Raw genomic sequence first — 72,089 nt, 5'->3', positions numbered from 1 at the left:
GTTCATCTTGGTGGATTTTTCCTTTGATGAATATGAAGTGTCCTTCCTTATCTTTTTTGATGAATTTTAGTTGGAAATTGATTTTATTTGATATTAGAATGGCTACTCCAGCTTGCTTCTTCTGACCATTTGCTTGGAAAGTTGTTTTCCAGCCTTTCACTCTGAGGTAGTGTCTGTCTTTGTCTCTGAGGTATGTTTCCTGTAGGCAGCAGAATGCAGGGTCCTCATTGCGTATCCAGTTTGTTAATCTATGTCTTTTTATTGGGGAGTTGAGGCCATTGATATTGAGAGATATTAAGGAATAGTGATTATTGCTTCCCTTTATATTCATATTTGGATGTGAGGTTATGTTTGTGTGCTTTCATTCTCTTTGTTTTGTTGCCAAGACGATTAGTTTCTTGCTTCTTCTAGGGTATAGCTTGCCTCCTTATGTTGGGCTTTACCATTTATTATCCTTTGTAGTGCTGGATTTGTAGAAAGATATTGTGTAAATTTGGTTTTGTCATGGAATATCTTGGTTTCTCCATCAATGTTAATTGAGAGTTTTGCTGGATACAGTAACCTGGGCTGGCATTTGTGTTCTCTTAGGGTCTGTATAACATCAGTCCAGGATCTTCTGGCCTTCATAGTTTCTGGCGAGAAGTCTGGTGTGATTCTGATAGGTCTCCCTTTATATGTTACTTGACCTTTTTCCCTTACTGCTTTTAATATTCTTTCTTTATTTTGTGCGTTTGGTGTTTTGACAATTATGTGACGGGAGGTGTTTCTTTTCTGGTCCAATCTATTTGGAGTTCTGTAGGCTTCTTGTATGTCTATGGGTATCTCTTTTTTTTAGGTTAGGGAAGTTTTCTTCTATGATTTTGTTGAAGATATTTACTGGTCCTTTGAGCTGGGAGTCTTCACTCTCTTCTATACCTATTATCCTTAGGTTTGATCTTCTCATTGAGTCCTGGATTTCCTGTATGTTTTGGACCAGTAGCTTTTTCCGCTTTACATTATCTTTGACAGTTGAGTCAATGATTTCTATGGAATCTTCTGCAACTGAGATTCTCTCTTCCATCTCTTGAATTCTGTTGGTGAGGCTTGTATCTACAGCTCCTTGTCTCTTCTTTTGGTTTTCTATATCCAGGGTTGTTTCCATGTGTTCTTTCTTGATTGCTTCTATTTCCATTTTTAATTCCTTCAACTGTTTGATTGTGTTTTCCTGGAATTCTTTCAGGGATTTTTGCGATTCCTCTCTGTAGGCTTTTACTTGTTTATTAATGTTTTCCTGTGCTTCCCTAAGTGTGTTCATGTCTTTCTTGAAGTCCTCCAGCATCATGATCAAATATGATTTTGAAACTAGATCTTGCTTTTCTGGTGTGTTTGGATATTCCATGTTTGTTTTGGTGGGAGAATTGGGCTCCGATGATGGCATGTAGTCTTGGTTTCTGTTGCTTGGGTTCCTGCGCTTGCCTCTCGCCATCAGATTATCTCTAGTGTTACTTTGTTCTGCTATTTCTGACAGTGGCTAGACTGTCCTATAAGCCTGTGTGACAGGAGTGCTGTAGACCTGTTTTCCTCTCTTTCAGTCAGTTATGGGGACAGAGTGTTCTGCTTTCTGGCGTGTAGTTTTTCCTCTCTACAGGTCTTCAGCTGTTCCTGTGGGCCTGTGTCTTGAGTTCACCAGGCAGCTTTCTTGCAGCAGAAAATTTGGTCTTACCTGTGGTCCCGAGGCTCAAGTTCGCTCGTGGGGTGCTGCCCACGGGCTCTCTGCAGCGGCAGCAACCAGGAAGACCTGTGCCGCCCCTTCCGGGAACTTCAGTGCACCAGGGTTCCAGATGGTCTTTGGCTTTTTCCTCTGGCGTCCGAGATGTGTGTGCAGGGAGCAGTCACTTCTGGTTTCCCAGGCTTGTCTGCCTCTCTGAAAGTTTAGCTCTCCCTCCCACGGGATTTGGGTGCAGAGAACTGTTTATCCGGTCTGTTTCTTTCAGGTTCCGGCGGTGTCTCAGGCACAGGGGTCCTGCCGCTCCTGCGCCCTTCCCCACGGGAGCCCAGAGGCCTTATACAGTTTCCTCTTGGGCCAGGGATGTGGGCAGGGGTGAGCAGAGTTGGTGGTCTCTTCTGCTCTGCAGCCTCAGGAGTGCCCACCTGACCAGGCGGTTGGGTCTCTCTCTCACCGGGTCTGGGAGCAGAGAGCTGCTGCGGGCCGGGATCCGCGGGTGTGGGACTTCCGGTAAACACAGAACGTGCCCGGTCCTAGAGAAATTCTGCTTTCCTGTGTCCCAAGCTCACCAGGCAGCTTTCTTGCAGCAGAAAATTTGGTCTTACCTGTGGTCCCGAGGCTCAGGTTCGCTCGTGGGGTGCTCCCCACGGGCTCTCTGCAGCGGCAGCAACCAGGAAGACCTGTGCCGCCCCTTCCGGGAGCTTCAGTGCACCAGGGTTCCAGATGGTCTTTGGCTCTTTCCTCTGGCGTCCGATATGTGTGTGCGGGGAGCAGTCACTTCTGGTTTCCCAGGCTTGTCTGCCTCTCTGAAGGTTTAGCTCTCCCTCCCACGGGATTTGGGTGCAGAGAACTGTTTATCCGGTCTGTTTCCTTCAGGGTCCGGCGGTGTCTCAGGCGCAGAAGTCCTGCCGCTCCTGGGCCCTCCCCCACGGGAGCCCAGAGGCCTTATACAGTGTCCTCTTGGGCCAGGGATGTGGGCAGGGGTGAGCAGAGTTGGTGGTCTCTTCCGCTCTGCAGCCTCAGGAGTGCCCACCTGACCAGGCGGTTGGGTCTCTCTCTCACCGGGTCTGGGAGCAGAGAGCTGCTGCGGGCCGGGATCCGCGGGTGTGGGACTTCCGGTAAACAGAGAACGTGCCCGGTCCTAGAGAAATTCTGCTTTCCTGTGTCCCAAGCTCACCAGGCAGCTTTCTTGCAGCAGAAAATTTGGTCTTACCTGTGGTCCCGAGGCTCAGGTTCGCTCGTGGGGTGCTCCCCACGGGCTCTCTGCAGCGGCAGCAACCAGGAAGACCTGTGCCGCCCCTTCCGGGAACTTCAGTGCACCAGGGTTCCAGATGGTCTTTGGCTTTTTCCTCTGGCGTCCGAGATGTGTGTGCAGGGAGCAGTCACTTCTGGTTTCCCAGGCTTGTCTGCCTCTCTGAAGGTTTAGCTCTCCCTCCCACGGGATTTGGTTGCAGAGAACTGTTTATCCGGTCTGTTTCTTTCAGGTTCCGGCGGTGTCTCAGGCACAGGGGTCTTATCCTGATCTTGAGGCTGAGAGATACAAGTTTCTGACCTGGATCATGGCATGGAAATCTTGAGGCATAGTGGCTATGAATCCCAGGAGAGTAAAGCAAGATCTCTGAGTTCAAGGTCATCTGTGACAAAGCAAGTCCCAGTTCGAGGCATGGTGATACACACCTTTAATCTGGGTCACTCCTTATGCTACATAAGGACATTGGAAGAAAGAAGACTCTTCTTTGCCTACTGATCTTGTGGGACTGATCAACTGCTAGATCCTTCGACTTCCATTCACAACTGCTGCTGACCATTGTTGGTGAGTTGGACTACAGACTGTAAGTCATCAACAAATTCCCTTACTATAATGAGACTACCCATAAGTTTTGTGAGTCAAGAGAACCCTGACTAATACAAATTTTAAGTGTGAGTCTTATTTCTGGGAGAATGGGGCTGGGAGGAAGAACCAGAACTAACTTCAACATTCAAGGAAGGTTTTTCTTCCATTGTTTCCACACTCCACTCGTTGCTTGCCTCCCATTTCATTGTCTGTAAAATTAAAGAGGCTGAATTAAGATGGTAAATAATTATGGCAATCATTACAATATGAAGATTTGTACTAAAGGGGTACAGCATCAGGAACATTGAGAATTAATCCCTTAAAGGGAAGAATATTTTACACTGCAAGGGCCTTGGACCTATGAATCTGTCATCTTCATTCCTAGTGTATTCATAAGCACATCAAGAAGCAAACAATCACAACTATGCACTTAGTGTGTGAACGCCCACTGGTCTTAGTGTTCCCTTGTATGGCTAACTATTCTCCCAAGCACTTGTGTAGATGCATGCTTCCTATATATCCTTACTATAGCTGCCAGGTTCTGGGCCTTCCCATGAAGCTAATTCAATGAGGACAAATAGAGACTTTGTCCTTGTGACTTGGGTCTTCACTGTAGAAGCTGAATCAAACAATGCCTAATCTAAATATCATAGGGGGACTTACTTGTCTTTAGGTCTAATATTAGATTGTGGAGCATCTACTTTTAGCTACTTCTCCCTAACCCCTTTGTAGCCATAATGTGACCTACATATGCAGCATTCATTTATATAGGAAAGACAAAAATTGGTGTGTGATTTATAATATCTTGTCTGGAAACTAGGTTATTAATTAAAGTTCATATAAAAGTCTTGTGTTTGCCAGTGACCACCTATGCTACTTTACATATAAACTAGAATTATCTGAGAATAGTAAACCTCATTTGAGAACATGACGAGCAGAGAAGTCTGCAAATAATTTTCTTAATTAGTAATATATTGAAGAAGGCAAAGCCTGTTGTGAGTGGATACATCCCTGCGCTAGTATTCTTTTGTTCTATAAGAAATCTGGTTCAACAAGTACTTGAAACGAACCAGTATGCAGCACTTCTTCATCAGATCCTGTTCCTGCCATGTTTTTTTCATTTGTTTTTGTTTTTGTTTTGTTTGTTTTTTGGTTTTCTTTTCCTTTTCCAAGTTCCTTAGATGGTGAGAAGTGATATGTAATTGTAAACCAAATAAACCGATTCTCTGAAAAAAAATATAAAATAGCACAATACTCTCTGCTGTGTAATAAAACTCTTCAAAATGATGGTGTCCACTTCTCTTTGGGTTGCTGCTACATTCACTATCTTGTCCCTTGTTTATATTTCATATTCTATAGAAGACCTGATTCCTGATTAATCTACTTCTTATCCCCTTTGTTGTGATATTAGAGCACCATTATACATCCAGTGTGTTCCTTCTGTAGCCAGGCAGGAGCCCCAGTGTAGCAATAGAGACACCAAACTGCCCACAAAACTTTCAAACCAAAATGTATTCTGTCTACAAGAAATGCAGGTGCGGGGCATGGAGCAGAGACTGAAGGAATGGCCAATCAATAACCAGCCCAACTTGAGACCCATCCCATGGACAACATCAATTCATAACACTATTAATGACACTCTGGTATGCTTACAGACAGGAGTTTAGCATGGCTGTCCTCTGAGAGACACCACCCAGTAGCTGACTCGGACATATACAGACACCCACAACAAAATAGAGGATGAAGCTTGAGAACTCTAATGTAAGAGTAGGAGGAAGGATTGTGGGCCCCAAAAGGGATAGGAATTCCATAGGAAGTCCAACAGAGTCAAATAACCTGGAACCTTGGGTTCAGAGTCTGAACCAGAACCAAAGAACATTTACTCACTGGACCTAGGTCATACTTAACAGATGCACAGCTTGACCTTCATGTGGTTCCTGAAAAACAGAAGCTGAGGTTATCCCAAAAGCTGTTGCCTATATGTGAAATATGTTCTAGTAGCTGAGCTCCCTTGTCTCACCTCAGTGGGAGAGGAAGCACCTAGCCTCAGAGAAACTTGAGGTGTGAGGGTGGAGGAGATACCCAGGGTTGGAGGGAAGAGGCATCCACTCAGAGGAGAAGGGGTTGTCAGAAGGGGGATTGAGGGTGGGAGGGAGTGACTAGAAGGGGGGCAGTGAGTCATTTAACATAGTCACTTGTGATTGATAAACAAAACCTTACAAGATGCCTGCTATACCAATGAACACTAAATTTACTAAATGTCTAAAACATTCAGTACTCTTAAGTCTTCTATTTTAACATACAAAAGGTGAATAATAGTAAAAAAATGTACCTTGTAAGATCACAAAGCAAGTAATGTGCTCTTATACCATTTTTTGGAGTAGAAGAGACAGCTGTGCGACAGACTGATGAGAACATCTGCTGCAGAGTAAGAGATACGTCTGTTTTTTTTCCTTCCCCACACACAATTTACATCTGAGCTTCAAGATTTCCTGAAAGTCCAAAGAATCTGGACTGCTGAAGAATGGGGCCATCATCATGAATCCAAATAACAATTAATGAAAGTGAAGGCACAACATACTCAAACTTAGGGGAAACAATAAAAGCAGAAAACTCATAGCTCTGAGTGCCTCCAAAAAGAAACTGGAGAGAGTGTACACTAGCAGCTGATAGCAACATGAAAGCTCTAGAACAAAAAGAAGTAAACAAACCCAAGAGGAGTAGAAGGCAGAAAATAATCAAACTCAGGGCTGAAATCAACCAAGTAGAAACAAAAGAGTCTTGCAATCAAAAAAAGCCCAGGACCAGATGGGTTTAGTGCAGAATTCTATCAGACCTCCCAGGAAGACCTAATACCAATTATTCTTTAAACTATTCCACAAAACAGAAACTGAGGGGACAGTGCCCAGTTTGTTCTTTGAAGCTACAATTACACTTATACCTTAACCACACAAAGACCCAACAAAGAAAGAGAACTTCAGACCAATTTCCCTTATGAATGTCAATGCAAAAGTACTCAAAATTCTCTCAAACCAAACCAAGAACACATCAAAACAGTCGTTCACCATGATGAAGTAGGCTTCATTCTAGGATTGCAGTGATGGTACAGTATATGGAAATCTACCAATGTAATCTAATATATAAAAAAGTGAATGAAAAAAATTATCTCATTAGATGCTGAGAAAGCGATAGAACTGAGAATGGGGTCCCTAGTGGAGGAGGTAGAGAAAGGATTGAATTAGCTGAAGGGATTTGCAACCCTGTAAGAAGAACAGCAAGATCAACCAACCAGACCCCCCCAGTGCTCCCAGAGAGTAAACCAACATTCCAAGACTACACATTGATGGACCTATGGCTCCAGCCACTTATGTAGCAGAGGATGGCCTTGTCAGGGATCAATGTGAGGAGAGGCCCTTGTTCCTGTCAAAGTTCATTGCTCCTGTGTAGGGGAATGTCAGGGCAGGGAGGTGTAAGGGAGTAGGTGGGTGGGTGATGGATCACCATCCTAGAAGCAGGGGGAGGGGGAATGTGATAGCAGGACTCTGGTGGGAAACCCAGAAACGGGATAACATTTAAAATGTATATAAAAAATATCCAGTAAAAGACACCCCCCCCAAGGACTATTGAAAATAATGACTTCATGAAATTCTTAGGCAAATGGATGGGACTAGAAAATATCATCCTGAGGTTACTCAGTCACAAAAGAACATACATGGTATGCGCTCACTGATAAGTGGATATTAGCCCAAAAGCTCAGAATATTCAAGATACAATTCACATCCCATATGAAGCTTAAGAAGAAGGAAGACCAAAAAATGGATGCTTCAGTCTTCCTCAAAAGGGAAATTAAATACCCACAGGTGGCAATACAAGGGGCAAAAAGTGGAACATTGACTAAAGTCAAGGACATCCAGAGACTGTCCCTCCTGGGGATCCATCTCATATGCAGCCACCAAACCTAGTCACTATTGCTGATGCCAAGAAATACTTGCTGACAGGAGCCTGATATCAATGTCTCCTGAGAGGCTTTGCCAGAGCCTTACTGATACAGATGAGGATGTTTTCAGGTAACCATCATACTGAGCATGGGGATCCCCAATGGAGTATTTAGCGAAAGGACCGAAGTAGTTGAAGGGGTTTGCAACCCCACAGGAAGAACAATATCAACAAACCAGAACCCCTAGAGCTTCTAGGGACTAAACCACTAACCATGGAAGGACCCATGTCTCCAGCCTTGTATGTTGCAGAGAATGGCATTATCTGGCATCAATAGGAGAAGAAGCCCTTGGTACTCTGAAGGCTCATTTCCCAGGTGTAGGGGAATGTCAGGATGTTGAGGTGGGCATGGATCTATGGGGGAGTATCCTCACAGAAGCAGCAATACGGGTTTAGTTCCAGGATAAAACACACACACGCAACCTTTATATTTAAAATAAGCCTTAATGAACACAAGAGCTCTGCAGATATCCATTCTGTATGTGATGATGTCTATTTTTCAGCCAATAATTCCATCATATAATTTGCCTTGTTACATCTATGTTGCTCTTAACTCCAATTAGCCAACCCGAATGGCCCATTATTTTATGACTTACCTAACTGACATTGCCTTTCTCTTCTTTCCACCTTCTTCTTCCCCTATGGTCCTCCTCTGATCCCCAAGTCTGGGAACTCTAAACCCTGCCTATGTCTCCTTGCCCAGCTTTTAGCTGTTGGCATATTCATTCACCAATTAGAAATAAATTAGGGGCAAGGTCACTTAATGTCACTTGGGTCTACCTGCAAACTCTTTTGTCTTTGGGTCAACCAGGTCTCAGAGACCTGCACTTAACATTACAATACATAGCAACAAACCAAACCTCAGCATTCTAGCATTGCTATGTTTGTTGGAGTGCATCTTTAGCACCATTCTTTATTTTCTTCTCATTTACAAATAATTATCATGTTGTTTAGGGTGCTCTTTATTGACTCACATAATAGTTTTTATTAAACTGCATTACTCATAATTTTTAGTAAACAAGCTTTAAAGATTTACCTCCTAATTTCTTCTCAAGTAGCAAAACAAGTTTTGAAATATAATATTATGGATTTACCACATAATTCTTATATACTATACTTTAAAACATCACAAAATGTGACATAACCATTGCTTTCTTGACTATATAATCAAGAATATGGAAGTTTGAAATAATGAAGCATTTAGTGTTCATTGCTACAAGTCATAGCTTTATTGTCCTTTACTAAATGTACTTCAGCTGTCAATAACATTATTTACTGATTCATAACTGATGAACTAGCTTTTCCTCAGAATCTTTTATTTTAGATTTTGCTCTTGCTATCATCACTAGCTGTCTGTATAGGAGAGGTTTCTTTCTTCTAATTTTATTCCTCTCTAAGTCAAGAGAGACACATATCTTTGCCATTTATCCTTTGTAAAATACAGCATTGAGATATGTTCAAAATTTCCTGTACTTTTTGAAATTTTCACACACACACACACACACACACACACACACACACACACACAAATTGTTCTAAAAATAAAAATTTCTCCAAAGGGCATAGTTCTATATCCCATATATTTACAACATTGTTGTTAAAATCATCAAGGTGCCACTGAATTTATTAGCATCCATCTAAATATTTAGACATTGGTGTGTACAGAGTTTTGATGTAAAAGATATTTTCTTTTGGAAAGTTGCAGTAAAACTTAAAAAGTGTTACTTCAAAATTTTATTTTAAAAAAGTATGTTTACATCTTTCAGACAATTTACAAAAGTAAAACTATATGAATTCTCAGATCATGTTATCAACTTGATCTCTGCCATTGGTTTAAAGGTCTGTGTCAGCTCCACACAAAGAAAATGTTTTCACAAACTCTCCCACTTTCTTTAACCTCATGGACCTCCTAGGAAGGGTGAAGCTTCTCTACCTAAACCTCATGATGGTGCAGCATCCCAGCATGAATATTGACACTTACTTTCTCTGTTTTCCAGAGTGACATCCAGTAAAAGAAATTTATTTTGGGTTGTGTTATCATGATTTCTATTTCCCAAACATTGATTCTTGAAAATTCTTACTGTTGCCACAAATACCAGGCTTTGGGGTAAAGAACTCACATGCTTTACCAACATGAAATATCATTATATTCATGTTAATCCAAACACCAGTGTCCCATCATTCCTACCAAAAAATGTGGAGTATTAAGTGGAACCCTCTATGGTAGATAGTTTTCAAGAACAATCTCACAATCAGATTTACAGAAAATCTTTGGTGGATTTACTAAGAGACTCAATTCTGAGATGGAATCAGGACATCATGAATAAGAGAATAACTAAGAAAAGCATTGAAAAGTAAGATGTAAAGACACACATGTAATGTTAGAAAGAACTGACAGAGGACTGTGGGTGGCAGTTCACTGACAGAGTGCTTGCCTAATGCAAACAAGGTCCTGGCTTGAATTCCTAGGCTCTGGTGCTGGGGATTTATTATGTTGTCTAAACTAATGCCTAGCTTGTTAGAAATCCTGGGTTTAATTTCCATTGTGCTGTGAGTCCAGTGTGATGTGCTGTGTGTCCAATGTGCTGTGCTCTCTATCTCTGTGTGTGTGTTTGTGTGTGGCTGTGTTTGTGTGTGTATATATGTATGTTCGTGTGTTTGAGTGTATATGTGCATATATGTGTGAATGTGTGCCTGTGTGTGCATGTATATGCATATGCAAAACAAATCAAAGCTGACAATTAAACCAGAACAAAATAAGGTTGTTCTAGCAACGATTCTAGTAAAAGGGCAGCAGAATCTAGGATTCCTTTGCAACTGAAACTGATTAGCTATGCCAAAGTCAAGAGAAGCAGAAGAACAAGGTTCTGCGGGAAAGTGACAGTCTCATTACTATGCTGTACATGTAGTTTCTCTTTCAATATTATTGCCTGAAGTTCAAGATAGAAGCCAAGAAGTTGGAGCCTTTGGAGGATGTTTCAGAGGGGTTTTGAAACAGTTGGCTCTAAAAAATTGTGTTTTCCAGTTCTTGATGCTCTGATAGTGTAGCTGAGGTTCAGTGGAGTGTTTGTGCAAGACGTCAATGAAAGATACTGCTTGAACCTTTTAGCATTGTCCTTCTATTGTTTTTCTCATATTTTTTTCAAGGAGTGCTGTCGGTAATTTGGGAGCCCACACATGTCAGGTTTGTTTTGTATCAGTTGTATAACCCAAATTTGAAAAATAGTGTGTTCAGGTGACACCTGATTTGAATCATTGGTAACACAAGGTGTGAGATATGTTCCCTAAATTTTGTATTAATTATAACAATTATATTTAAAGTAAAACATATATCATATGAAAAGCATAATACATTTCTTCCTCATTTTTATATGTCTATTTATTAATAGTTTGTCGTGCTTTTTATATTATAATTTCCTTATGTTTTTCTTATATAGTTATAAACAAGGTTTAGAAAATATGTATTTTATTGCTAACTCAGTATTTTCACTTTTAAGCCAGAAAATATTTGAAGCATTTATAATGCCTACAGGTTACACATATTTCTTTGCAAAAAACAATGACTAGAAAAAGAGGGGGTATAATATTTTTCATATACATATGTGCAATAGTAATTTATATCTTCTAGTCTCAAAAGTATGTACTGTCTAAAGTTACTATATTTTCCCGTTTTCTCTGTAATAAACTTTACTTTTCAATTATAACTACATGTAAAGCTGTTAGAAATAGTCAAATCTGCCTGTTGTTAACTAATTCAGATGATAAACATCTTGAATCCTTGAATTCATCCAGCTAAAGATCTTTATTTTGAATATTCCTGTTGCTGTACAGATACTGAGCAACTCACAAGGTTTGAATCAAGGTTGCTGTGCACTTTAGAAGGAGCTACCTGTCTCTGAGGACCAGTGTCGAAGAGAAGTTTCCAGCATTTGAGAAGATAACAAAGCATGTTCAGTGTTTGAGGCTCCAGCAGTTGCCATCACTTCCATGAGAGACGTGGCATCTGACAGAAACCATATTTTAGGCTGGATTTACTGCTTTTCAGTACTTTCAGAATCCAGGAATTCTTTAGCAAAAACTGATCACATCTGCACAGATTACTTGAGGAAACACTGCACAGTAGATATTTAAAACATTAAATTGAAGAGACTTTAAATAGTTCTTAGTAAATTAAAAAAATTAATTAAATTATATTTTTAATTAAACTACAATTACATCATTTATTTCTTCCATTTTCTCCTTCATATACTTCTCATGTCGCATAACTCTTCCATAGCAAATTCAAGGCCTCATCTTCTTTTACTAATTTCACATAAACATATAGATTGTACATACATACACACACACACACACACACACACACACACACATACGTATACATACCATAAGTGTGTGAATACAACCTGCTGAGTTTCTTCAATATTGCTTGCATGTATATGTTTCTAAAGAAGTCTACTGACTACAGAATAAAAATGTTTTATCCTCAAGAATGTTCTATTTCAATCTGAAGCTCTTAAACTGCCAATGATACTTAAAGCTCTAACAAAGAGTTTCCTTATTGCAACCTTCATCTCATTATTTCTCAGCGTGTAGATGACAGGATTCATAGAAGGAGTGATAATGGCATCAAAAATCGCCAAAAATTTATCTATGGGTAAAGTAGGGAAAGGCCACACATAGACAATAATGCAAGGACCAAAGAACAAAATCACCACAGTGATGTGAGCCGAGAGAGTGGAGAGGGCCTTGGAGGAAGCACCTGAGGAGTGTTTATGAACCGTGACCAGGATGAAGAGGTAAGACACAATCAGGATGAAGAAAGTGGCCATGGAGATGAAACCACTGTTGGCAGTGACCAGGAACTCCAGTCTGTATGTATCTGTACATGCAAGCTTGATGAACCGAGGAAAATCACAATAAAAGCTGTCCATTTTATTAGCTCCACAGAAGGGTAAACTTACAACAAAAGCCAGCTGGGCCACAGAATGGATCAGGCCAATGGTCCAAGCAAGAGCCACAAGAACAATGCACATTCTGAGACTCATGATGGTGAGGTAGTGGAGGGGCTTACAGATAGCAGTGTACCTGTCATAGGCCATGACTATGAGCAACACCATCTCTGTTCCCCCAACAGTGTGAATGAAGAACATCTGAGTGATGCACCCGTTCAAGGAGATGGCTTTGTGCTTTCTGAAGAGGTCAGAAATCATCTTTGGAGTAGCAATGCTGGACACACCTGTATCAATGAAGGAGAGGTTTGCCAGCAGGAAGTACATGGGGGAGTGCAGGTGATGGTCTGAGATGATTGTGAGCACAATGAGCAGATTTCCCAGCATGCTTGCTACATAAAATACTGTGAAGAACAGAAAAAGGAGAATCTGAATTCTCCATGAATTGGTGAGGCCTAGCAACAAAAATTCTGATACCACTGAGTGATTTCCTCCATCCATCAACTTGTGCAAGCCTGACAACGAGCTGACTATTACCTGAAGGGCACAAGAGAGGAAAATTAATTTTTATGCAAAAGGGTTTTTTCTTGGTTGTAAAACAATGACCCAAATACAGAAAAACTAAAACAACCTGTTGTTTTACAAAGAGACTATATAGAATCATAGAGAGATGAGGTACAGAACTTTTCTATGCTTACATATTTAGGGCACCTGATCATTTAAACCTACATTTAGTTTGATAGTGTATAATCAAGAGAGGAAAAAGAAGCAAAGCACTTGAGCATCTAAGGTGAGTCAAACAAGCCGTACAGGCCCTTGTCTTCACCAACATCTCCATGAGAAGTTAATGCCTTATGTGCATGCATGTGCATGCATGCTAAAAGAATTTGTGCTTTCAGTCCTTGTGCCTTGTTTCCATATTTTGTTCTGTAATTTATTTATTTATTTATTCATTTATTTATTTATAATTACCGATACATCTTGTTTTCCTAGTTTTGCAATATTCTCTTCAATGAAGAAGATAATTTTAAAAATATTAAATCTTTGCTCAGTTAACCTAGTGCTTTTTCATTAATTAAATCTGTTCTTAGATAATTTTATGCATGTATACAATGCATACTGACCAATTTTATCCCCATCGCTCACCATATTCCATCCATTCCATTCCCATCCCCAACTAATACTTTCAGTGCTTGTGTGTGTGTGTTTGTGTGTGTGTGTGTGTGTGTGTGTGTGTGTGTGTGTGTGTACACACAGTTTTGTGACCCCCTTATTTTAATTAGGTTCACATGTATCTACGTGTCTGCAGCTCTCTTTTGGGGGCTGGTATGCTCAGTTGTGGGTACACAACTGGAGGTACTTCTCTTTCTACACTTCCTTTCCTAGGATCTATCAATAGCCAAAAAATAGTACCCAAAGAGCCTCTTACCCTTCCATGAAAATTATATTTAGGGTTAGGTGGGCCCACCAAACTTATTGATTAATGCCCCCCAATACAAATAGAAAAGAAGATAACTATGTAACTCTACCACAAGCCCCAGAAACAACTCATATTGAACAGTTAACATGTCAGTCTTGTTTGCCAAAAATATACTGAATCTCTTCCCTGAGTTAGTCAACTAAATCAGTCCACAGATGGCAATCACTCACTTAAAGAACTAAGAGAAAATGAGAAACTTCAATCTTGTGAGAGCTGTAATTCCCAAAGGGAAAATCTGGGAATTCTTTTGACTGCTGCTTAGAAGTAAAGTCACAGAAATGAAGACTCTATAAAGCCCAGAAGCTGATAGTATAAGTTGGAGAATATTGCTACGAAAACTAAAAGAGTAAGAAAAAGAAGAAAGGGATACGGAAAATAAAATAAGAAAACACTTTGCACCTTTCTGATGTAATGCTTTTTTTTGCGATAAGCATTCTACCTTTCTTTTATAGCCAGTTTGGAGCCTCCTGAACATCTTCCCCAAAAGCATGAGCAAAAGTCACACATGTTCAGTTGATCCTCTTCTCTCTGCTTCTACAGCACACAAAGGAAACATGTCAATAAGAGATCGTAGCATCAAATGAGGTCAAATAATTTATGACCAATAGTTGTAGTCAGATCATCCATCCGTAGGTAGTTTGGACTGATGTCTGCTTGGCTGTGAACTATGTGTTCACACATGTGTTTTGGTTACATGGCAATGCTTTTAGTGGGAGAATTTCTCCAGGTTTTGAGAAGGATAATTTCACATTCAGAAAGAGAGCAACACCTTTTCAGAACAAAGAGCTTTATGATGTTTTTCCCAAGTAAAAAGTGTTCTAATTAGTAGGGTCCACTGAGTCTACACTGCTACCCAGGGAATAAAAGGACAAAAGACATGAAGAACAAAAGTAGCTCACACATAGATGTTCAGAATTACTTTTTCTTCAGAATGAGTAAACAAAGTAACTGATGAGAAAGTCAACACCTCAGAAATCTGAGAGGCAGAGATGCTAGAAAAAAGCGACAATACTTATTCTAGTATTAGCAATGATGACTCATTAAATGAGAAATTAGGGTCTGCCAAACTGTCATTCACTCTGGTAATGACCACACTATGTCTTCCAGTTTTTTTTTTTTTGGTTCTTTTTTTCGGAGCTGGGGACCGAACCCAGGGCCTTGCACTTCCTAGGTAAGCGCTCTACCACTGAGCTAAATCCCCAGCCCCTGTCTTCCAGTTTTATATAGTTTCCAAGCCCAGACTTTAGGCTGTAGATATTTCTTATCTGAAATATGGTCAGACAATTGAGGGTAATACTAAGTAGAAGAGGTATTGTTATGTCACAAAGTTTTCAACCAACTCTCTGTGTCCACATTTAACACCAATTATGCACATTTTATAATTTTCCTAAAATAGATGTTTTCTGTATTTCTATAATTTCCATCATTCTTCAGATACTAATGTTCCAAGATAATTCCTATGAAAATGTACAATTGACAAACTTCAAGACCATTGCCACATTCTCCTACAACCTAATGTCTGAAGGAAAACAAGAAGTGGCATCTTGTGGGATGATGCCGCAGGAGAGGCAGGAACAAGACAGAATGAGGCCTGTCATTGGATGAGAAGGAAGCATGGGTGGGAGAAAAGTTTGAAGGAAGAGGAAAAGATGGGAATGGAAGAGACAGGAGGGATGGAGAGTAGCCGGGGCAAAGAGGGAGCCTTGGAGAGAGAACATGGAGGATGTTAAGATCCCACATTTACAGGTTGTTATGAATGTTCTTAAGGGATGGATGTGTACAGGGCTTTGTATGTTTAGGTGGGTAATTATATCTTATAAATTGGATCAAAGGTTATTGTGTGGTATTTTCTTTCATGTAGCGATTAAGTGAAAGAAAGTGTGCGGCTGCTAGAGACACTGGGCTGCCGCAGAATTGGGAGGTGTGTTTCTGGCATGGAAGCCTGCCTTGGGAACTAGCTAGGTAGAGAGATTGCTGCCAGGCTCAGAGAGAAGCCTTCGGCAGTGTGATATAGGATGTAGCAAAGCAGGTGAGAGGCTTTGCTGACTGAGACTTAAGATATATAGCAGATAACGTGGGACACTGCGGTGACAAACCAAGTGGGGGTAAAAGAACACTATTATATGTTTTATAGTTTTATAACAACAGCATCTTATGTAGAACATATAGCCAATACTTATTAAGTCTTCTTTTCTACCAGTGTATTTGGAAAAATTACAGTAGCTATCAGTACAAGACAAATGTTGACCAATTTTTTATGAGAGGCAGAATAATGGAAACACATACAGGGTTTGTGGGAATAAATGCTAGTTTAGATGCTCAGTGAAAATGTGGAAATTCCTCATATAATAATGGTATGCCAATAATATGGTGGCATGATCACATTGATTACTGCATTATTGAAATTACAGTCCGATCTACTGGAAAACAGAAACTGTAGGGAAAATTCTGAAAATATATATCCTATAAACTATAAATATACACTAGAAAATAGAAGAATGAAAAAGTATTTAGAGATACCAGATTTACTGACATTGAAACAGAAGGGTGGCTACAACCAACCTAAATAAATATCTGAGTAATGAGATTGAAGCAATAAGGAATTTCTCATCTATGAAATATACAATGCCAGGGGAATTCACTGATGTATTCTATAATTCAATTAATGAAGGTCTAATACCAATATGTTTCAGACTATTTTATAAAACACAAAGGGTAGGAACATTTTTAGATCCTTTATTCAAAGTCAGTATTACCTTGATAGTAGACCTAGAGAAGGACATGATCAATGAAAATTTTAACCAATTGTTCTTTTTGTTCAAGAATAAAAAGTATAAAAAATGGCATTAAAAAGAAATCCAAAAGAAAATACAATATGTACTTCTTATAATTTGTAAACATGAAATATATCTTTGACAAATTATGAAACTAGGAATGATCATTATCTATGAAAGAGATAACATTATATTAATGTGGAAGAAGTAAAAATAATTCTTTTATTTTCAGGTAGTCTATCTATCTATCTATCTATCTATCTATCTATCTATCTATCTATCATCTATCATCCATCCATCCATCTATCATCACCTAGCTATCATCTATCTATTTGTCTATTTATAGAACAGCAAATATTCTCAGTAGTAGTGATGAAAACATGCCGAAAATGAGCCTCTTTAATGAGTGGTGGGGTGGGGTAGAGTAAAAAAGGGGGGATCATGTGTGAGAAGAGACAGGAGAGAAGTCCAGAGGATCAGGAGTAAGAACAGAAACATGTAGCAGTGTGTTCGGGCATGGCGAACCTCTAGAAAATCCCAGGCGCCAGGGAAGTGAGAGGTTCCCAGGACCCAAACAGGATGACATTAGCTGAAATACCCAACAAAAGGGAGATAGAACCTGTAGAGACCACTTCCAGATGATAGGCATGGCCCTACCTACTCATATCAAACCTTTTAACCCAGAATTGTCCCTGTCTAAAGGAAACACAGGGACAAAAATTGGAGGAGAGCCTGAAGGAAAGGCTATCCAGAGACTGCCTCACCTTGGGATTCATCTAGTCTGAAGACACCAAACCTAGACACTATTGCTGATATTAAGAAGTGCTTGCTAACAAGAGCCTAGTATAACTATAACTGTTCTCTCAGAGGCTCTGCCAGTACCTGACTAAGACTGGTGCAAATACAGTCAACCATTGGACTGAGCTGGGGAACCCCAATGGAAGAGTTAGGAAGACTGAAAGAGCTGAAGGGGATTGTAACCCATAGGAAGAACAATATCAACAAACCCAGACCTCCCAGGGACTAAAACAACAACCAAAGAATATAGATTGATGGATTCATGACTCCAGCTACATACATATGTAGCAGAGGATGGTATTGTCTAGCATCAATGGGAGGGAGGGTCTTGGTTCTGTGGAGGCTTGATGCCTAAGTATAGGGTGTGCTAGAGTGGTGAGGCAGAAGTTAGGTGGGGAGCACAGTTTTACAGGCAAAGGGGATGCGGGCTGAGTTTGGGGATTTCCAGTGGGGAGACAGTGAAAATGAACAACATTTGAAATATAAATAAATAAAATGACCGAAAAGGAAAAGAAAAGAAATATTACTCCTTATTTATTTTATTTTATTTTATTTTACTTTTTTATTTTTTTGATGGATCATCAAATGTTCTCTGAAAGAAAAGTATTTTATTTTATTTTTTTTTAAATTTTTTTAAAGTTATAGTCTTTTTTTTCTTTTCTTTTCTTTTTTTCGGAGCTGGGGACCGAACCCAGGGCCTTGCGCTTCCTAGACAAGTGCTCTACTCTGAGCTAAATCCCCAACCCAAGAAAAGCATTTTATATCTATAATCTTACATTGGTAGAAATCTTCATATTTTGATATAGAATTGAAGTTATGTTTTCTTACATTCATACAGAGATTTGTATATTGATACAAGTTTAATAATTTCATTGGCATAAATCTTTGTATAAGAATACAAAATTTAATATAAATTATGTTACATGATGTACATTTCAATTCTTTTATTTTTTCTTCTTTATTAACTTGAGTATTTCTTATTTACATTTCCTAAGCCATCCCCCTCCCCTTCTATACACTTAACCATTGGACTCCCCATTACACAACATTCCCCTCCCCATTCTCCCCCCATTACCACCCTCCCCACAACAATCATGTTCACTTGGGGTTCAGTCTTGGCAGGACCAAGGGCTTCCCCTTCCACTGGTGCTCTTAATAGGCTATTAATTGCTACCTATGAGGTTGGAGCCCAGGGTCAGTCTGAATGGTGTTCCTTCTGTGTCTGTTTTAATCTTTGCCTCTCTATTCCCTACCAAGGGTATTCTTGTTCCCCTTTTAAAGAAGGAGTGAAGCATTCGCATTTTGGTCATCCTTATTGAGTTTCATGTGTTCTGTGAATCTAGGGCAATTCAAGCATTGGGGCTAATAGCCACTTATCAATGAGTGCATACCATGTGTGTTTGTCTGTGATTGGGTTAACTCACTCAGGATGATATTTTCCAATTCCATCCATTTACCTATGAATTTCATAAAGTCATTGTTTTTGATAGCTGAGTAATATTCCATTGTGTAGATGTACCACATTTTTGTATCCATTCCTCTGTTGAAGGGCATCTGGGATCTTTCCAGCTTCTGGCTATTATAAATAAGGCTGTTATGAACATAGTGGAGCACGTGTCTTTTTTATATGTTGGGGCATCTTTTGGGTATATGCCCAAGAGAGGTATAGCTGGATCCTCAGGCAGTTCAATATCCAGTTTTCTGAGGAACCTCCAGACTGATATCCAGAATGGTTGTACCAGTCTGTAATCCCACCAAAAAATGGAGGAGTGTTCCTATTTCTCCACATCCTTGCCAGTATTTGCTGTCACCTGAGTTTTTGATCTTAGCCATTCTCATTGGTGTGAGGTAAAATCTCAGGGTTGTTTTGATTTGCATTTCCCTTATGACTAAAGATGTTGAACATTTCTTTAGGTGTTTCTCAGTCATAGGGCATTCCTCAGCTCTGAATTCTTTGTTTAGCTCTGAACCACATTTTTAATAGGGTTATTTGTCTCCCTGCGGTCTAACTTCTTGAGTTCTTTGTATATTTTGGATATAAGGCCTCTATCTGTTGTAGGATTGGTAAAGATCTTTTCCCAATCTGTTGGTTGCCAATTTGTCCTAACCACAGTGTCCTTTGCCTTACAGAAGCTTTGCAGTTTTATGAGATCCCACTTGTCCATTCTTGATCTTAGAGCATAAGTCATTGGTGTTATGTTCAGGAAATTTTTTCCAGTGCCCATGTGTTCGAGATGCTGCCCTAGTTTTTCTTCTATTAGTTTGAGTGTATCTGGTTTGATGTGGATGTGCCGACCTCCAGTTGAACCAGCACCAGTTGCTGAAAATGCTATCTTTTTTCCATTGGATGGTTTTGGCTCCTTTGTCAAAAATAAAGTGACCATAGATGTGTGGGTTCATTTCTGGGTCTTCAATTCTATTCCACTGGTCTATCTGTCTCTGTACCAATACCATGCAGTTTTTTATCACTATTGCTCTGTAATACTGCATGAGTTCAGGGATAGTGATTTCCCCCAGAAGTCCTTTTATTGTTGAGGATAGTTTTAGCTATTCTGGGTTTTTTGTTATTCCAGATGAATTTGGAAATTTTTCTGTCTAACTCTCTGAAGAATTGGATTGGTATTTTGATGGGGATTGCAATGAATCTGTAGATTGCTTTTGGTAAAATGGCCATTTTTATTATGTTATTCCTGCCAATCCATGAGCATGGGAGATCTTTCCATCTTCTGAGGTCTACTTAAATTTCTTTCTTCAAAGGCTTGAAATTCTTATCATACAGATCTTTACTTGTTTGGTTAAAGTCACACCGATGTATTTTATATTATTTGGGACTATTATGAAAGGTGTCCTTTCCTTAATTTCTTTCTTGGCTTGTTTCTCTTTTGTGTAGAGGAAGGCTACTGATTTATTTGAGTTATTCTTTTACCCAGCCACTTTGCTGGAAGTGTTTATCAGGTTTAGTACTTCTCTGGTGGAACGGTTGGGATCGGTTAAATAAACTATCATATCATCTGCAAATAGTAATATTTTGATTTCTTCTTTTCCAATCTGTATCCCCTGGATCTCCTTTTGTTGTCTGATTGCTCTGACTAGGACCTCAAGAACTATATTGAATAAGTAGGGAGAGAGTGGGCAGCCTTGTCTAGTCCCTGATTTTAGTGGGATTTCTTCAAGTTTCTCTCCATTTAGTTTAGTGTTAGCTACTGGTTTGCTGTATATGGTTTTTACTATGTTTAGGTATGGGCATTGAATTCCTATTCTTTCCAGGACTTTTATCATGAAGGGGTGTTGAATTTTGTCAAATGCTTTCTCAGCATCTAATGAAATGATCATGTGGTTTTGTTCTTTCAGTTTGTTTATATAATGGATCACGTTGATGGTTTTCCGTATATTAAACCATCCCTGCATGCCTGGGATGAAGCCTACTTGATCATGGTAGATGATTGTTTTGATGTGCTCTTGGATTGGTTTGCCAGAATTGTATTGAGTGATATGTGTCGATATTCATAAGGGAAATTGGTCTGAAGTTCTCTTTCTTTGTTGGGTCTTTGTGCGGTTTAGGTATTAGAGTAATTGTGGCTTCATAGAAGGAATTCGTTAGTGCGCCTTCTGTTTCAATTTTGTGGAATAGTTTGAATAGTATTGGTATAAGGTCTTCTATGAAGGTCTGATAGAATTCTGCACTGAACCCATCTGGACCTGGGCTCTTTTTGGTTGGGAGACTTTTAATGACTACTTCTATTTCTTCAGGAGTTATGGGATTGTTTAAATGGTTTATCTGTTCTTGATTTAACTTCGGTACCTGGTATCTGTCTAGGAAATTGACCATTTCCTCCAGATTTTCAAGTTTTGTTGAATATAGGCTTTTGTAGTAGGATCTGATGATTTTTTGAATTTTCTCTAATTCTGTAGTTATGTCTCCCTTTTCATTTCTGATTTTGTTAATTTGGACAGACTCTCTGTCCTCTCGTTAGTCTGGCTAAGGGTTTATCTATCTTGTTGACTTTCTCAAAGAACCAACCCTTGGTTCTCTTGATTCTTTCTATGGTCCTTTTTGTTTCTACTTCGTTGATTTCAGCTCTGTGTTTTATTATTTTCTGTCTTCTATTCCTCTTGGGTGTATTTGCTTCTTTTTGTTCTAGACCTTTTGGGTGTGCTGTCAAGCTCCTGATATATGCTCTCTCCTGTTTCTTTGTTCAGGTACTCAGAGGTATGAGTTTTCCTCTTAGCACAGCTTTCATTGTGTCCCAGAAGTTGTGTATGTTGTACCTTCATTTTCATTAAATTCTAAGAAGTCTTTAATTTTTTTCTTTATTTATTCCTTGACCAGGTTATCATTGAGTAGAGCATTGTTCAACTTCCATATATATGTGTGCGTTCTTCCCTTATTGTTATTGAAGACCAGCTTTAGCCCGTGGTGGTCTGATAGGACGCATGGGATTATTTCTATCCTCCTGTACCTTTGAGGCCTGTTTTATGACTGATTATATGGTCAATTTTGGAGAAAGTACCATTAGGTGGTGAGAAGAAGGTATATATTTTTGTTTTAGGATAGGATGTTCTGTAAATATCTGTTAAGTCCATTTGGTTCATGATTTCTCTTAGTTTGTCTATGTCTCTGTTTAATTTCTGTTTCTGTGATGTGTCCATCGATGAGAGTGGGGTGTTGAGATCTCCTACTGCTATTGTGTGGTGCAATGTGTTCTTTGAGTTTTAGTATGGTTTCTTTTATGTATGTAGGTGCCCTTGTATTTGGAGCATAGATATTTAGGATTGAGAGTTCATCTTGGTGGATTTTTCCTTTGATGAATATGAAGTGTCCTTCCTTATCTTTTTTGATGACTTTTAGTTGAAAATTGATTTTATTCGACATTAGAATGGCTAATCCAGCATGCTTCTTCCAATCATTTGCTTGGAAAGTTGTTTTCCAGACTTTCACTCTGAGTTAGTGTCTGTCTTTGTCTCTGAGGTGTGTTTCCTGTAGGCAGCAGAATGCAGGGTCCTCATTGCTTATCCCGTTTGTTAATCTATGTCTTTTTATTGGGGAATTGAGGCCATTGATGTTGAGAGATATTAAGGAATAGTGATTGTTGCTTCCTGTATTATTTGTTTTTCGATGTGAGATTATGTCTGTGATTGTCTTCTCTTTGTTTTATTGCAAAACGACTAGTTTCTTGCTTTTTCTAGGGTGTAGTTTGCCTCCTTATGGTGGGATTTACCGTTTATTATCCCTTGTTAGCGCTGGATTTATAGAAAGATATTGCCGAAATTTGGTTTTGTCATGGAATATCTTGGTTTCTCCATCTATGTTATTTGAGAGTTTTGCAGGATGCAGTAACCTGGGCTGGCATTTGTGTTCTCTTAGGGACTGTATGACATCTGTCCAGGATCTCCTGGCTTTCAAAATCTCTGGTGAGAAGTCTTGTGTGATTCTGATGGGTCTGCCTTTATATGTTACTTGACCTTTTTCCCTTTCTGCTTTTTTTTTTTTTTTTGAGCCTGGGACCGAACCCAGGGCCTTGCGCTTGCTAGGCAAGCACTCTACCACTGAGCCAAATCCACAACCCTCTTTCTGCTCTTAATATTCTTTATTTTGTGCATCTGGTGTTTTGACTATTATGTGATGGGAAGGTTTTCTTTTCTGGTCCAATCTATTGGGAGTTCTGTAAGCTTCTTCTGTGCTTATGGGCATCTCTGTCTTCAGGTCAGGGACGTTTTCTTCTATGATTCTGTTGAAGATATTTACTGGTCCTTTGAGCTGGGAGTCTTCACTCTCTTCTATACCTATTATCCTTAGGTTTGATATTCTCATTGACTCCTGGATTTCCTGAATGTTTTGGACCAGTAGCTTTTTTCTGTTTTACATTTTCTTTGACAGTTGTGTCGATGATTTCTGTGGAATCTTCTGCTCCTGAGATTCTCTCTTCTATCTCTTGTATTCTGTTGGTGATGCTTGTATCTAAGGCTCTTGTCTCTTTCTTTGGTTTTCTATATCCAGTGTTCTTTCCCTTTGTGATTTCTTTATTGCTTCTATTCCCATTTTTAATTCCTTCACCTGTTTGTGTTTTCCTGGAATTCTTTCAGGGATTTGTGTCATTCCTCTCTACAGGCTTCTACTTGTTTGTTTATGTTTTCTTGCGTTTCTCTAAGGGAGTTCTTTATGTCTTTCTTGAAGTCCTACAGCATCATTATCAAATGTGATTTTAAATCTAGACCTTGCTTTTCTTGTGTGTTTAGATATTCAGTGTTTGCTTTGGTGGGAGAATGGTGCTCCGATGATGCCATGTAGTCTTGGTTTCTGCTCTTTGGGTTCCTGGGCTTGCCTCTTGCCATCATGTTGTCTCTGGTGTTACCCTGTTCTTCTGTTTCTGACAGTGGTTAGACTGTCCTATCGGCCTGTGTGTCAGGAGTGCTGTATACCTATTTTCCTTTTTTTCTTTCAGCCAGTTATGGGAACGGAGTATTCTGCTTTCAGGTGTTTAGTCTTTCCTTTCTACTTGTCTTCAGCTGTTCCTGTGGGCCTGTGTCCTGAGTCCACCAGGCAGGTCACTTGGAGCAGAAAAGTTGGTCTCACCTGTGGTCCTGTGGCTCAAGTTGTTGGTGAGCTCTTGGGCTGCTTTTGAGCTCTCTGTGAGGGCAGCAACCAGGAGGGCCTGCTCTGCCTTTTCCCAGGGCCCCCTGCACTGGGGTCCCAGATGGTGTTAGGTGTTTTCCTCTGGAGTCAGAAATGTGGGCAGAGTGTAGTCTCTTCTGGCTTCTCTGAAGGTTTAGCTCTCCCTTCCATGGGATTTGGGTGCAGAGAACTGTTGACTGGTTTGCTTCAGGTCTGGATGGTGTCTGGACTGCAGGTGATCTGCCCTTCGAGGGCCCCTATCTTCCAGTTCCCAGAGGCCATATACAGTTTCCTCTTGGGCCAGGGATGTGGGCAAGGGTGGGCAGTATTGGTGGTCTCTCCCGCTCTGCAGTCTCAGGAGTGCCCACCTGTGCTGGTGGTGAGCTGTCTCTCCCAAGTTGTTTGGGTGCAGTGATCTGTGGGCCGGGATCAGGGAGGTTGGGGCTCCAGCTAAAAACCAGAAGTGTCGCTCTGCTCCCAGACCCTGTGGGACCAGCCTCGGGACCACAGGTAAGACCAACTTGTCTGCGGCAAGAAAGATGCCTGGTGAAATCGGGACACAGAGGCAGAATTCCTCTAGGACCGGGCACGTCCTGTGTTTACCGGAAGTCCCACACCCGCGGATCCCGGCCCGCAGCAGCTCTCTGCTCCCAGACCCTGTGGGAAAGAGACCTCACTGCCTGGTCAGGTGGGCACTCCTAAGGCTGCAGAGTGGAAGAGACCACCAACACTGCCCACCCCTGCCCACATCCCTGGCCCAAGAGGAAACTGTATAAGGCCTCTGGGCTCCCGTGGGGGAGGGCCCAGGAGCGGCAGGACACCTGCCTGAGACACCGCCAGAACCTGAAGGAAACAGACCGGATAAACAGTTCTCTGCCCCCAAATCCCATGGGAGGGAGAGCTAAACCCTCAGAGAGGCAGACACGCCTGGGAAACTAGAAGAGACTGCACTCTGCATACACATCTCGGATGCCAGAGGAAAACACCAAAGGCCATCTGGAACCCTGGTGCACTGAAGCTCCCGGAAGGGGCGGCGCAGGTATTCCTGGTTGCTGCCTCTACAGAGAGCCGGTGGGCAGCACCCCGCAAGCGAACTTGAGCCTTGGGACCAAAGGTAAGACCAACCTTTCTGCTGCAAGAAAGCTGCCTGGTGAACTCAAGACACAGGCCCACAGGAACAGCTAAAGACCTGTAGAGAGGAAAACTACACGCCCGAAAGCAGAACACTCTGTCCCCATAACTGGCTGAAAGAAAACAGGAAAACAGGTCTACAGCACTCCTGACACACAGTCTTATAGGACAGTCTAGCCACTGTCAGAAATAGCAGAACAAAGTAACACTAGAGATAATCTGATGGCGAGAGGCAAGCGCAGGAACCCAAGCAACAGAAACCAAGACTACATGGCATCATCGGAGCCCAATACTCCCACCAAAACAAACATGGAATATCCAAACACACCAGAAAAGCAAGATCTAGTTTCAAAATCATATTTGATCATGATGCTGGAGGACATCAAGAAAGACATGAAGAACTCCCTTAGGGAAACACAGGAAAACATTAATAAACAAGTAGAAGCCTACAGAGAGGAATCGCAAAAATCCCTGAAAGAATCACAAAAATCCCTCAAAGAATTCCAGGAAAACACAATCAAACAGTTGAAGGAACTAAAAATGGAAATAGAAGCAATCAAGAAAGAACACATGGAAACAACCCTGGATATAGAAAACCAAAAGAAGAGACAAGGAGCTGTAGATACAAGCCTCACCAACAGAATACAAGAGATGGAAGAGAGAATATCAGGAGCAGAAGATTCCATAGAAATCATTGACACAACTGTCAAAGATAATGTAAAGCGGAAAAAGCTGCTGGTCCAAAACATACAGGAAATCCAGGACTCAATGAGAAGATCAAACCTAAGGACAATAGGTATAGAAGAGAGTGAAGACTCCCAGCTCAAAGGACCAGTAAATATCTTCCACAAAATCATAGAAGAAAACTTCCCTAATCTAAAAAAAGAGATACCCATAGGCATACAAGAAGCCTACAGAACTCCAAATAGATTGGACCAGAAAAGAAACACCTCCCGTCACATAATAGTCAAAACACCAAACGCACAAAATAAAGAAAGAATATTAAAAGCAGTAAGGGAAAAAGGTCAAGTAACATATAAAGGCAGACCTATCAGAATCACACCAGACTTCTCGCCAGAAACTATGAAGGCCAGAAGATCCTGGACTGATGTCATACAGACCCTAAGAGAACACAAATGCCAGCCCAGGTTACTGTATCCTGCAAAACTCTCAATTAACATAGAAGGAGAAACCAAGATATTCCATGACAAAACCAAATTTACACAATATCTTTCTACAAACCCAGCACTACAAAGGATAATAAATGGTAAAGCCCAACATAAGGAGGCAAGCTATACCCTAGAAGAAGCAAGAAACTAATCGTCTTGGCAACAAAACAAAGAGAATGAAAGCACACAAACATAACCTCACATCCAAATATGAATATAACGGGAAGCAATAATCACTATTCCTTAATATCTCTCAACATCAATGGCCTCAACTCCCCAATAAAAAGACATAGATTAACAAACTGGATACGCAACGAGGACCCTGCATTCTGCTGCCTACAGGAAACACACCTCAGAGACAAAGACAGACATTACCTCAGAGTGAAAGGCTGGAAAACAATTTTCCAAGCAAATGGTCAGAAGAAGCAAGCTGGAGTAGCCATTCTAATATCAAATAAAATCAATTTTCAACTAAAAGTCATCAAAAAAGATAAGGAAGGACACTTCATATTCATCAAAGGAAAAACCCACCAAGATGAACTCTCAATCCTAAATATCTATGCCCCAAATACAAGGGCACCTACATACGTAAAAAAAACCTTACTAAAGCTCAAAACACACATTGCACCTCACACAATAATAGTGGGAGATTTCAACACCCCACTCTCATCAATGGACAGATCATGGAAACAGAAATTAAACAGAGATGTAGACAGACTAAGAGAAGTCATGAGCCAAATGGACTTAATGGATATTTATAGAACATTCTATCCTAAAGCAAAAGGATATACCTTCTTCTCAGCTCCTCATGGTACTTTCTCCAAAATTGACCATATAATTGGTCAAAAAACGGGCCTCAACAGGTACAGAAAGATAGAAATAATCCCATGCGTGCTATCGGACCACCACGGCCTAAAACTGGTCTTCAATAACAATCAAGGAAGAATGCCCACATATACTTGGAAATTGAACAATGCTCTACTCAATGATAACCTGGTCAAGGAAGAAATAAAGAAAGAAATTAAAAACTTTTTAGAATTTAATGAAAATGAAGGTACAACATACCCAAACTTATGGGACACAATGAAAGCTGTGCTAAGAGGAAAACTCATAGCGCTGAGTGCCTGCAGAAAGAAACAGGAAAGAGCATATGTCAGCAGCTTGACAGCACACCTAAAAGCTCTAGAACAAAAAGAAGCAAATACACCCAGGAGGAGTAGAAGGCAGGAAATAATCAAACGCAGAGCTGAAATCAACCAAGTAGAAACAAAAAGGACCATAGAAAGAATCAACAGAACCGGCCCAGGAGCGGCAGGACCCCTGCCAGAGACACCGCCGGACCCTGAAGGAAACAGACCGGATAAACAGTTCTCTGCACCCAAATCCCGTGGGAGGGAGAGCTAAACCTTCAGAGAGGCAGACAAGCCTGGGAAACCAGAAGAGACTGCTCTCTGCACACACATCTCGGACGCCAGAGGAAAAAGCCAAAGACCATCTGGAACCCTGGTGCACTGAAGCTCCCGGAAGGGGCGGCACAGGTCTTCCTGGTTGCTGCTGCTGCAGAGAGCCCGTGGGCAGCACCCCACGAGCGAACTTGAGCCTCGGGACCACAGGTAAGACCAACTTTTCTGCTGCAAGAAAGCTGCCTGGTGAGCTTGGGACACACGGAAGCAGAATTCCCCTAGGACCGGGCACGTTCTGTGTTTACCGGAAGTCCCAAACCCTCGGATCCCGGCCCGCAGCAGCTCTCTGCCCCCAGACCCTGTGAGAGAGAGACCCAACCGCCTGGTCAGGTGGGCACTCCTGAGGCTGCAGAGCGGAAGAGACCACCAACACTGCTCACCCCTGCCCACATCCCTGGCCCAAGAGGAAACTGTATAAGGCCTCTGGGCTCCCGTGGGGGAGGGCCCAGGAGCGGCAGGACCCCTGCCAGAGACACCGCCGGACCCTGAAGGAAACAGACCGGATAAACAGTTCTCTGCCTCCAAATCCCGTGGGAGGGAGAGCTAAACCTTCAGAGAGGCAGACAAGCCTGGGAAACCAGAAGAGACTGATCTCTGTACATACATCTCGGACGCCAGAGGAAAACACCAAAGGCCATCTGGAACCCTGGTGCACTGAAGCTCCCGGAAGAGGCGGCACAGGTATTCCTGGTTGCTGCCGCCGCAGAGAGCCCGTGGGCAGCACCCCACGAGCGAACTTGAGCCTCGGGACCACAGGTAAGACCAACTTTTCTGCTGCAAGAAAGCTGCCTGGTGAACTCAAGACACAGGCCCACAGGAACAGCTGAAGACCTGTAGAGAGGAAAAACTACACGCCCGAAAGCAGAACACTCTGTTCCCATAACTGGCTGAAAGAAAACAGGAAAACAGGTCTACAGCACTCCTGACACACAGGCTTATAGGACAGTCTAGCCACTGTCAGAAATAGCAGAACAAAGTAACACTAGAGATAATCTGATGGCGAGAGGCAAGCGCAGGAACCCAAGCAACAGAAACCAAGACTACTTGGCATCATCGGAGCCCAATTCTCCCACCAAAAAAAAAACATGGAATATCCAAACGCACCAGAAAAGCAAGATCTAGTTTCAAAATCATATTTGATCATGATGCTGGAGGACTTCAAGAAAGATGTGAAGAACTCCCTTAGGGAAACACAGGAAAACATTAATAAACAAGTAGAAGCCTACAGAGAGGAATCGCAAAAATCCCTGAAAGAATTCCAGGAAAACACAATCAAACAGTTGAAGGAATTAAAAATGGAAATAGAAGCAATCAAGAAAGAACACATGGAAACAACCCTGGATATAGAAAACCAAAAGAAGAGACAAGGAGCTGTAGATACAAGCTTCACCAACAGAATACAAGAGATGGAAGAGAGAATATCAGGAGCAGAAGATTCCATAGAAATCATTGACTCAACTGTCAAAGATAATGTAAAGCGGAAAAAGCTGCTGGTCCAAAACATACAGGAAATCCAGGACTCAATGAGAAGGATAATAGGTATAGAAGAGAGTGAAGACTCCCAGCTCAAAGGACCAGTAAATATCTTCCACAAAATCATAGAAGAAAACTTCCCTAATCTAAAAAAAGAGATACCCATAGGCATACAAGAAGCCTACAGAACTCCAAATAGATTGGACCAGAAAAGAAACTCCTCCCGTCACATAATAGTCAAAACACCAAACGCACAGAATAAAGAAAGAATATTAAAAGCAGTAAGGGAAAAAGGTCAAGTAACATATAAAGGCAGACCTATCAGAATCACACCAGACTTCTCCCCAGTTACTATGAAGGCCAGAAGATCCTGGACTGATGTCATACAGACCCTAAGAGAACACAAATGCCAGCCCAGGTTACTGTATCCTGCAAAACTCTCAATTAACATAGAAGGAGAAACCAAGATATTCCATGACAAAACCAAATTTACACAATATCTTTCTACAAACCCAGCACTACAAAGGATAATAAATGGTAAAGCCCAACATAAGGAGGCAAGCTATACCCTAGAAGAAGCAAGAAACTAATCGTCTTGGCAACAAAACAAAGAGAATGAAAGCACACAAACATAACCTCACATCCAAATATGAATATAACGGGAAGCAATAATCACTATTCCTTAATATCTCTCAACATCAATGGCCTCAACTCCCCAATAAAAAGACATAGATTAACAAACTGGATACGCAACGAGGACCCTGCATTCTGCTGCCTACAGGAAACACACCTCAGAGACAAAGACAGACATTACCTCAGAGTGAAAGGCTGGAAAACAATTTTCCAAGCAAATGGTCAGAAGAAGCAAGCTGGAGTAGCCATTCTAATATCAAATAAAATCAATTTTCAACTAAAAGTCATCAAAAAAGATAAGGAAGGACACTTCATATTCATCAAAGGAAAAACCCACCAAGATGAACTCTCAATCCTAAATATCTATGCCCCAAATACAAGGGCACCTACATACGTAAAAAAAACCTTACTAAAGCTCAAAACACACATTGCACCTCACACAATAATAGTGGGAGATTTCAACACCCCACTCTCATCAATGGACAGATCATGGAAACAGAAATTAAACAGAGATGTAGACAGACTAAGAGAAGTCATGAGCCAAATGGACTTAATGGATATTTATAGAACATTCTATCCTAAAGCAAAAGGATATACCTTCTTCTCAGCTCCTCATGGTACTTTCTCCAAAATTGACCATATAATTGGTCAAAAAACGGGCCTCAACAGGTACAGAAAGATAGAAATAATCCCATGCGTGCTATCGGACCACCACGGCCTAAAACTGGTCTTCAATAACAATCAAGGAAGAATGCCCACATATACTTGGAAATTGAACAATGCTCTACTCAATGATAACCTGGTCAAGGAAGAAATAAAGAAAGAAATTAAAAACTTTTTAGAATTTAATGAAAATGAAGGTACAACATACCCAAACTTATGGGACACAATGAAAGCTGTGCTAAGAGGAAAACTCATAGCGCTGAGTGCCTGCAGAAAGAAACAGGAAAGAGCATATGTCAGCAGCTTGACAGCACACCTAAAAGCTCTAGAACAAAAAGAAGCACATACACCCAGGAGGAGTAGAAGGCAGGAAATAATCAAACTCAGAGTGGAAATCAACCAAGTAGAAACAAAAAGGACCATAGAAAGAATCAACAGAACCAAAAGTTGGTTCTTTGAGAAAATCAACAAGATAGATAAACCCTTAGCCAGACTAACGAGAGGACACAGAGAGTGCGTCCAAATTAACAAAATCAGAAATGAAAAGGGAGACATAACAACAGATTCAGAGGAAATTCAAAAAATCATCAGATCTTACTATAAAAACCTATATTCAACAAAACTTGAAAATCTTCAGGAAATGGACAATTTCCTAGACAGATACCAGGTACCGAAGTTAAATCAGGTACAGATAAACCAGTTAAACAACCCCATAACTCCTAAGGAAATAGAAGCAGTCATTAAAGGTCTCCCAACCAAAAAGAGCCCAGGTCCAGACGGGTTTAGTGCAGAATTCTACCAAACCTTCATAGAAGACCTCATACCAATATTATCCAAACTATTCCACAAAATTGAAACAGATGGATCACTACCGAATACCTTCTACGAAGCCACAATTACTCTTATACCTAAACCACACAAAGACACAAGAAAGAAAGAGAACTTCAGACCAATTTCCCTTATGAATATCGACGCAAAAATACTCAACAAAATTCTGGCAAACCGAATCCAAGAGCACATCAAAACAATCATCCACCATGATCAAGTAGGCTTCATCCCAGGCATGCAGGGATGGTTTAATATACGGAAAACCATCAACGTGATCCATTATATAAACAAACTGAAAGAACACAACCACATGATCATTTCATTAGACGCTGAGAAAACATTTGACAAAATTCAACACCCCTTCATGATAAAAGTCCTGGAAGGAATAGGAATTCAAGGCCCATACCTGAACATAGTAAAAGCCATATACAGCAAACCAGTTGCTAACATTAAACCAAATGGAGAGAAACTTGAAGCAATCCCACTAAAATCAGGGACTAGACAAGGCTGCCCACTCTCTCCCTACTTATTCAATATAGTTCTTGAAGTTCTAGCCAGAGCAATTAGACAACAAAAGGAGGTCAAGGGGATACAGATCGGAAAAGAAGAAGGCAAAATATCACTATTTGCAGATGATATGATAGTATATTTAAGTGATCCCAAAAGTTCCACCAGAGAACTACTAAAGCGATAAACAACTTCAGCAAAGTGGCTGGGTATAAAATTAACTCAAATAAATCAGTTGCCTTCCTCTATACAAAAGAGAAACAAGCCGAGAAAGAAATTAGGGAAACGACACCCTTCATAATAGACCCAAATAATATAAAGTACCTCGGTGTGACTTTAACCAAGCAAGTAAAAGATCTGTACAATAAGAACTTCAAGACACTGAAGAAGGAAATTGAAGAAGACCTCAGAAGATGGAAAGATCTCCCATGCTCATGGATTGGCAGGATTAATATAGTAAAAATGGTCATTTTACCAAAAGCGATCTACAGATTCAATGCAATCCCCATCAAAATACCAATCCAATTCTTCAAAGAGTTAGACAGAACAATTTGCAAATTCATCTGGAATAAGAAAAAACCCAGGATAGCTAAAGCTATCCTCAACAATAAAAGGACTTCAGGGGGAATCACTGTCCCTGAACTCAAGCAGTATTACAGAGCAATAGTGATAAAAACTGCATGGTATTGGTACAGAGACAGACAGATAGACCAATGGAATAGAATTGAAGACCCAGAAATGAACCCACACACCTATGGTCACTTGATTTTTGACAAAGGAGCCAAAACCATCCAATGGAAAAAAGATAGCATTTTCAGCAAATGGTGCTGGTTCAACTGGAGGTCAACATGTAGAAGAATGCAGATCGATCCATGCTTATCACCCTGTACAAAGCTTAAGTCCAAGTGGATCAAGGACCTCCACATCAAACCAGACACACTCAAACTAATAGAAGAAAAACTAGGGAAGCATCTGGAACACATGGGCACTGGAAAAAATTTCCTGAACAAAACACCAATGGCTTATGCTCTAAGATCAAGAATCGACAAATGGGATCTCATAAAACTACAAAGCTTCTGTAAGGCAAAGGACACTGTGGTTAGGACAAAACGGCAACCAACAGATTGGGAAACGATCTTTACTAATCCTACAACAGATAGAGGCCTTATATCCAAAATATACAAAGAACTCAAGAAGTTAGACCGCAGGGAAACAAATAACCCTATTAAAAAATGGGGCTCAGAGCTAAACAAAGAATTCACAGCTGTGGAATGCCGAATGGCTGAGAAACACCTAAAGAAATGTCCAACATCTTTAGTCATAAGGGAAATGCAAATCAAAACAACCCTGAGATTTCACCTCACACCAGTGAGAATGGCTAAGATCAAAAACTCAGGGGACAGCAGATGCTGGCGAGGATGCGGAGAAAGAGGAACACTCCTCCATTGTTGTTGGGGTTGCAAACTGGTACAACCATTCTGGAAATCAGTCTGGAGGATCCTCAGAAAATTGGACATTGAACTGCCTGAGGATCCAGCTATACCTCTCCTGGGCATATACCCAAAAGATGCCCCAACATATAAAAAAGACACGTGCTCCACTATGTTCATTGCAGCCTTATTTATAATAGCCAGAAGCTGGAAAGAACCCAGATGCCCTTCAACAGAGGAATGGATACAGAAAATGTGGTACATCTACACAATGGAATATTACTCAGCTATCAAAAACAACGGCTTTATGAAATTCGTAGGCAAATGGTTGGAACTGGAAAACATCATCCTGAGTGAGCTAACCCAATCACAGAAAGACATACATGGTATGCACTCATTGATAAGTGGCTATTAGCCCAAATGCTTGAATTACCCTAGATGCCTAGAACAAATGAAACTCAAGACGGATGATCAAAACGTGAATGCTTCACTCCTTCTTTAAAAGAGGAACAAGAATACCCTTGTCAGGGAAATGAGAGGCAAAGATTAAAACAGAGACTGAAGGAACACCCATTCAGAGTCTGCCCCACATGTGGCCCATACATATACAGCCACCCAATTAGACAAATGGATGAAGCAGAGAAGTGCAGACTGACAGGAGCCGGATGTAGATCGCTCCTGAGAGACCCAGCCAGAATACAGCAAATACAGAGGCGAATACCAGCAGCATACCACTGAACTGAGAATAGAACTCCCGTTGAAGGAATCAGAGAAAGAACTGGAAGAACTTGAAGGGGCTGGAGACACTATATGTACAACAATGCCAAGCAACCAGAGCTTCCAGGGACTAAGCCACTAACTAAAGACTATACATGGACTGACCCTGGACTCTGACCTCATAGGTAGCAATGAATATCCTAGTAAAAGCACCAGTGGAAGGGGAAGCCCTGGGTCCTGCTAAGACTGAACCCCCAGTGAACTAGACTGGTGGGGGGAGGGCGGAAATGGGGGGAGGGTTGGGAGGGGAACACCCATAAGGAAGGGGAGGGGGGAGGGGGATGTTTGCCCGGATACCGGGAAAGGGAATAACACTCGAAATGTATATAAGAAATACTCAAGTTAATAAAAAAAAGAAAAAAACCAGAAGTGTCCAGTCCCTGAGGAATTTTGCCCCTGTGTGTCCTGAATTCAGCAGGCAGGACACTTGGAGTAGAAAAGTTGGTCTTACCTGTGGTCCATCTGCTCAAGTTGCTCATGGGGGGCAGCTTTTGAGCTCAGTGAGCACGGCAAACTGGAGGGCCTTCACCGCCTTTTCCTGGGGCCCCCATGCACTGGGGTCCCAGATGGCATTAGGTGTTTTCCTCTGGAGTCAGAAATGTGGGCAGAGTGTAGTCTCTTCTGGCTTCCCAGGCGTGTCTGCCCCTCTGAAGGTTTAGCTCTCCCTCCCACGGGATTTGGGTGCAGAGAACTATTGGCCGGTTCCCTTCAGGTCCGGGTGGTCACTTCTTATTTTTTTAAAAATAATAAGCAGAGCTTGAAAAACTAGATATCTCCACAAAGACTTAAAGTAGATCAATTTTTTTTCATTTGTAAAAAATCAATTTAAAAATGAATGAAGCTATTAACTTAGCATGTGAAACTTGTATGGAAAATATGGCATAAGAGCTTCAAGATACATACATAGGCATTGAGTTTTAAAATATGACTGCTATAGCAAATTAAAAATTAGAAGAAATGGAACTGAATCAAGTGTATATTTTCTATATAGACATAGCATCTAGAATGGGAGAGAAGTTTTGCCCTCTATATATCTTAAACAGAATCAATAGTCAAAACACATAAAAGCTTAAATTTATCAAAGTACATAAATGACTTAACAGGTACACAAGCCATGTATGGGATACGTTCTTGAGAATTGTTGGGCAGAAAGTCCTAGAAGTCCCCCATCAATACACCTTGCTTGCACAATGTAGAGAAATGAAATTGAAATTTAGTTGAAAAGTTACTCTGTTCACTTAGGTTTCACAGTGTCAGATGGTTTTATGCAGACTGATTGGAGAATAAAGGCATCAATAGTTTTACCCAGCTTGAACTTTATGAACTACAATATTGGTTTGATGTGTAAGATGTGTTCCCTGTGCAATAGTGCCCTTGTTAGAGCGCTAACCATCTATCTGTGTTTGGATTCCAAAGGAGGGAATCCACATTGTATGCTGTTCTGCTGTCCATTTTTATAAGCACAATATGTGTTGATTGTCTTTAATTATACAATAATTTGACCATTCTTTTCGGTGGCTTCAAGGTATTTAACTGTTTTTGGTATAGTATAACGTTTAAATTTACTATTGTTTTCATTTTTTTCACTTTCGAATGTTATTCATAAGAATGAAGCTTTGTACAGTTAATTTATGTACAAATTCACAGTTATATATTATATTAAAAGGAAGACAAAAATCTATTTCTATTTGTTAAAGTAGATTGATAATTGTCATATTGTGCTTCTTGGAGTTGATTTGGTTTATACTTATTTTTTAATCAATACCTACCTACTTTTAGAAATTAATTGTACTATTTATAAATACATATAATAAAATTATACAATGATACAAAACTTCCCATTATTGTTTTCTGTTATATTTCTAGTATTATATAATAGGATCTGAAATTCTTTGGTTGCACTGGATGAATCAAATGGTCCTCTAGGGAAAAAGTCCCCAAACTACAAGCATATGAAGACTGTATTGGTCACTGGCCTCTGTTATATAATTAGTTTTATATATTCCTGTGTTAGGATATCACAGCTACTTTATGTTGGAGAATACAGAGAAATCTGAATCCATGAAGTTCATGTACATTTTATCAGGTAAATGGTCTCTGGAAGAAAATTTAGGAATTATAATAGTGATTTATTTATAGATGTGATTCTGCTGTTAGAGCTGGTGTTATGTAGTTGAATGAGTTTAAGGAAATAGCATTTAGCACAATCAACTGAACAGCATAAGAAAAATACTTGTAAAAACTTTATTAACATACTAGAAACACTGCTGAGTTTTAGTTTGAACTTGAGTATGTTGTTACCTGGGGAAATGTGAAAGGCAGTAGAAAATACCAAACAGCTTTGCAATAATTTTTCTTTAGCATATGTTATAAGTAACCATTCAGTTCTCTGATAAATCAGCAAGTATTTATCGGTACAAACACTGAACTCATAAAAGTCATATTTTTCTATCCGAAAAGAGTTGGACATATACCGATCATCTCTAAAACAGAAATAAGCTTATTGGAAGTCTTCCAGTGAGAAAAATGTCATAGACACATGATAAAATTTAACATGGACAGCAAATAATCCAGTGCTGAATACATACTTGCCAATGTAAGATGTGATATGCATAATTCAAAACTAAATCGTATCTAAAGCTACCAAGAATTGTATTTGGTTTTCTGGTTTTCTTCTATACTTTATAGCTAATGTTGGCACTAATTTTATTTCTGAACAATAAGTAGAAGAGATAAGGATAAAGAGTTTTATAAAGAGGTAATATTTTAGGGGTGGTAGAAAGTGAAAAAGAATCAGAATAATATAGAAAGCTTTGAAAAAAGATATTTTGGGCATGTTGGTGAACAGCTTGGGAGATGGATGCAGAAGGATTGTCATGAGTTTGAGGCCCACCTGGGATACGAAAAGGACACTATCTCTGAAACAACTAAACATTCAATTTATTGAGTCTTGTAGAAAGTTATGAAGTTGTTTTTGTTCTTGTGTATGTATTTATTTGAAAAGGAGGCATAATCATTTAAATTTCCCATAATGATATTTAAAATTGTGATGTTCTTACTAATCTGAGAAGTGAAACTACAAAAAGTTTCAATTGCGTGAGTGAATGAGGTCACAGTATTTCTTGTCTGAGGAAGAAATACACCAAGATGATTTGCACAAGCAATGTTCGATAAAGCCACTGAACTTGATGACTCTATTAGGACTCAATATCAAATATGTCCTCCATCTATAAGGACTGAGTGTCTTGGACTATGTCTTTACGGATTCATTAGTTCTGTTTATACCAAGGAGAACAATTACTAATTAATTGTTGCAAATCATTGGGTGCTCTTTTTCATCATAGTTATTTCAAATATAAAGATTGAACTTATGAAACAGCCCTTTCAAATACAGCTACTCTGAAAGTAAAGACAATTCCAAACACCATCTTTTAGGAATTTTCTCTGTGGGAATTTATAGCTTCAACATATGAGAAAATCATGTCCATTTAAAAACTTCTACATGACTTTCTCTGTACTGAAATTTAGCTCTTGACTGTATTGTCTTCTAATTCTAATTTTCCAAATTTATCATAGACGATATCTTCTGGTACATTTTCCATACATATATCTCACTCTTCTATAGTCATAAGTCACCATAGTCAGTTAAACTTACTTTAACTGACATCTAATTCTTACTAGATGAAGGGGGTTGCAAATAAAAAGGACAGGTAAATTCATACCTGACAGTGAATTGAGAACATCTTCTAAGAGTTTTAGAACTTAATACTTGAAGATACCATAGTAATAACTGTTACCTTATACACTAATTCAAAAGAATTAAAAGGGAGAATGGATTTATGAAGCCTATTACTGTGTGTAATGAACATTTTCCAATACATACTTATATATAACATGCCTGAAGTTACTGTATTATTATTGTTATAATTACATAGTTTCTAAAGAATAGCTCTGAAAATCAGTGCTTACCATTTCCCATAAATTATCCATTATTTTCCTAAAGGAACCTGGTTTCTTTTTCTCATCATAGTTGTACACATGCTATTGAATTTCCCTAGTAATGTTTTTAGATATTTTCTTTAGTCTCATTTATTTATCTTTTCTCCAAATCTTTGCATGTATAATCTCCTTATTTCTAATTCCCTATCACTTTGTAATCGTGGCCAGTCTCTTTGTCTACCTTCTTTGACTCTATAAGATCACATTTTAATGCTGTTTTGACTATTGAAATATCCTTTTTATGTTTCAACAAAAATTCATATCATAAAGAACATTGTAGTTTTTACCTTTATAGACATTATGGTGTATTTGGAAAGGAATTTTAATGAGTTAGATTTGTAGTAACCACCCAAAGAGACAACAATGTACTTTGAAAGCAAATATACTCAATTTCAGATTAAAGTTTGTATTTTAATCACTAAGACAATATAGATATTATATATTGTCAAGTAGTAAACACTTATATTTTGAAAATTTCTTATTAAAAGAAAAGAGTTAATATATTTTGGAAAGTCTTTCAGTGGTGTTTTTTGACACTCCCAGGTTACTAACACTTTGTTTTATTTGTTCTTTTATATCATGAATCCAGATAATTCATGTAAACATAGAAAATGGAAAGTAACATTAACTTTTACCACTTGTATATGGAAAACCTACATGCTGAATATGTGATTATATTCTTTAATTATGTTATTCCTAACTGTATTATAAAAATCTATGATTTAAAAATATGTACAACAGACAAATAGACTGAGAATCAGGGGATTATACTTACTACTAATTTGATGGTGGATGAACCACAGTGCTAACTTTTGATCAGAATTCAAAGCTCATATTATGCTCATTGTATTATGCTTCTTTACTAAGTAAAAGCAAAACTGTAATCAAATATATTGACTTCTGTCACCAGTGTGGAACATAATGTACTCTACTATGCTGTTCCTTTCAGGTGGTTGTTTGCAAAGTATGTACTATTCACTCCGTGGTAGTGATTCTAACCTACCCCTACTGGACAAATACTTTGAGTTGAAATCGAGGCATTTTACTTTTTTTTTATGGTAGGAACATTTCTAAGCACCTACTGTTTCTGTGTCTGACATGATGTACACTGATAAGTGACAGTCACAGAAACGCTTATACCTTGCTTGTTAATTCCTTCAGAGAATGTAAATATACATATGCCATGACATTTGTATTCAAAATGCTTATCAGTATTTGATTAGTATTATAAAAGGTTTTGTCAATTTTAGGGATAGTAAAAATAAATGAAAAGAACCATAAATTTAAAAGAGAGCTAGGTGCATATAGGAGGGCTTGGAGGGAGAAAAGAGAAGAGAGAAGTGATGTAACTGGGTGATAATCTCAAAAATAAAAGTAGTAATAAAATAAATGCTAATAATGCAAAGGAAGACATCATATTTGGTTAATCATTTAATAAACCTTGCAGTTATTTGTCTTTCAGATGTAGGAAGAAGAAAGAAGGGCTTATTTGTCAGTATAAGATTGTATTGTTGGACTTCAAAAGGTTGTTTTAATGTGTACCAGGCTATAAATTAATCTTGAAACATACAATTGTTTCCATGTTGGCTAGTCTTGTCTCTCAAAAGGAATATTTTTGTACCCACTGTGAAAGAAACAGAGGAATATGAAGTTCAGAGAGAGAATATGATAACACTATACAAGTGCCACCCACTTCCCTGTGTTGTTGGCCACCTTTTCACAATTCCTAGGTGTTGTAGGTAGTTTCCCCTCGCCAGTTTTATTAAGGTATAACTAACTGATAAATAACTCTTATTCCTATACAGAATCCAGTGTGATGTTCTGATGTTTGTGTACATTGTGAAACAATTAAAAGAAACTACTTAGCCATCTCATACATTTACTTCCTGTGAGAACATTGACAATCTCCTCATTTCAAACAGCCCAGTATTACTGTCAACCACAGTTGTGATGATCCATGGATTTTCAGAAACAGAGCATCCTAGCAGAACGTCTATATTTTGGACCAACATTTTCTCTTCCACTTCCCAATCATCTTTATTTCTACATTGTGGTGGTTTCAATATGCTTGGTCCAGCACTATTAGGAGCTGTGTTCCTGTTGGAGTAGGTGTGTCACTGTAGATGTGGGCTTTGAGTCTCTAGTCCTAGCTGCCTGGAAGCTATTCTTCTCCTAGCAGCCTTCAGATGAAGATGTAGAACTTTCAGCTCTTTCTGTACCATGCCTGCTTGGATGCTGCCTTGCTCCTGCCTTGATAATAATGGACTGAACTTCTGAACCTATAAGCCAGGCCCAATTAAATGTTGTCTTTAGAAGAGTTGCCTTGATTATGGTGTCTGTTCATAGCTGTAAAACCCTAACTAAGACATACATGTTACAACACGTATTCACTGCTTTTCTGAATATGTCAGCTTTGGATTCTATGTTTTTGTGAGATTCTCAGTATTGACTTTTGTTTCTCTTTAATTTCATGTGTATCAATGACCACTAGGATCAGGTAGATTATTACAAAACAGGATTCCCTTCTTTTAAAAAGCTGAAGAATATTCCATTGTGTCTATGTGTTAGTGTGTGTTCGTGTACTATTCACTCAAGTCTTAATGAGCATTCATGTATTTCTGTATTATTATTGTGATGTTCAAGGAAAATGGGAAGAAATTACTTGCATATAATGTTGTAATTTCCTCATGTTGCATGGGTTATGCAAAAATGAATTTTGCTTAATCACATTGTAGCTTTAACAAAAATCCTTACATCCCCCCTTCTCCCTTCCAAAATTGTGGTCAGTGTCTAATAGGTGAGTACTTTATTCCAAAGCTACATAATACCATATTTTGAAATTTTGTGAATGCCTTATACAATTCGTTCATAATGGAGGTTTACTTTATATGCATACCAACAACTTAAAGATCATTTTTTTATATCCACTCTGAGCTTTTGATAAAAAGTCTTTACCAGCTATAAAATACTTTTATTTTAAAGTTCGTTCCTCAATATTAAATGGTGTCCATTGAGCTTTTGATAAAACATCTTTAACAGCTATAAAATACTTTTAAAGTTCATTCCTCAATATTAAATGGTGTCCATTTTTCATATATTTGTCTTTAATTTGGTTTTAATGTTATATTATAAACAGACTTTTATAATTTGTCTTGATGTAACCTATTAATATAGGATATTAGTATATTCTATTAATATAATTTATATTTTTCTTGTTTTCTTCTTCAGGTAATAGTGGCATACATGCTAATGGGAGGAGCAAATCTCTCTGTGGTATCAGAGTTTGTATTTCTTGGACTCACCAACTCTTGGGACATCCAGCTTCTTCTCTTTATGTTCTCATCTATGTTTTATGTGGCCAGCATGATGGGAAACTCCCTCATTATTTTTACTGTGGCTTCAGACCCTCACTTACACTCTCCAATGTACTTTCTGCTGGCTAACCTCTCCTTCATTGACCTAGGTGTTTCTTCTGTTACTTCCCCCAAGATGATTTACGATCTGTTCAAAAAGCACAAAGTCATCTCCTTTAGAGGTTGTGTTGTCCAGATCTTTTCCATTCATGTCATTGGTGGTGTGGAGATGGTTTTACTTATAGCTATGGCCTTTGATAGATATGTAGCCATATGTAAACCTCTCCATTACCTGACCATTTTGAGCCCAAGAATGTGTCTCTTCTTTGTAGTGATTGCCTGGTTAGTTGGCCTTATACATTCTTTGGTTCAGTTGGCTTTTGTCATAAATTTACCTTTTTGTGGACCAAATGTGTTGGACAGCTTCTACTGTGATCTTCCCCGGTTCATCAAGCTTGCTTGCATAGACACTCACAAACTAGAATTCATGGTCACAGCCAACAGTGGGTTCATCTCTGTGGGCTCCTTCTTCATACTGATAATCTCATATATTTTCATCATCATCTCTGTACAAAAACACTCTTCAAGTGGTTTCTCTAAAGCCCTATCCACACTGTCAGCTCATGTCTTAGTAGTGGTCCTATTTTTTGGTCCTTTGATATTTGTTTATACATGGCCATCTCCCTCCATACACCTTGATAAATTTCTGGCCATATTTGACGCAGTTATCACTCCTTTTCTGAATCCTGTGATCTATACACTTAGGAATCAAGAAATGAGGATGGCAATGAAGAAAATATTCAAACAGCTACTGGGTTATAGAAAGATCTCTTAATTGCTTGCCTTGTGAATATAGAGTGCATTTTCACCAATCTCAGTGCAAAAACTGCCTTTCTACACTCTGTCTATATTTATATTATGTCTATGTTTATATTAATATTTGATCCATTTTCTTCATTTTAGTAGGGTGAGAAAACCTCTTCTGAAAATAGAAAATAAATTACAGGTATTTACAAAGTAAATATGATAATATTGAGCCTCAATTCCCAAGGAATATTTTTGATCTCAATATTTGGACACAAAGAAGCTGGAAGCCTACATTAAGACATTTAAAACAGAGAAAATAAGATTTAAAAAAATAACATGTAGGAATTATGGAAGTATGGAAGTACTTACTGGGAATACTTGTTTATTTTTTAACATATATATAAACATTTATATGTTAAAAATATATAAAAATATATATAACATATTATATAATTTTTAAGAATTTCACACATGTATTGATCTTATCATTTCTTAATATTTCTCTTTCTACTTTCCAACAGGTTTCCCTCCTAACTTCAACTCTCTCTCTCTCTCTCTGTCTCTCTCTTTTTTTGATATTACTAAATGTTGTTAGTGCTGCCCATGTGTATGGATGTAGGGCTATTCACTATAGTATGAGAATTCATCCAGTGGGAACATTCTTTAGAAGGTAATTCTACTTTCCTAGGAGCTATCACTTGCCAATAGCTTCTCAATAAGGAACGAGGCATGAAAAGCATCCCTCCCATCTATTTATGCAGTTTGGTTGTCTAGTTCTTGTGTACAACATGTTCAAATAACTTCAGCTGGTTGGAATTCATGGTTGGACTTTTATAATATCAGAAGTCAGCATTCCATTGCACTCTTCCTTATTCCTCTGATTTATGTTCTTTCAGCCTATTTTTCCCCACAATCTTCTTTGAGCCTTGGCAGTGTTATGGATATTGATAATGATGGTCCATTTAGGGCTCATCTTTCAGTCTTTTATTCTGCCACTTTGACAAATGATGCACCTCAGAATTGACTTTGCCCATCGCAAAAAGAAGCTTCTCTGACTATGTCTATGGATATAAAAATAACTATTTAGCAGGAAATGTGAAAGCAGAAGCATGGAGTAAAGTAAAACAGCAAGCTCTACTCTAGAACTCATGAGGTCCCCAGGCATAAGTTTCTGATGAGGATTATGCTATAATTCATGCATGTAAATTTTTTCAGTGGAACAGGCCTCAACTTCATCATAAATCCATTAGTTACTCATATAACAGTTGTGCCAACATGACCCGAGTGCCTGGAACATCATCATTACAATATTATTACAATATGCAAGCTTCAGCACTGGGTAAGACCACTGATATTTTTTTTAAATCTCCATGAGCCTACATAGCACCTTTTGACATTGTAAAATCTGGAAGCAGGAGGGTTTCTGCTTCAGTTCAGGATTGATTCTTCTATACTTAGCAGTCAAGTGATGGGATGTCTTCAACAATAGGCTTTTTCCATGTAGCTATGGAGTGCAACCAAAGGCAATGACAATAGCCTGTGTTGTTTTGGAATTCATTCTTTTTGATAGCTTTATTTGTTCTTATGGTCCTACCTGAATAATTGTGTATAGCAGAGTACTTTATATCTTCTTCCCAGATTTCAACCAGCTACTTGTACCATGTGAAAACTGTGGAAAGAAAGGGCAGCCATCTATATTTAAAAAGGCAAATACATATAAATGTAAAGCACAAGTAAGGTATAGAAGAGTACGTATCAAAAGATGCTTTTCATTATAGAAAGATAAGGGACATAGATTACAGGTTATGATAAAAACATATTCACCTTTATGATTCATGTTTTAATTTTAAAAGTGAGGGTAGATTCAAACACTCTGTGTAATTAGAAATTATTTTAAAAACCAACAATAATAGCCTAAGATTTTTGCTTCTATCAGGTGACTTCAAATATTTAGCTGCATTTGCTCATACTAAAATTAGGATATTAGCACTCATATTTAGGTACAGTTTTTGTCTTATCTAATATTAAACAGGTTATCACTACATAGACAAGGATCACCCACAGAATACAAGAAATGGGAGAGAAAATCTCAGGTGCAGAAGATACAACTAAAGAAATCAATTCGTTGGTCTATGTCAAAAAGGTTCCTTATCCAAACTTTCAAAAAAAAATCTATCCCTGCGGTCCAGACACTGCCTGGATCTGAAGGGACCCAGTCAACAGCTTCCTGCACCCAAATCCCGTGGGAGGGAGAGCTCAACCTTCAGAGGTGCAGACATGCCTGGGAAGCAAGAAGAGCCTATACTCTGCTCACATTTCTGACTCTAGAGGAAAAAACCTAACACCATCTTGGGCCCCTGTGCACAAGTGCCAGAGGAAAGGCAGAGCAGGCCCTCCTGATTGCTGCCCTCATGGAGAGCTCAAACTCAGCACCCCAGGAGCAACTTCAGGACCGGGACCAAAGGTAAGGTGAACTTTTCTGCTTCAAGTGACCTGCCTGGTGGACTCAGGACACAAAGAGGCAAAATCCCTTTGGGCCCAGACACTTCTGGTTTTTAGCTGAAGCTGAATCTTGCTGATCCCAGCCCACAGCTCCCTGGGAGAGAAAGCTCACTGCCCATACAGGTGGGCACTCCTGATACTGCAGGGCTGGAGAGAAGGCCAATACTGCTCACCCTTGCCCATATCCCTGGCCCTAGAGGAAACTGTACAGGGCCTCTGGGAACAGGAAGATAGGGGCATTCAAGCAGCAGGGTCCAGCCTGTGGTCCAGATACCACCCAGATCTGAAGGGACCCAGTCAACAGCTCCCTGCACCCAAGTCCCGTGGGAGAGAGAGCTCAACCTTCAGAGGGACAGACATGCCTGGGAAGCCAGAAGAGAGTACATTCTGCCCACATTTCTGACTCTAGAGGAAAACACCTAACGCCATCTGGCATCCCTGTGCACAGGGGTGCAAGGAAAGGCAGGGCAGGCCCTCCTTGGTGCAGCCCTCATGGAGAGCTGAAACACAGAACACAGGAGCAATATCAGGCCTGGGACCAGAGGTAAGCTGAACTTTTCTGCTCCAAGCGACCTGCCTGGTGGACTCAGGACACACCCCCACAGGAAAAACTGAAGACCTGTAGACAGGAAAGACTACACTCCTGAAAGCAGAACACTCTGTTCCCAAAACTGGCTGAAAGAAAACAGGAAAATAGGTCTACAGCACTCCTGACACACAGGCCTATAGTATGGTATAGCCACTGTCAGATATAGCAGAACAAGGTAGCACCAAAGACAAAGTGACGGTGAGAGGCAAGCGAAAGAAACCAAGCACAGAAACCAAGTCTACCTGGCATCATCAGAGCCCAATTCTCCCACCAAAGCAAACACTGAATATCCAAAAAAACCAGAAAAGCATGATCTTGGTTTGAAATCACATTTGATCATGATGATAGAGGACTTCAAAAAGACATAAAGAACTCCCTTAGAGAAATGCAGGAAAACATAAATAAATAAGTAGAAGCCTATAGAGAGGAATCACAAAAATCCCTGAAAGAATTCCAGGAAAAAGGAAACAGCTAAAGGAATTACGGGAACCCAGAGGCCATATACAGTTTCCTCTTGGGCCAGGGATGTGGGCAGGGGTGGGCAGTGTTGGTGGTCTCTTCCGCTCTGCAGTCTCAGGAGTGCCCACCTGTCCAGGCGGTGAGGGCTCTCTCCCACGGGGTTTGGGAGCAGAGAGCTGCTGCTGGCAGGGATCCACGGGTTTGGGCTGAACCCCATTTTTAAATAGGGTTATTTGTCTCTGTGCAGTCTAACTTTTTGAGTTCTTTGTATATTTTGGATATAAGGCCTCTATCTGTTGTAGGATTGGTAAAGATCTTTTCCCAATCTGTTGGATGTCGTTTTGTTCTAACAACAGTGTCCTTTGTCTTAGAGAAGCTTTGCTGTTTTATCAGATCCCATTTGTCGATTCTTGATCTTAGAGTATAAGCCATTGGCGTTTTGTTCAGAAAATTTTCTCCATGCCCATGTGTTTGAGATTTTCCCCCACTTTTTCTTCTATTAATTTGAGTGTATCTGGTTTATGTGGAGGTCCTTGATCCACTTGTACTTAAGCTCTGTACAGGGTGATAAGAATGGATCGATTGCATTCCTCCACATGCTGATGTCCAGTGGAACCAGCACTATTTGCTGAAAATGCTATCTTTTTTCCATTGGATGATATTGGCTCCTTTGTCAAAAATCAAGTGACCATAGGTGTGCGGGTACATTTCGGGGTTTTCAGTTCTATTCCACTGGTCTATCTGTCTGTCTTTGTACCAATTCCATACAGTTTTTATCACTATTGCTCTGTAATACTGCTTGATTTCAGGGATAGTAATTCCCCCAGAGGTCCTTTTATTGTTGAGGATAGTTTTTGCAATCCTGGGTTTTTTGTTATTCTAGATGAATTTGCAAATTGTTCTGTTTAACCCTATGAAGAATTAGGTTGGAATTTTGATGGGGATTTCACTGAATCTGTAGATCACTGTTGTTAAAATGGCCATTTTTACTGTATTAATTTTGCAAACCCATGAGCATGGGAGATCTTTCCATCTTCTGAGATCTTCTTCGATTTCTTTCTTCAGAGGCTTGAAGTTCTTATCATCCAGATCTTTCACTTGCTCGTTAAAGTCACATCGAGGTATTTTATATTATTTGGGACTATTATGAAGGGTGTCCTTTCCCTAATTTCTTTCGCGGCTTGTTTCTCTTTTGTGTAAAGGAAGGTTACTGATTTATTTGATTTAATTTTATAACCAGCCACTTGCTGAAGTTGTTTATCAGGTTTAGTACTTATCTGGTGGAACTTTTGGGATTACTGAAGTATACAATCATATCGTCTGCAAATAGTGATATTTTGACTTCTTCCTTTCCAATCTGTATCCCTTTGATGTCCTTTTGTTGTCTGATTGCTCTGGCTAGAACTTCAAGAACTATATTGAATAAGTAGGGAGAGAGTGGGCAGCCTTGTCTAGTCCCTGAATTTCGTGAGATTGCTTCACGTTCCTCTCCATTTAGTTTAATATTAGTTACTGGTTTGCTGTATATGGCTTTTACTATGCTTAGGTATGGTCCTTAAATTCTTGTTCTTTCCAGGACTTTTATCATGAAGGGGTGTTGAATTTTGTCAAATGCTTTTATGAAAAAGCATCTTATGAAATGATCATGTGGTTTTGTTCTTTCAGTTTGTTTATATAATGGATCACGTTGATGGTTTTCCATATATTAAACCATCTCTGCATCCCTGGAATGAAGCCTACTTGATCATGGTAGATGATTGTTTTGATGTGCTCTTGAATTCGGTTTGCAAGAATTTTTTTTTTTATTAACTTGAGTATTTCTTATATACATTTCGAGTGTTATTCCCTTTCCCGGTTTCCGGGCAAACATCCCCCTCCCCCCTCCCCTTCCTTATGGGTGTTCCCCTCCCAACCCTCCCCCCATTGCCGCCCTCCCCCCATAGTCTAGTTCACTGGGGGTTCAGTCTTAGCAGGACCCAGGGCTTCCCCTTCCACTGGTGCTCTTACTAGGATATTCATTGCTACCTATGAGGTCAGAGTCCAGGGTCAGTCCAGGTACCAGTCTTTAGGTAGTGGCTTAGTCCCTGGAAGCTCTGGTTGCTTGGCATTGTTGTACATATGGGGTCTCGAGCCCCTTCAAGCTCTTCCAATTCTTTCTCTGATTCCTTCAACGGGGGTCCTATTCTCAGTTCAGTGGTGGTTTGCAAGAATTTTATTGAGTATTTTTGCCTCGATATTCAGAAGGGAAATTGGTCTGAAGTTCTTTTTCTTTGTTGGGTCTTTGTGTGGTTTAGGTATATGAGTAATTGTGGCTTCATAGAAGGAATTCGGTAGCGCTCCATTTGTTTCAATTTTGTGGAATAGTTTGGATAGTATTGGTATGAGGTCTTCTATGAAAGTCCGATAGAATTCTGCACTGAACCCATCTGGACCTGCGCTCTTTTTGGTTGGGACACTTTTAATGACTGCTTCCATTTCTTTAGGAGTTATGGGGTTGTTTAAATGGTTTATTTGTTCCTGATTTAACTGTGGTATCTGGTATCTGTCTAGGAAATTGTCCATTTCCTCCAGATTTTCAAGTTTTTTGAATGTATGCTTTTGTAGTAGGATCTGATGATTTTTTGAATTTCCTCTGGCTCTATTTTGTCTCCCTTTCCATTTCTGATTTTGTTAATTTGGACACACTCTCTGTGTCCTTTGGTTAGTCTGGTTTATCTATCTTGTTGATTTTATTAAACATCAGCTTTTGGTTCTGTTGATTCTTTTTATAGTCTTTTTTATTTCCACTTGGTTGATTTCAGCTCTGAGTTTGATGATTTCCTGCCTTCTAGTCCTCCTGGGTGTGTTTGCTTCTTTTTCTTCTAGAGCTTTTAGGTGTGCTGTCAATCTGCTTATATATGCTCTGTTCTGTTTCTTTCTGCAGGCACTCAGAGCTTTCTGAGTTTTCCTCTTAGCACAGCTTTCATTGTGTCCCATAAGTTTGGGTATGTTGTACCTTCATTTTCATTAAATTCTAAGAAGTCTTTAATTTATTTCTTCCTTCCTTCCTTCCTTCCTTCCTTTCTTTCTTTCTTTCTTTCTTTCTTTCTTTCTTTCTTTCTTTCTTTCTTTCTTTCTCTCTCTCTTTCTTTCTTTCTTGACCAGGTTATCATTGAGTAGAGCAGTGTTCAACTTCCATATATATGTTGATCTTCTTTCCTTATTGTTATTGAAGACCAGCTTTAACCCGTGGTGGTCTGATAGGACCCATGGGATTATTTCTATCTTTCTGTATCTGTTGAGGCCTGTTTTATGACCAATTATATGGTCAATTTTGGAGAAAGTACCATGAGGTGGTGAGAAGAAAGTTTATCCTTTTGTTTTAGGATAGGATGTTCTATAAATATCTGTTAAATCCATTTGGTTCATGACTTCTCTTAGTCTGTCTATGTCTCTGTTTAATTTCTGTTTACATGATCTCTCCATTGATGAGAGTTGGGTGTTGAAATCTCCTATTATTTTGTGAGGTGCAATGTGTGCTTTGAGCTTTAGTAAGGTTTCTTTTATGTATGTAGGTGCCCTTGTATTTGGAGTATAGATATTTAGGATTGAGAGTTCATCTTGGAGGATTTTTCCTTTGATGAATATGAGGCATCCTTCCTTATCTGTTTTGATGACTTTTAGTTGAAAATTGATTTTATTCGATATTAGAATGGCTAATCCAGCATTCTTCTTCAGACCATTTGCTTGGAAAGTTGTTTTCCAGCCTTTCACTCTGAGGTAGTGTCTGTCTTTGTCTCTGAGGTGTGTTTCCTGTAGGCAGCAAAGTGTAGGGTCCTCATTGCTCTTCCAGTTTGTTAATCTATGTTTTTTTATTGGGGTATTGAGTCCATTGTTGTTTAGAGATATTAAGGAATAGAGATTGTTGCTTCCTGTTTTATTTGTATTTCGATGTGAGATGATGTCTGTGCTTGTCTTCTCTTTGTTTTGTTGCAAAACGACTAGTTTCTTGCTTTTTCTAGTGTGTAGCTTGCATTCTTGTGTTTGGCTTTACATTTATTATTCTTTGTAGGGCTGGATTTGCTGAACGATATTGTCAAAATTTGGTTTTGTCATGGAATATCTTGGTTTCTCTACCTATGTTAATTGAAAGCTTTGCTGGATACAGTAAACTGGGCTGGCATTTGTGTTCTCTTAGGGTCTGTATGACATCTGTCCAGGATCTTTTGGCTTTCATAGTCTCTGGTGAGAAGTCTGGTGTAATTCTGATAGGTCTGCCTTTATATGTTACTTGACTTTTTCCCTTACGGCTTTTAATATTCTTTCTTTGTTTTGTGCATTTGGTGTTTTGACTATTATGTGATGGGAGGAGTTTCTTTTCTGGTCCAATCTATTTGGAGTTCTGTTTGTTCCTTGTATGTTTATGGGAATCTCTTTCTTTAGGTTAGGGAAGTTTTCTTCTATGATTTTGTTGAAGATATTACTGTTCCTTTGAGTTGGGAGTCTTCACTCTCGTCTATACCTATTTTCCTTAGGTTCAATCTTCTCATTGTGTCCTGGATTTCCTGTATGTTTTGGACCAGTATCTTTTTCCATTTTACATTATCTTTGACAATTGTTTCGATGATATCTATGGAATGTTCTGTTCCTGAGATTCTCTCTTCTATCTCTTGCATTCTTTTGGAGATGCTTTTATCTCTGGCTCTTTGTCTCTTCCTTTGTTTTTCTATATCTAGGGTTGTCTCCCTTTGTGCTTTCTTTATTGCTTCTATTTCCATTTTTAATTCCTTCACCTTTTTGATTGTGTTTTCCTGTAAGTCTTTCAGGGATTTTTGCATTTCCTCTTTATAGGCTTCTGCTTGTTAATTTGTGTTTTCCTGCAATTCTCTAATGGAGTTCTTTATGTCTTTTTGAAGTTCTCCATCATCATGGACAAATTTAATTTAATATCTAGATCTTGCTTTTTTTGGTGTCTTTGGATATTCAGTGTTTGCTTTGGTAGAAGAATTGGGCTCCGATGATACCATGTAGTCTTGGTTTCTGTTGCTTGGATTTCTGCGCTTGTCTCTTACCATCACGTTGTCTCTGGTGTTACCTTGTTCTTCTATTTCTGACAGTGCTTAGACCGTCCTATAGGCCTGTGTGTCAGGAGTGCTGTAGACCTGTTTTCCTGTTCTCTTTCAGCCAGTTATGGGAACAGAGTGTTCTGGTCCAGGCGTGTAGTCGTTCCTGTCTACTGATTTTCAGGTGTTCCTGTGGGCATGTGTGCTCAGTCCACCAGGCAGGTCACTTGGAACAGAAAGGTTGGTCTTACCTCTGGTCTTGGGCCTGAAGTAGCTTCTCAGAGTCTGGTTTCAGCTCTCTATGAGGCTAACAACCAGTAGGACCTGCCCCATCACTCAGAACACTGTTCCCCAGGTCCCAGATGGCACTAGGCGTTTTCCTCTTGAGTCAGTTGTGGGCAGAGAGTAGTCTTCTCTGGCTTCCCAGGCCTGTCTGTCCCTCTGAAGGTCTAGCTCTCCCTCCCATGGGATTTGGGTGCAGGAAGCTGTTTGACCAGGTCCCTTCAAATCCAGTTGGTGTCTGGCCCACAGAATTGTGTGCCCCTATGTTCCTGTTCACATAGGCCCTATACAGTTTCCTCTTGAGCCAGGGATATGGGCAGGCGTGAGCAGTACTTGCGGTCTCTCCTGCCCTGCAGTCACAGTAGTGCCCACCTGTCTGGGTGGTGAGATCTCTCCTCTCCCCTGGGGTTGGGGAGCAGGGAGTTGTGGGCTGAAATTAGCTAGGTTCAGTCCCCAGCTAGAAATCTCTTTTTTTTCAACCATTTTTTAAATTAGATTTTTTAAAATTTACATTTCATATGCTATCCTATTTCCAGGTTTCTAGTACACAACCCCCTATCCTATCTCCCCTCCCCTTCTTCCTTTGGGGTATTTCCCCATCTGTCCACCCACCCTTTCCTCCCTACCTCCCCTAACATTCCCCTAAGCAGGGGGTCAAGCCTTGGCACAACCAAGGGCTTCTCCTCCTATTGTCACCTGAGTTTTTTGATCTTAGCCCACCAAATTGATGTAAGGTGGAATTTCATTTTGATATGCATTTCCCTGGTGACTAAGGACTGTGAACTCAGCTTCTCAGCCATTTGAGATTCCTCTGTTTTGAACTCTCTGCTTAACTCTGTATCCTGGTTTAATTGGTTCATTTGTTGTTTTGGGAGTTACCTTCGTGGGTTCTTTATATGTTTTGGATATTAGCCCTCTATCAGATGTGGGGTTAGTGAAGTTTTTTTCCCCAATCTGTATGTTGCTGATTTGTCCTATTGACTGTGCCTTTTGTCTTATAGAATCTTTTCAGTTTCATGAGGCCCATTTATCAGTTCTTGGTTTTAGAGCCTGAGCCATTGGATTTCTATTTAGAAAATTTTTCTCTGTGCCAATGAGCTATCTTTCACTTTCTCTTCTATTCAACACTCCCTCATTGCTGGTGGGATTGCAAACTGGTACAACCACTCTGGAAATTAACCTGGCAGTTCCACAGAAAATTGGAATTAGATCCACCCGAAGACCCAGATATACCATTCTTGGGCATATACCCAAAAGATGCCCCATCATAACATAGGGACTCCACTGTGTTCATAGAGGCCTTGTTTGTAATAGCCAAAATGTTGAACCAGCCTAGATGTCCCTCAAACGAAGAATGGATACAGAAAATGTGGTTCATTTACATAATAGAATACTAATTAGTTATTAATAAAGAAAGCATCATGTGTTTTGCAGGCAAATGAATGGAACTACAAAATATCATCCTGAGTGAGGTAACTTAGATCCCAAAGAGCATAAATGGCAGGAGTCTAGCATGGTTGCTATCTGAGAGGCCCAACCAGTAGCTAACTGAGCCAGACACAGATACTTACACCCAACCATTGGACTGAAGTTGGGGACCTTGTGTTTAAATTAGGGGAAGGATGGAGGAAGATGAAGAGTAGGACAACCCCATAGAAAGACCAGCAGCCTCAACTAACCTGAACCCCTGGGAGCTCCCAGACACTAAGCCACCAACCAGTTAGCATACATGAACTGGTCACAGGCCCTGACACATATATGGCAGAAAACTACCTGGTCCGGCCTCAGTGGGAGAGGTGGGAGGCCCCAAAGAGGAGGGAATGCTGGTGGGGGAGAAGCAATGGGATGAGGAACTCTGGGAGTGAGAACCAGAAGGGAGGGTAACAGCTGGATTGTAATCAATCAATCAATCAATCAAATAAATAAATAAATAAATAAATAAATAAATAAATGAAAAAACATTTCTTAGCTTCATGTGGAAAAATAAAAAAACTTAGGATATTGACAACAATCCTGTATAATAAAAGAACTTCTGGTGGTATCACTATTCCTGATCTCAAGCTGTACTCATAACAATAGTAATAAGAGCCACATGGTATTTTTATGAAAATAGACAGGTTGAGCAATGGACTTGAAGTAAAGACCCAGAAAGAAATTCACATACCTAAGGACACTTGATTTTGACAAAGAAGCCAAAACCATGTAAGGGAAAATGAAAGCATCTTCACCAAATGTTGCTGGCATAACTTGGTATCTGTATGCAGAAGAATACAAACAGATCCATATCTATCACCCCAAACAAAACTAAAGTCCCAGAGGATCAACAATCTCAACATAAATCTGGATATATTAAATCTGATAGGAAGGAAAGTGGGGAATAGCCTTGAATGCATTTGTACAAGAGATAACTTTCTAAACAGAACACCAACAGCTGAGGTATTAACACCAACAGTTCATGAATATAACTTCATGAAACTGAAAAGCTTCTGTTAGGCAAAGGACACTGTCAGTAGGACAAAATGGCAGCCTACAGAATGGGCAAAAGATCTTCCCTAACCCTACATATGACAAAGGGCTAATATCCAATATATATAAAAAATTGGACAGCAACAAACCAAATAACCCAGCTAAAAATGGGAACAGAGCTAAACAGAGTTCTCAACAGAAGAAACTCTTTTTTTTTTTTATTAACTTGAGTATTTCTTATATACATTTCAAGTGTTATTCCCTTTCCCAGTTTCCGGGCAAACATCCCCCTCCCCCCTCCCCTTCCTTATGGGTGTTCCCCTCCCAACCCTCCCCCCATTGCCGCCCTCCCCCCATAGTCTAGATCACTGGGGGTTCAGTCTTAGCAGGACCCAGGGCTTCCCCTTCCACTGGTGCTCTTACTAGGATATTCATTGCTACCTATGGGGTCAGAGTCCGGGTCAGTCCATGTATAGTCTTTAGGCAGTGGCTTAGTCCCTGGAAGCTCTGGTTGCTTGACATTGTTGTACTTTTGGGGTCTCGAGCCCCTTCAAGCTCTTCCAGTTCTTTCTCTGATTCCTTCAACGGGGGACCTATTCTCAGTTCAGTGGTTTGCTGCTGGCATTCGCCTCTGTATTTGCTGTATTCTGGCTGTGTCACTCAGGAGCGATCTACATCCGGCTCCTGTCGGTCTGCACTTCTTTGATTCATCCATCTTGTCTAATTGGGTGGCTGTATATGTATGGGCCACATGTGGGGCAGGCTCTGAATGGGTGTTCCTTCAGTCTCTGTTTTAATCTTTGCCTCTCCCTTCCCTGCCAAGGGTATTCTTTTTCCTCATTTAAAGAAGGAGTGAAGCATTCACATTTTGATCATCCGTCTTGAGTTTCGTTTGTTCTAGGGATCTAGGGTAATTCAAGCATTTGGGCTAATAGCCCCTTATCAATGAGTGCATACCAGGTATGTCTTTCTGTGATTGGGTTAGCTCACTCAGGATGATATTTTCCAGTTCCAACCATTTGCCTACGAATTTCTTAAACTCGTTGTTTTTGATAGCTGAGTAATATTCCATTGTGTAGATGTACCACATTTTCTGTATCCATTCCTCTGTTGAAGGGCATCTGGGTTCTTTCCAGTTTCTGGCTATTATAAATAAGGCTGCGATGAACATAGTGGAGCACGTGTCTCTTTTATATGTTGAGGAATCTTTTGGGTATATGCCCAAGAGAGGTATAGCTGGATCCTTAGGCAGTTCAATGTCCAATTTTATGAGGAACCTCCAGACTGATTTCCAGAATGGTTTTACCAGTCTGCAATCCCACCAACAATGGAGGAGTGTTCCTCTTTCTCCACATCCTCGCCAGCATCTGCTGTCACCTGAGTTTTTGATCTTAGCCATTCTCACTGGTGTGAGGTGAAATCTCAGGGTTGTTTTGATTTGCATTTCCCTTATGACTAAAGATGTTGAACATTTCTTTAGGTGTTTCTCAGCCATTCGGCATTCCTCAGCTGTGAATTCTTTGTTTAGCTCTGAACCCCATTTTTAATAGCGTTATTTGTTTCCCTGCGATCTAACTTCTTGAGTTCTTTGTATATTTTGGATATAAGGCCTCTATCTGTTGTAGGATTGGTAAAGATCTTTTCCCAATCTGTTGGTTGCCGTTTTGTCCTAACCACAGTGTCCTTTGCCTTACAGAAGCTTTGCAGTTTTATGAGATCCCATTTGTCGATTCTTGATCTTACAGCGTAAGCCATTGGTGTTTTGTTCAGGAAATTTTTTCCAGTGCCCATGTGTTCCAGATGCTTCCCTAGTTTTTCTTCTATTAGTTTGAGTGTGTCTGGTTTGATGTGGAGGTCCTTGATCCACTTGGACTTAAGCTTTGTACAGGGTGATAAGCATGGATCGATCTGCATTCTTCGACATGTTGCCCTCCAGTTGAACCAGCACCATTTGCTGAAAATGCTATCTTTTTTCCATTGGATGGTTTTGGCTCCTTTGTCAAAAATCAGGTGACCATAGGTGTGTGGGTTCATTTCTGGGTCTTCAATTCTATTCCATTGGTCTATCTGTCTGTCTCTGTACCAATACCATGCAGTTTTTATCACTATTGCTCTGTAATACTGCTTGAGTTCAGGGATAGTGATTCCCCCTGAAGTCCTTTTATTGTTGAGGATAGCTTTAGCTATCCTGGGTTTTTTGTTATTCCAGATGAATTTGCAAATTGTTCTGTCTACCTCTTTGAAGAATTGGATTGGTATTTTGATGGGGATTGCATTGAATCTGTAGATTGCTTTTGGTAAAATGGCCATTTTTACTATATTAATCCTGCCAATCCATGAGCATGGGAGATCTTTCCATCTTCTGAGGTCTTCTTCAATTTCTTTCCTCAGTGTCTTGAAGTTCTTATTGTACAGATCTTTTACTTGCTTGGTTAAAGTCACACCGAGGTACTTTATATTATTTGGGTCTATTATGAAGGGTGTCATTTCCCTAATTTCTTTCTCGGCTTGTTTCTCTTTTGTATAGAGGAAGGCAACTGATTTATTTGAGTTAATTTTATACCCAGCCACTTTGCTGAAGTTGTTTATCAGCTTTAGCAATTCTCTGGTGGAACTTTTGAGATCACTTAAATATACTATCATGTCATCTGCAAATAGTGATATTTTGACCTCTTCTTTTCTGATCTGTATCCCCTTGATCTCCTTTTGTTGTCTGATTGCTCTGGCTAGAACTTCAAGAACTATATTGAATAAGTCGGGAGAGGGTGGGCAGCCTTGTCTAGTCCCTGATTTTAGTGGGATTGCTTCAAGTTTCTCTCCATTTAGTTTAATGTTAGCAACTGGTTTGCTCTATATGGCTTTTACTATGTTTAGGTATGGGCCTTGAATTCCTATTCTTTCCAGGACTTTTATCATGAAGCGGTGTTGAATTTTGTCAAATGCTTTCTCAGCATCTAATGAAATGATCATGTGGTTCTGTTCATTCAGTTTGTTTATATAATGGATCACGTTGATGGTTTTCCGTATATTAAACCATCCCCGCATGCCTGGGATGAAGCCTACTTGATCATGGTGGATGATTGTTTTGATGTGCTCTTGAATTCGGTTTGCCAGAATTTTATTGAGTATTTTTGTGTTGATATTCATAAGGGAAATTGGTCTGAAATTCTCTTTCTTTGTTGTGTCTTTGTGTGGTTTAGGTATAAGAGTAATTGTGGCTTCGTAGAAGGAATTCGGTAGGGCTCCATCTATTTCAATTTTGTGGAATAGTTTGGATAATATTGGTATGAGGTCTTCTATGAAGGTTTGAAAGAATTCTGCACTAAACCTGTCTGGACCTGGGCTCTTTTTGGTTGGGAGACCTTTAATGACTGCTTCTATTTCCTTAGGAGTTATGGGGTTGTTTAACTGGTTTATCTGTTCCTGATTTGACTTCGATACCTGGTATCTGTCTAGGAAATTGTCCATTTCCTGAAGATTTTCAAGTTTTGTTGAATATAGGTTTTTATAGTAAGATCTGATGATTTTTTTGAATTTCCTCTGAATCTGTAGTTATGTCTCCCTTTTCATTTCTGATTTTGTTAATTTGGACGCACTCTCTGTGTCCTCTCTTTAGTCTGGCTAAGGGTTTATCTATCTTGTTGATTTTCTCAAAGAACCAACTTTTGGTTCTGTTGATTCTTTCTATGGTCCTTTTTGTTTCTACTTGGTTGATTTCAGCTCTGCGTTTGATTATTTCCTGCCTTCTACTCCTCCTGGGTGTATTTGCTTCTTTTTGTTCTAGAGCTTTTAGGTGTGCTGTCAAGCTGCTGACATATGCTCTTTCCTGTTTCTTTCTGCAGGCACTCAGCGCTATGAGTTTTCCTCTTAGCACAGCTTTCATTGTGTCCCATAAGTTTGGGTATGTTGTACCTTCATTTTCATTAAATTCTAAAAAGTTTTTAATTTCTTTCTTTATTTCTTCCTTGACCAGGTTATCATTGAGTAGAGCATTGTTCAATTTTCACGTATATGTGGGCATTCTTCCCTTATTGTTATTGAAGACCAGTTTTAGGCCGTGGTGGTCCGATAGCATGCATGGGATTATTTCTATCTTTCTGTACCTGTTGAGGCCCGTTTTTTTGACCAATTATATGGTCAGTTTTGGAGAAAGTACCATGAGGAGCTGAGAAGAAGGTATATCCTTTTGCTTTAGGATAGAATGTTCTATAAATATCCGTTAAGTCCATTTGGCTCATGACTTCTCTTAGTCTGTCGACATCACTGTTTAATTTCTGTTTCCATGATCTGTCCATTGATGAGAGTGGGGTGTTGAAATCTCCCACTCTTATTGTGTGAGGTGCAATGTGTGTTTTGAGCTTTAGTAAGGTTTCTTTTACGTATGTAGGTGCCCTTGTATTTGGGGCATAGATATTTAGGATTGAGAGTTCATCTTGGTGGATTTTTCCTTTGATGAATATAAAGTGTCCTTCCTTATCTTTTTTGATGACTTTTAGTTGGAAATTGATTTTATTTGATATTAGAATGGCTACTCCAGCTTGCTTCTTCTGACCATTTGCTTGGAAAGTTGTTTTCCAGCCTTTCCCTCTGAGGTAGTGTCTGTTTTTGTCTCTGAGGTGTGTTTCCTGTAGGCAGCAGAATGCAGGGTCCTCGTTGCGTATCAAGTTTGTTAATCTATGTCTTTTTATTGGGGAGTTGAGGCCATTGATATTGAGAGATATTAAGGAATAGTGATTATTGCTTCCGGTTATATTCATATTTAGATGTGAGGTCATGTTTGTGTGCTTTCATTCTCTTTGTTTTGTTGCCAAGACGATTAGTTTCTTGCTTCTTCTAGGGTATAGCTTGCCTCCTTATGTTGGGCTTTACCATTTATTATCCTTTGTAGTGCTGGATTTGTAGAAAGATATTGTGTAAATTTGGTTTTGTCATGAAATATCTTGGTTTCTCCATCAATGTTAATTGAGAGTTTTGCTGGATACAGTAACCTGGGCTGGCATTTGTGTTCTGTTAGGGTCTGTATGACATCTGTCCAGGATCTTCTGGCCTTCATAGTTTCTGGCGAGAAGTCTGGTGTCATTCTGATAGGTCTGCCTTTATATGTTACTTGACCTTTTTCCCTTACTGCTTTTAATATTCTTTCTTTATTTTGTGCGTTTGGTGTTTTGACAATTATGTGACGGGAGGTGTTTCTTTTCTGGTCCAATCTATTTGGAGTTCTGTAGGCTTCTTGTATGTCTATGGGTATCTCTTTTTTTAGGTTAGGGGAGTTTTCTTCTATGATTTTGTTGAAGATATTTACTGGTCCTTTGAGCTGGGAGACTTCACTCTCTTCTATACCTATTATCCTTAGGTTTGATCTTCTCATTGAGTCCTGGATTTCCTGTATGTTTTGGACCAGTATCTTTTTCCATTTTACATTATCTTTGACAGTTGAGTCAATGATTTCTATGGAATCATATTCTCCTGAGATTCTCTCTTCCATCTCTTGTATTCTGTTGGTGAAGCTTGTATCTACAGCTCCTTGTCTCTTCTTTTGGTTTTCTATATCCAGGGTTGTTTCCATGTGTTCTCTCTTGATTGCTTCTATTTCCATTTTTAATTCCTTCAACTGTTTGATTGTGTTTTCCTGGAATTCTTTCAGGGATTTTTGTGTCTCCTCTCTATGGGCTTCTACTTGTTTATTTATGTTTTCCTGGAATTCTTTCAGGGATTTTTGTGTCTCCTCTCTATGGGCTTCTACTTGTTTATTTATGTTTTCCTGGAATTCTTTCAAGCATTTTTGCGATTCCTCTCTGTAGGCTTCTACTTGTTCTCTAAGGGAGTTCTTCACATCTTTCTTGAAGTCCTCCAGCATCATGTTCAAAAATGATTTTGAAACTAGATCTTGCTTTTCTGGTGTGTTTGGATATTCCATGTTTGTTTTGATGGGAGAATTGGGCTCCGATGGTGCCATGTAGTCTTGGTTTCTTTTGCTTGGGTTCCTGCGCTTGCCTCTCGCCATCAGATTATCTCTAGTGTTACTTTGTTCTGCTATTTCTGACAGTGGCTAGACTGTCCTATAAGCCTGTGTGTCAGGAGTGCTGTAGACCTGTTTTCCTCTCTTTCAGTCAGTTATGGGGACAGAGTGTTCTGCTTTCAGGCGTGTAGTTTTTCCTCTCTACAGGTCTTCAGCTGTTCCTGTGGGCCTGTGTCTTGAGTTCACCAGGCAGCTTTCTTGCAGCAGAAAAGTTGGTCTTACCTGTGGTCCCGAGGCTCAAGTTTGCTCGTGGGGTGCTGCCCACGGGCTCTCTGCAGCGGCAGCAACCAGGAAGACCTGTGCCGCCCCTTCCGGGAGCTTCAGTGCACCAGGGTTCCAGATGGTCTTTGGCTTTTTCCTCTGGCGTCCGAGATGTGTGTGCAGAGAGCAGTCTCTTCTGGTTTCCCAGGCTTGTCTGCCTCTCTGAAGGTTTAGCTCTCCCTCCCACGGGATTTGGGGGCAGAGAACTGTTTATCCAGTCTGTTTCCTTCAGGTTCTGGCGGTGTCTCAGGCAGGGGTCCTGCCGCTCCTGGGCCCTCCCCCACGGGAGCCCAGAGGCCTTATACAGTTTCCTCTTGGGCCAGGGATGTGGGCAGGGGTGAGCAGTGTTGGTGGTTTCTTCCGCTCTGCAGCCTCAGGAGTGCCCACCTGACCTGGCGGTTGGGTCTCTCTCTCACGGGGTCTCAACAGAAGAAATTCTAATGGCTGTGAATCACTTAAAAATACTCAGGTCCTTAGTCTTCAGCAGAATGTAAATCAAAATGATTCTGAGATTCCATCTTATACCAATCAGAATGGCTAAAATAAAAAATTTCAAGTGTCATATCATGCTGTTGAGGATGTGGAGGTAAGCAAAATTGTAGAACCACTTTGGAAATCAGTTTGTTAGCTTCTAAGAAAATTGGGAGTAGAGAGCAGCTGTCTGCAGCCTGGACTGAGGCGGAAAGGTTGGTGGAACTCACTGGCCATCCCATGAGAGTCGTCGGCTGGTACCATTCGCACCCTCACATAACGGTGTGGCCTTCACACGTGGATGTTCGCACGCAAGCCATGTACCAAATGATGGACCAAGGCTTCGTGGGACTTATTTTCTCCTGTTTCATAGAAGACAAGAACACAAAGACCGGACGTGTCCTCTACACTTGCTTCCAATCCGTACAAGCCCAGAAAAGCTCAGACTATGAGAGAATCGAAATCCCCGTCCACGTCGTTCCTCACGTCACCATCGGGAAAGTTTGCCTGGAGTCCGCGGTGGAGCTGCCGAAGATCCTGTGTCAGGAGGAGCAGGAAGCGTACAGGCGGATCCATAGCCTCACACATCTGGACTCGGTGACCAAGATCCACAATGGCTCGGTCTTCACCAAGAATTTGTGCAGTCAGATGTAGGCGGTGATTGGGCCTCTGCTGCAGTGGTTAGAGGACAGATTGGAGCAAAACCAGCAGCATCTGCGGGAGCTGCAGCGGGAGAAGGAGGAGCTCATGGCGGAGCTGCGTTCGCTCGAATAAAGGGAGGGAGCAGCAAAAAAAAAAAAAAAAATCCGGGGGGGTGGGGTGGAGTGAACGGAAATACCTCGCGTACAATTTATTAAACAAAAATCAGTTTTGAAAAAGATAGAGTCGGAGGGCCTACATTAACATAACTTCAAGATTTATTATTGTAAAGCTACAGTGATCAAGATACGATGATATTTACAGAAGAATCAATGCAACAGGGAAGAAAATCCAGAAATAAACCCAACAATAATGTGCTTAACTATGTTTGAAAAAGTACAAATGTGATTCAAAGAGGAAAAGACAGTCATTTATTTCAACAAATCAAACCTTCTCAAGCTAACAAAATATATACAATAAATAAATAAATAAATATGTAAAAGAATCTCTGAATGTATCACGGATTTAAATCCAATATGGAAGACTTAGGGAAAAAAGTTATTCCAGAAAAATTTTCAGAACTTAAGGACCTAACATTTTCAACTCCAAAGCACAATATCACAAGAAAACAAAGTAGAGAGATTGGACTTTGTTAAAATTAAAGCTGTTTATTCTGCAAAAAGATGAAGATGAAACTGTCGGTGAAAAAGATGTGTCTGAAACTCGAAAGTAAATAGCACCAGTAGAAATGAAAAGAGATGTAAACATTGCCACTAAAAATGGTGAAAATAGCTGCTCCCAAACCCCGTGGGAGAGAGACCTCACCGCCTGATCAGGTGGGCACTCCTGAGGCTGCAGAGCGGAGGAGACCAACAACACTGCCAACCCCTGCCCACATCCCTGGCCCAAGAGGCAACTGTATAAGGCCTCTGGGTTCCCGTAGGGGAGGGCCCAGGAGCGGCAGGATCCCTGCGCCTGAGACACCGCCGGAACCTGAAGGAAACAGACCGGATAAACAGTTCTCTGCACCCAAATCCCGTGGGAGGGAGAGCTAAACCTTCAGAGAGGCAGACAAGCCTGGGAAACCAGAAGAGACTGCACTCTGTGCACATCCAGACGCCAGAGGAAAACACCAAACGTCATCTGGAACCCTGGTGCACGGAGGCTCCCGGAAAGAGCGGCGCAGATCTTCCCGGTTGCTGCCGCCGCGGAGAGGACTTAGGCAGTACCCCACGAGCAAACTTGAGCCTTGGAACCACAGGTAGGACCAACTTTTCCCCTGCAAGAAACCTGCCTGGTGAACTCAAGACACAGGCCCACAGGAACAGCTGAAGACCTGTAGAGAGGAAAAACTACACGCCCGAAAGCAGAACACTCTGTCCCCATAACTGGCTGAAAGAAAACAGGAAAACAGGTCTACAGCACTCCTGACACACAGGCTTATAGGACAGTCTAGCCACGGTCAGAAATAGCAGAACAAAGTAACACTAGAGATAATCTGATGGCGAGAGGCAAGCGCAGGAACCCAAGCAACAGAAACCAAGACTACATGCCATCATCGGAGCCCAATTCTCCCACCAAAGCAAACACGGAATATCCAAACACACCAGAAAAGCAAGATCTAGTTTCAAAATCATATTTGATCATGATGCTGGAGGACTTCAAGAAAGACATAAAGAACTCCCTTAGAGAACAAGTAGAAGCCTACAGAGAGGAATCGCAAAAATCCCTGAAAGAATTCCAGGAAAACACAATCAAACAGTTGAAGGAATTAAAAATGGAAATAGAAGCAATCAAGAAAGAACACATGGAAACATCCCTGGACATAGAAAATCAAAAGAAAAGACAAGGAGCTGTAGATACAAGCTTCACCAACAGAATACAAGAGATGGAAGAGAGAATCTCGGGAGCAGAAGATTCCATAGAAATCATTGACTGAACTGTCAAAGATAATGTAAAGCAGAAAAAGCTACTGGTCCAAAACATACAGGAAATCCAGGACTCAATGAGAAGATCAAACCTAAGGATAATAGGTATAGAAGAGAGTGAAGACTCCCAGCTCAAAGGACCAGTAAATATCTTCAACAAAATCATAGAAGAAAACTTCCCTAACCTAAAAAAAGAGATACCCATAGACATACAAGAAGCCTACAGAACTCCAAATAGATTGGACCAGAAAAGAAACACCTCCCGTCACATAATTGTCAAAACACCAAACGCACAAAATAAAGAAAGAATATTAAAAGCAGTAAGGGAAAATGGTCAAGTAACATATAAAGGCAGACCTATCAGAATCACACCAGACTTTTCGCCAGAAACTATGAAGGCCAGAAGATCCTGGACAGATGTCATACAGACCCTAAGAGAACACAAATGCCAGCCCAGGTTACTGTATCCTGCAAAACTCTCAATTAACATAGATGGAGAAACCAAGATATTCCATGACAAAACCACATTTACACAATATCTTTCTACAAATCCAGCACTACAAAGGATAATAAAGGGTAAAGCCCAACATAAGGAGGCAAGCTATACCCTAGACGAAGCAAGAAACTAATCGTCTTGGCAACAAAACAAAGAGAATGAAAGCACACAAACATAACCTCACATCCAAATATGAATATATCAGGAAGCAATAATCACTATTCCTTAATATCTCTCAACATCAATGGCCTCAACTCCCCAATAAAAAGACATAGATTAACAAACTGGATACGCAATGAGGACCCTGCATTCTGCTGCCTACAGGAAACACACCTCAGAGACAAAGACAGACACTACCTCAGAGTGAAAGGCTGGAAAACAACTTTCCAAGCAAATGGTCAGAAGAAGCAAGCTGGAGTAGCCATTCTAATATCAAATAAAATCAATTTTCAATTAAAAGTCATCAAAAAAGATAAGGAAGGACACTTCATATTCATCAAAGGAAAAATCCACCAAGATGAACTCTCAATCCTCATCTTCGATTGGTTTATATACAAGTGTGCAATTTCTAGGCTTGAAAGTAAAATGATGCTATCTGGTGCTGGATAGAGGAGCCTTATTTTTTATTATGGCAGCTTGCTATTTTTGTAACATGGTGATTTGGTTGAACACAATAAAGTACAGTAGTAACTGATCTCCCCTTCTTCCTGGATGAGTGAGGAGATGATTAAATGTTGATGTCAGCATCCTTGAGCATATTCAGATGAGCTTCTGCTTCTGTTGAAAAGGATGCTGTGTTTGATTGTGGTCCGAAGCTTTGAAGCACTACTTGGCATCTCCTTCCTTGGAGGTCTCACTGTTTAAACATAACAGATTTGATAGCTTGTTGGTAAGGTGAGGTCCAGCTTGTCTCCACTAGGTCATCTTCATGTGAATCCGGTGGTTATACGGTTTTGTTCTAGGGATATTTCATTTTTTTAATAACGGTTTTAGCTGACATTCATGGAGAGAATGAATCCTTAGAACTGTGCCACTAGTGAAAGGAAATCCTGTCTAGAGTATGTTTCTTTACAAAGCTGTGTCACACCATCCTTTGGGCCCTCTGCTGGAAAAGTAGAATCAAGTCTCAAATAATGCCTTTTAAATTGTATCCTCTAGTATTATAGATGTAGGACAGTACTGTATCATACCTCTGTGGATGTAAAATAGCTTGTACCTGCTTTATGATACGTAGTAGTGACCGTGCTTTATCAGAGCTGTTTTTAATGATGTTGCTCAGAATGTTTTCTTTCCAGATGATGATTGAGAAGCTAATTTAAAAAAAATGGTGCCAGGTACCACAAGAGTAACAGAACTGTGCTGTTTTCTCGGGTTTTGTTTTTTTACTTTTTTTTTTTAATGGAGTATGCTGGATGTCTCTACAGTTTTGTTCAGATGACTGCAGAACCTGGAAAAGCTGTTGCTGCTGTTGATGCATAACACACTGCTATTATTGGTCTTTTTATATAAATATAAATATATATATACAGATATATAATTTGAATTTTTTGAAACTTTACCTGTGCTGTCAACTTTGGAAAAAAGTATCCCCGTTTACTGTGTTGAGTTGGCACTGTACAGAAATTAACAGCCATATTGGTCTAGAAATGTTGAACTTAAGTTTTTTCCATTTGTACAGGGGTAACACACTGTATTAAATATGTAAGGTCTTATATACGTGGGTTTGATTACAAAAACTAATAAAGTATTCTCTAAATTAAAAAAAATGGTAAAAATAGCAAATCCTGTTGAGGAGGCAAATGAGATTCCTCACCAGTGACAGGAATGTAAAAATTCATCGACTGGGTAGAAAAGTTTGGAAATTTTTTTTAAGTTAAACATACACTTAGCATGACCCAGCCACCAAGCCGCACTGTCTTGGTACAAAAACTTTTTCAAAATTTTTCTTGGTAGTTTTATGTGTGAAAGCTGCAAATCAGAAACAGCCAAGATTTTCTACAGTGAGTCCACAACCAGAGAAACCATTCTTATGGTGGAATATTACTGTGTAGGAAAAAGGAACATACCGCCTAATGGTTTTGTCACTGAACTACATCTCAGCCTGACTTAACTGGATTTGGAATCATGTAAATACAACGTGTACATGAAGGTGTTTTAAAAAAAGTTTAAGTGGGGAGAGAAGACTGATCTTTAACGTAGGTGACACCATTCCATGGGGTAGGGCCCCAGACTGAATAAAAAGAAGGGAATGATCAGATCATCAGGTCTGTCAAACATGGAATATATGCCTTCAAATTGTGAGCCAAGATAAACCCTTCCTTACATAAGTTGCTTTTAGCAGGTCTTTTGTCAAAGAAATAAAAAAAGTAAAAAGGCAGTGACAGTGACCTGTCATCTAAGATGACTCTACCCATCAAAACTACCTTTTTAAATTGACAAAAATACGTAAGCCAGTTCCAGTTTTCATGTGCTTAGCAGATTGATGTTCATTTTCTTTTGCTGGTGAAAAGTGGTTCCTTTAAAACAAATACCCTAAAGATAGTTGGATCTTGATTTTTAATCCAGCTTGCAAGTTTTCATTTCTTCATTGGTAAATCAGGTGTATTTGCATTTAAGATTATACATGGAAGATGATTACTTATTTTAACTACTTTGCTCATTGATTTTCTGGTTGACTGTTTATTGTTTTCTTTGTCTCCATTTGGGGTTTGCTTGTTTACTTAGACAGAAATCACCTGATCATTGCAATAAATGAATAGAAGAGTTAAAAAAAAAGAAAATTGGGAGTAGTTCTACCTCAAGACCCATGTACATCACTCCTGGGCCCAAAGATGCTCCACCATACCACAAATATACTTGCTCACCTATGTTCATAGCAGCGTTGTCATGCTCAGGAACTAGAAATAGCCTAGATTTCCAACTGAAGAATGGATAAATAAAATGTGGTACATCACTCAGACAGTAAAAACAAAAAAAAATCATGAAGTTTGAGGTCAAATACATGGAGCTAGAGACTATAATCCGGAGGGAGGTCATAAGATCCAGAAAGACACTAATATCATAGATATTAGCCGTAGTACAGGATAACCATCCTACAATTGACAGACCCAAAGATGCTAAGTAACAAGGCGGGGTGATGAGTTTTACACCGAAGTGGAAATATAAGCGACATCAGAGGTGGATGAAGGGCAAAAAAACTGTGTGGGAGACCTATCCCCAGAGTTAACCCTGAGACAGCTCTCTGTACCCAGATCCTGCTGGGCGAAAGCCAGTCTCCAAGAGTGCTGACATACTGGCAGAACATGTCAAATACAGAGGCATACACTAGCAGCAAACCACTGAATTGAGAACAGGACTCCTGTTGGAGGAATTAGAGAAAGGATTGAAAGAGCTGAAGAGGCTTACAACTCCATAAGAATAACAATGCCAACCCACCAGAGCTTCCAGGGATTAAACTGCTACTGAAAGCCTGACCCAGGGCTTCAACTGCATATGTAGCAGAGGATGGGCACCAGTGGAAAGAGAAGCCCTTGGTCCGCCAAGGTTGGACCCACAGTACAAGGGAATGTAGGGTATGGGTTGGTAAGGGTGATGGATGGGGAGAAACAACCTTATGAGGGAGGGGGTGGGGATGGAGGCTGATGGACAGGAAACCGGGAAAGGGAATAACATTTGAAATATAAATAAAGAAATGTATCAAATAAAGAAAAAACCACCCCCCAAAACAAAACAAACAAACAAAAAAACCAAAGAGGGTCTAGCCACTGTCAGAGACAGCAAGACCAGCCAACACCAGAGATAGCCAGATAGTGAGAGCGAAGGGCAAGAACCTAAGCAACAGAAACCAAGGCCACTTGGCATCATCATCATAACCCTGTTCCTCACCACTGCAAGCCCTGGATACCCCAACACATCAGAAAAGCAAGATTTTTATTTAAAATCAAAATTCATGATGATGTTAGAGGTCTTTAAGTAGGGCATAACTACCTTAAAGAAATACAGGAGAAAACAGGCAAACAATCATTGCTCCCTAATATCTCTCACCATCAATGGACTCAATTCCCCAATAAAAAGACATAGAATAACAGACCGGATAAGTAAAGAGGACATAGCATTTTGCTGCATAGAGTAAACACACCTCAGTGACAAAGACAGACACTACCTCAGAGTACAATGCTGGAAAACAATTTTCCAAAGAAATAGTCCCAAGAAACAAGCTTGAGTAGCACAGTAATATCAAATAAAATTGACTTTCAACTAAAAGTTATCAAGACACATTAGGAAGGACATTTTATATACGTCAAAGGAAAAGTCTGACAAGATGAAGTCTCAATTCTCAACATCTCTGCTTTAAGTGCAAAGGCACCGGCATTCATAAAAGACACCTTACTAAAGCTCAAAATACACATTGTACATCACACAATAATAGTGGGAGACTTTCACACCCCACTCTCACCAATGGACAGATCATGGAAATAGAAACTTTACAGAGACACAGAGAAACTACCAGAAGTTATGAACCAGGTGGATTTAACAGACATCTATAGAACATTTCATCCTAAAACAAAAGAATATACCTTCTTCTCAGCATCTCATGATACTTTCTCCAAAACTGACCATATAATCAGTCACAAAACAGGCCTCAACAGATACAAGAAGACTGAAATAATCCCACGCATCCTATCAGATCACCATGGACATTCAACAACAAAATAAAACATAAAAAATGACAGAAAGCCCACATATACGTGGAAGTTGAATAACACTCTACTCAATGATAACTTGGTAAAGGAAGAAATAAAGAAAGAAATTAAAGACTTTTTAGAAATTAATGAAAATGAAGGCACAGCATACCCAAACTTATGGGACACAATGAAAGCACTGCTAAGAGGAAAACTCATTGCTCTGAGTGCCTACAAAAGGAAACTGGAGGAACCATTCACTAACAGATTGACAGCACACCTAAAAACTCTAGAACAAAAAGAAGCCCATACACCCAGGAGGAGTAGAAGGCAGTGTCCCGCGCGTGACTTCCCACCGGCAGGAAACACGCGGGTACATAGAAATCCTTACTGTGACCAACCTTATTAATCTTAGAAGAGGAAGGGCCCGCCGCGCCAACATGGCGCGCTTATAAACACCCTAGTGCGGCGCATCCACTCCTGATTGGTTGTTTACCCATGATCTCATAAGGCATGCCCCGGAGTGGGCAAAGACCTGGCACAAAGGCACTCTTGCACATGTGCACAGTTAACTTCCTGAAAGGGAGCCGGCTGGCGCCGTGAAGGCTGGCGCCATCTTGTAATGGCAGAGGCTATCCTGGCCTTCCACGTGGGGCGCAGTGGAAGCCAGCGCCATCTAGTGGTGGCGAATGTTATTGCGGCCCTCTACAAGGCAGGAAACAATCAAACTTGGGGCTGAAATCAACACTGAAATAGAAACAAATAGAAACAAAAAAAAACTATACAAAATCAACAAAACTAGTAGCTAGTTCTTTGAGAAAAACAAGAAGATAAATAAACCCTTAGCCAGACTAACCAGATGGCACAGAGACAGTATCCAAATTAACAAAATCAGAAATGAAAAGGGAGACATAACAGCAGAATCTAAGAAAATTAAAAAAAAACCATCAGATCCTATTACAAAAGCTTATACTCAACAAAACAGAACTGGAAAATCTGGATGAAATGGACAATTTTCTAGACAGATATCAGGTACAAAAGTTAAATTAGGATCACATAAACCATCCAGGCAGTCCCATAACTCCTAAGGAAATAGAAGCAGTTATTAAGAGTCGTCCCCAAAAGGACTAGAACCAGATGAATTTAGAGCAGAATTCTATCAACCTTCAAGAAGTCCTAATGCCAATACTCTTCAAATTATTCCACAAAATAGAAACAGAAGGAAGTATCCAATTCTTCTATTAAGCCACAATTATACTTATACCTAAGACACACAAAGACCCAACAAAGAAAGAGAAATTCAGGCTAATTTCCCTTATGAATATTGATGCAAAAATACTCAATACATTTTTGCAAACCAAATCTAAGAACATTAAAACAATCATCCACCATGATCAATTGGCTTCATCCCAGGGATGCAGGAATGGCTCAATATTTGGAAATCCATTTTCATAGTCCACTATATAAACATACTTAATAAAGAAACATGATCATCTCATTAGATCCTAAGAAAGCATTTGACACAATCGACACCTCTTCATGTTAAAAGTCTTGGAAAGATCAGGAATCCAAGGCCCATACCTAAAAGCAATATACAGCAAACCAGTAGCCAACATCAAAGTAAATGGATAGAAACTTGAAACAATCCCACTAAAATCAGGGTCTAGACAAGGCTGCCTACTCTTTCACTACCTATTCAATATAGTACTTGAAGTCCTAGCTGGAGCAATCAGACAACAAAAGGAGGTGAAAGGGATACAAATTGGAAAGGAAGGAGTCAAAATATCAATATTTGTAGATGATATGATGGTATACTTAAGTGACTCCCAAAATTCCACCAGAGAACTTCTATACCTGATAAACAACTTCAGCAAAGTGGCTGGATAGAAAATTAAGTCAAACAAATCAGTCGCCTTCCTCTACTCATAAACAGGCTGAGATAGAAATTAGGGAAATGACACCCTTCACAATAGCTACAAATAATATAAAATATCTTAGTGTGACTCTAATCAAGCAAGTTAAAGATCTGTATGAAAGGAATTCCAAGTCTCTGAAGAAGGAAATTGAAGAAGATCTCAGAAGATGGAAAGATTTCCCATGTTTATGGATTGGCAGGTTTAATACGTAAACGTGGCCATCTTGCCAAAAGCAATCTACAGGTTCAATGCAATCCCAATCAAAAGAACTCAAGAAGTTAGACTCTAGAGGATCAAATTAAAAAAATGGGTTCAGAACTAAACAAAGAATCCACAGCTGAGGAATGCCCAATGGCTGAGAAACACCTAAAGAAATGTTCAACATCTTTGTCATAAGGGAAATGCAAATCAAAACAACCCTGAGATTTCACCTCACACCAGTCCGAATGGCTAAGATCAAGAACTCAGGTGACAAGAGATGCTGGCGAGGATGTGGATAAAGAGGAACACTCCTCCACTGTTAGTGGGATTGCAAACTGATACGACCACACTGGAAATCAGTATGGATGTTCCTCAAAAAATTGGACATACCCGGGGACCCAGCTATACCACTTCTGGGCATACATCTAAAAGATGTAACAACATGTAATATGAACACATGCTCCACTATGATCATTAAAGCCTCATTTATAGTAGCCAGAAGCTGGAAAAAAACCAGATATCCTTCTGTAGAGTAATGGATACAGAAAATGTGGTACATTTACACAATTGTGGTAACTCAGCTATTAAAAACATTGACTTCATGAAATTCTTAGGCAAATGCGTCCAGTCGTCCAATAACTACAAATATCATTCTGAATGAGGTAATCCAATCACAAAAGAACACACATGGTATATACTCACTGATAAGTAGTTATTAGACAAATAACTTGGAATATCCACAGTATATCTCATGCACTACATGAAGCTCAAGTGGAAGGAAGACCAAAGAGAAGATCAGTCAGAGGGGGGAACAACATAATCAAGGGAAGTAGAGGGTGGGAGGGACTTGGGGGGATAAAGGAAGGGGCAGGGAAAACGAGGGAGCAGAATCAGTTATGGGGGGAGATGGAGGAGATGAAGAGGGTCTGTAAATTGAACAGAGGTATGCAGCAAGGGGGGATTGTGAACTGGCGGTAGCAACCAGGAGGCCCCAGATGCCAGGAAAGCAAGAGCCTCCAACAACCCCCGGGGATGACATTAGCTGAAACACCCCACAAAGAGGAGGCAGAAACTGTCAAGACCATATCCAGAGGTTAGGCATGCCCCCCCCCCCGTTGAGGGATGGGGCCACCTACCCATTTCCAAAATTTTAACCCAGAGCTGCTCCTGCCTAAAGGAAATGCAGGTACAAAAAGTGTAGCAGAGACTGAAGGAAAGGCCATCCAAAGAGTGCCCCACCTGGGGATCCTTCCCACATGATGGACACCAAACCCAGACAGTATTGCTGATGCCAAGAAGTGTTTCCTGACAGGAGCCTGATACAGCTGTCTCCTGAGAGGTTCAGCCAGAGGCTGAAAAATACTGAGGTGGATCCTTGAATCCAGTCATCGGATTGATCACAGGGACCCAATGGAGGAGTTAGGGTAAGAACTGAATGAGCTGAAAGGGCATTATCTGGCATCAGTGGGAGGGCAGGCTCTTGGTCCTGTGAAGGCTTGATGACCCAGTGTAGAGGAATGCTTGGGTGGTGAGGTGGGAGTAGGTGGTCGAGAAATGGGGTAAGAAAGAGAGAATAGGGGTTTTGCAAAGGGGTAGCTGGGAAAAGGGATATCATGTGAAATGTAAATAAATAAAATATCCAATCTAAAAATGTTAAAAATAATAATAACAAATATACTAAAATGATTAAATGACTATAGTCAGGATCTGTATTAATTATCTATTTACGTACTAATTACAGTGCAAAGTTATCA

At 40.0% G+C, this 72,089-nt stretch overlaps 2 protein-coding genes and 1 pseudogene across 2 annotated transcripts; 2 read left to right on the top strand and 1 right to left on the bottom strand.

The window, feature by feature from the left end:
- Positions 1-12,034: 12,034 nt before the first annotated feature.
- Or4f47 (olfactory receptor family 4 subfamily F member 47) lies at positions 12,035-12,985 on the bottom strand. Its single transcript, NM_001000378.1, has one exon. It carries the CDS (start codon positions 12,983-12,985, stop codon positions 12,035-12,037), a length of 951 nt encoding a protein of 316 aa, NP_001000378.1.
- Positions 12,986-41,471: 28,486 nt separating this feature from the next.
- Positions 41,472-42,410, top strand: Or4f14d (olfactory receptor family 4 subfamily F member 14D). The gene has a single exon (NM_001000580.1). The coding sequence runs from the start codon at positions 41,472-41,474 to the stop codon at positions 42,408-42,410; it is 939 nt and encodes a 312-aa protein (NP_001000580.1).
- A 1,247-nt stretch (positions 42,411-43,657) lies between these two features.
- Brcc3-ps3 (BRCA1/BRCA2-containing complex, subunit 3, pseudogene 3) lies at positions 43,658-61,265 on the top strand (annotated as a pseudogene).
- Positions 61,266-72,089: the final 10,824 nt, after the last annotated feature.

Source organism: Rattus norvegicus, chromosome 3 (genome assembly GCF_036323735.1).
Source record: "Rattus norvegicus strain BN/NHsdMcwi chromosome 3, GRCr8, whole genome shotgun sequence".
Taxonomy (NCBI): domain Eukaryota; kingdom Metazoa; phylum Chordata; class Mammalia; order Rodentia; family Muridae; genus Rattus; species Rattus norvegicus.
This window is presented reverse-complemented; position numbering and strand designations above follow the sequence as displayed.

Bases quoted from the DNA above. Each gene is read 5' to 3' on its own strand.
- Or4f47 (NM_001000378.1), bottom strand. From the start codon at position 12,985: ATGGATGGAGGAAATCACTCAGTGGTATCAGAATTTTTGTTGCTAGGC.
- Or4f14d (NM_001000580.1), top strand. From the start codon at position 41,472: ATGGGAGGAGCAAATCTCTCTGTGGTATCAGAGTTTGTATTTCTTGGA.